The sequence below is a fragment of the Malaclemys terrapin genome, chromosome 13 (assembly GCF_027887155.1).
Source record: "Malaclemys terrapin pileata isolate rMalTer1 chromosome 13, rMalTer1.hap1, whole genome shotgun sequence".
NCBI classification, from domain to species: domain Eukaryota; kingdom Metazoa; phylum Chordata; order Testudines; family Emydidae; genus Malaclemys; species Malaclemys terrapin.
The window spans coordinates 19,195,614-19,259,574 of record NC_071517.1 but is presented as its reverse complement, the minus strand read 5'-3'; the positions used below and the strand labels follow the sequence as shown (position 1 = coordinate 19,259,574).

General features: G+C 41.1%; 3 protein-coding genes across 3 annotated transcripts in view; 2 read left to right on the top strand and 1 right to left on the bottom strand.

The window, feature by feature from the left end:
• The first annotated feature begins 3,643 nt into the window (after nucleotides 1-3,643).
• On the top strand, nucleotides 3,644-35,810 carry WDR45B (WD repeat domain 45B). The gene is made up of 11 exons (XM_054047611.1): nucleotides 3,644-3,652; nucleotides 4,471-4,870; nucleotides 14,774-14,848; nucleotides 18,176-18,277; nucleotides 23,455-23,542; nucleotides 24,071-24,165; nucleotides 27,185-27,375; nucleotides 32,374-32,459; nucleotides 32,771-32,872; nucleotides 33,368-33,489; nucleotides 34,589-35,810. The coding sequence occupies exons 1-11, from the start codon at nucleotides 3,644-3,646 to the stop codon at nucleotides 34,693-34,695; spliced, it is 1,377 nt and encodes a 458-aa protein (XP_053903586.1). The 3' UTR covers nucleotides 34,696-35,810.
• Nucleotides 35,811-37,845: 2,035 nt separating this feature from the next.
• Nucleotides 37,846-39,957, top strand: LOC128848068 (uncharacterized). The gene is made up of 2 exons (XM_054047825.1): nucleotides 37,846-38,700; nucleotides 39,332-39,957. The coding sequence occupies exons 1-2, from the start codon at nucleotides 38,364-38,366 to the stop codon at nucleotides 39,850-39,852; spliced, it is 858 nt and encodes a 285-aa protein (XP_053903800.1). The 5' UTR covers nucleotides 37,846-38,363; the 3' UTR covers nucleotides 39,853-39,957.
• A 4,733-nt stretch (nucleotides 39,958-44,690) lies between these two features.
• Nucleotides 44,691-63,961, bottom strand: part of FOXK2 (forkhead box K2) — a 64,849-nt gene continuing 45,578 nt past the window's right edge. Inside the window, exons 3-9 of the mRNA XM_054046556.1 lie at nucleotides 61,231-61,378; nucleotides 60,567-60,713; nucleotides 57,132-57,325; nucleotides 56,081-56,256; nucleotides 54,812-55,108; nucleotides 52,744-52,953; nucleotides 44,691-47,460 (exon numbers count right to left, since the gene is read on the bottom strand). Of these exons, the coding sequence (XP_053902531.1) occupies nucleotides 47,264-47,460; nucleotides 52,744-52,953; nucleotides 54,812-55,108; nucleotides 56,081-56,256; nucleotides 57,132-57,325; nucleotides 60,567-60,713; nucleotides 61,231-61,378 (1,369 nt within the window). The 3' untranslated portion in view covers nucleotides 44,691-47,263. The remainder of the gene's footprint in view (nucleotides 47,461-52,743; nucleotides 52,954-54,811; nucleotides 55,109-56,080; nucleotides 56,257-57,131; nucleotides 57,326-60,566; nucleotides 60,714-61,230; nucleotides 61,379-63,961) is intronic.

Genomic DNA, 63,961 nt, shown 5'->3' with positions numbered 1-63,961 from the left:
TGGAAGCCACAGGTGCTCAACACCTCTGAAAATCATGATCTAGGTAGCTCAGACTGAGCATTCAAATATAGTGGATACATTTAAAAAGAAAATCTCTGGCCAAATTGATATGACCAAAGTCACAAAGGGAATATGGCAGTGCTGGGCCTAGAACCAATTTTCTCAGCTTCCATACCTAATACAACAGGCTGTCTTGCCTCAAATCCGTAACAATCATCCACATTCTAGGACCTATTCCTGCTTCCAGTAGGTTCACTGCTAGCTAGATGTCCAAAACTATAATATTTGAGCACAGTGTTATGGAAAAGTCCTACATAATTTTATTAGTTCCATCCTTCTTAGTACTGTAGAAATTATTCCATCTACACAATTTAATAGAAAACAACTTTTTCCTGAGGTGGATTTTTTTTTTTTTTTTTTTTTTTTGGAACCCTCCAATAAAACTCTATAGCAGAGATACAATTTTTCAATTAAATGCTATAGGCTGGCAAAAAATAAAACTATAGAGAAATTCTCTTTTTTTTATTACATTAGATGGGAAAAAGCTAAGTACTAGTGATGGCAGAATCCTTCCTCCACAAACCATCAAAGATAATTATTCTTTTATGTAGTGGCATTTTTATTATGTAATATGCATGTCACTTTATAGACAACCTTTAAAAAAGTTCCTAGTCCCCAGAAGCTTACAGTGTGAATTTGTTGGCGAACATAATGAGAAATGATAACACACCACAGAGGCAGGGGGGTGAACAGAGTTGCGGTGGGGGTGGTGATATTATCATCTCCATCTTACAAACTGTGGAAATGAGTCACAAAGAGGTTAAGTAACATGCCTGCTCCAAATGGCACCAAGTCTGGGACAGAGGAACTCAGATCTCACAAAATTCCGTGCTTTTGTCCTATACAAATTCTTTCCCTTCCACTATAAATAAATTGTTTCCCAAAACATAGGTGACTAGAACTCTTTCGCTTGCTCTTTATTTAATTAAAAAAAACAAAAAAAAAAGGAAAGTTATGATCCTGTTTGGCGAGAGGCAAAACATTGACTTGCTCAAGGGTGTGTCTGCAGTTGGATGCCAAAGAGAAAATTAGCCACAAAAGAGCAAAGTTCAGTTTTTGTTCTCCTGCAAACTTTATACTGGTCTTAATTATTCCAAAGGAAGGGTGTTTCCAGGACATTCAATATCCTTATCTGTATGAGATGTGTCTCATTGTGTGTCTCTCTCTTCCCCCTGCAAAGCTAGAGCACTTAGGAGAGGCTTTGGCTGTTGTTCCACCTCCCAACTGTAATTTCAAGAAGACAGGGTGTGCTGGCTAGTAGGCAGAGAGAGGTAATTTGCTTCATAGTGCATGCTTTCAAAAATGTGTAAAATGCAACCAATGCAACTTTGCTGGGTGCCTGTATGATATTTAACATAGATAACTCTTAAAAACAAAAGACTTTTACCTAACCCCTCAAATTACATTACACACCAACTTATCCAACTTCATCCTACCCCATAGACCAGTGGTCTCCAAACTTTTTTGATTGCGCACCCCATCAGTAAAAAAAAATTGAGCATGCACCCCCTGCCGCTGGCTCTACCATTTTTACCGAAGTGCAAAAAAAAAAAAAGCAAAACCGCTCAGACTCCCGCCCGAACTGACGAAGCAAAATAAAAGCGCTCCTCCTCCTGCCGTGCACCCCCAAGGATCCTCTTGCGCACCCCACTTTGGAGACCATTGCCATGGACAAACATCAGAGAAAAGAGGCTGATAAACTTTCCACCAAGCCATAACACTAACAGACAGTTTGAGTAGTTGGAGGGTGGAGGTAAGAGGATACAGTGGTTGGGGGCCATCTATGGAGAACATCTTTTCCCTAGGAGATCTCAACAATGGCAATACCATGGGGGAGTGAGTCTCCCAAAGAGACAGGGCTCAAACCACAGAGGATGTTGAAGATCAAAGCAGGCATCCTGAATTGCACTTGGAAATTAACAGGTAGTCAGTGCAGTTTTTGGAGAAATGGTGTAATAGATTTTTCAGTATCTACCACCACCAAACCTGTAAGCAGTCAGATTCTGCATTAGTAGCTCTAGAATGGTCTCTAAGGAGAGGCCTACAATAGAGCACATTGTAAAGGAAGGGTCACAGATGATAAAAAGCTCTTTCTGGGATATCCTGGGAAGCTGGGCACTCTCTAAATGTGGATCTCTTGGGCAAATGGTAGCCAAAGCCTCTCGATAAGAGGGATAAAAATTCACCTCACTTCTCATGCTCTTGGTCAAGGCTGCCCTAGTACTGCATACTGCAGAGTCCATACATTACACGGCAAGGGGGCTGATATGGCATAGCAAGAGAAGATACAAATAGAGTATAACATTAAATATGGGTCCCTCTTCTGCATTCTCAGAGTCAGATTTCTACTCTGCCTCTCTGTCAGTACAAAGGAACCATAAAGCCAGTGGATTTGGCTGCTAAGAACTCCTGTGTATGGGACATTGTTGAGGAAAAGAGTCAGAATGTCCCTGTGCTCAGGTGATCCCCAACTGGTATAATGGTCCTTTGTGGCTGCAGCCAAGTGGCACAATTTAGAGTGTAATCAATAAGGCCTGTGCCATAACAGTGCATGACAAAGATAAAAAGAAATCTTGAGTGGCCACCTCATTCAGTAAGTACTGTTCATCCTGACTGCTGAATGAGGCTGGGTCTCTGTGGAAAAATTAGTACATGAACATGTAAGTATAAGACTACACAAGGAGACCACATGCCCATGCCACTTTGATTCTGGCATTGTCTAACTTTTGAGAGATTGACTTTAGTCTCAGGCCTTGATTCTTCAAAGACTCAGGTACATGCTTAATGTTATGGACTGTGAGCAGTACCATTGAGCTCACGGTGGCTTTGTTTTGGGAATATTCACAGTGTATAACATTAAGCATGTGCAAAAGTCATTGAAGGATCAGGGCCTTACTTAGTAACATTATTTTCACTTATTGTGTGTGTGTGTAATAATAAATATACTGAGATCAGTCAAGCAAAATAATGTTTTCCCTTTTCCCTATTTTTAAATGTATTGCTCTCAATATCCTCAGCTGTAGCTATTTTGGGAGTGGTCATGTAGCTTGCATCCTCTGTAGTACACACACACAAACCCAATAGTAATAGCTAGTAACAATAAAAAATAAAAATAAAAAAAAAAACAGGCAGTGGTTACAAAAGAATAACAATAAAATAGAAATAGGCAGTGATTGGCTGAAAAATGGTTAGAACAGTGTTACATGGTTAATATTTCATGTTTTTGTTTTCCCATCCTCATCCTCTTTCCCTCCTGTTGTTTGTTATACTTACTTGTTGCACCTTCTCTTAAACTAGACTACAAACTCTTTGAGGCAATAATTGTGTCTTTTTATGTTTGTACATTGCCTAGGACAGTTGGATACCTATCCTGAATGGGGTCTATAGGCTGTACCTAAATAGAAACATCAGTAGTAGCGAGGTCCTGAATGCGACACTCTTTCTTGAGCGAAGGGAGGCAGTGTCACAACCTGGAGCCTCTGTGGGCTGCATCTCTTTATTAAAGATGAGTTTAGGTGCAACAATCTGCTCCATTTTATATAAATTAAGGGTAACCCTTGAGGCTCCCATCCAAACTGCTAACATGGCTCTCGTATGAAAAGTTTTGGTGCCCCTGTGGCTATGAAGGGCGTGATTTATTTGGCAGAAAGTTCACTGTGCATTCAGTTATGACCAGCCAGGCGGTAGCATTCAGATCGCAATGGGGTATTGCCCACACAAACCCGTTTTGAGATACAGCCATTGTTCAGATCAAGATGGGTGATGACACATCAGTACCAAGGGCAGAATTTGGATTGAGATGGGGCACAGCATGTTGGAGAGCTGTAGCAATGCCCAGGGAGAGCAGGGGATGTTCCATACCTGCCACCATTTGAATGGTGTAATCAGGGACATGGGGGGGGGAGGGGGGAGAAAGGCAGTGCACCCCTTTGTACACTACTCCACTGAAATGTGTTGAGCTGGAGAGCACTGAGAATAACATAATAGAAACAGAAAATTCCTGCCTTAGCACAGTTTGCATGGGTGCTACACAGAAGATTTCTAGGTTCTCAATGCATACCCAGATCCAGGCTCCACCTTTGCCAACCCCATATGTGGGCCTCCCTCAAAGCAGCCCCAGAGGGAATCATAGAAGATTAAGGTTGGAAGAGGCCTCAGGAGGTCATCTAGTCCACCCCCCTGCTCAAAGCAGGGCCAACCCCAACTACATCAGAGCTTCCCTCTGGGGTGGTGGGAAGTGAGGGGAGATTCCTCAGGGGCTAGAAGACTCCCCAGGCAGTCCTGGAGGGAAGGGGAGTAGATCCCCCATGACAGCCCCGGAGGGGAACAGTGGATCCCCGTTCCAGCCGGGGGTGGGGCAGTGGATCCCCCATTGCAGCCCCGGAGTGGGCACTGGATCCCTCATGCCAGCCCCGGGTCACCCTGCCCCAGGAGGGGGGCAGTGGATCCCACATGCCCGTCCGGGCTGGGTCTCCGGAGGAGGTGGGGGAGGGGTTGCCTTGCCCGTGCGGGGAAAGGGGGCGGCCTCCGCGGGCGGCGGTTCGATTGCTCGGCGCTCCCCGGGCCCGGCCTGGCGGGTGGATGGTATCTGGCTCGGCGCGCGGCCTGGCGGGGTCGGAAGCAGCCGCTGGCCTGTCCCTGTGCCCGCGGGGAGTGTCGGCGTCTGGGCTGCGGCGGGGCTCAGTCCGTCCGGGGCCGCGATGGTTTAAAGGCCCCGGGCCAGCCACGCATCCGGCAGCAGCCATGAACCTGCTGCCGGCCAACCCGCACGGCAACGGGCTGCTGTACGCCGGCTTCAACCAGGACCACGGTGAGGGGCCGAGGGAGCGGGGAGCTGCGGCCGAGCCAGGGGAATCGGGTGTGGGGGCATCTTAGGAGTAGGTTGGGTTCCTGTGGGGTTTGTCGGGGAGCGGCGGGGGAGGGAGGGGAGGTGTCTGGGAGCGGCGGGTGCGGCGAGGGGTGTGTGTGACGGGGCTGTGGGTGCGGGGAACGCGGGGTGTCTGGGAGCGGCGGGTGCGGCGAGGGGGGGTGGCGGGGCTGCGGGTGCGGGGAACGCGGGGTGTCTGGGAGCGGCGGGTGCAGCGAGGGGGGGTGGCGGGGCTGCGGGTGCGGGGAACGGGGGGTGTCTGGGAGTGAGGGGGTGGCGGGGCCCCGGGTGCGGGTGTGTGTGTGTGTGTGTGGGGCGGGGGGGGCGGGGCCGCGGGTGCCTGGGGCTAGAAGTGGAGGGGTTGTGTGGGGTCGGGGGAGGAGTCGGCTGGGAGGGCAGTGGGGGAGAGTGTTGCAATGGAGAAATATTTCTTCCTTTTGTCCTCAATCCTTCCCTTTATTCTCCCTTCTTCCCCTCTTCTCTCCCCCCTAGGGTGACCAGACAGCAAATGTGAAAAATCAGGACGGGGATGGGGGTAATAGGAGCCTATATAAGAAAAATACCCAAAAATTGGGACTGTCCCTATAAAATCGGGACATCTGGTCACCCTACTCCTCCCCCCCCAAAAAACCCAAAAGTTTTGGGACAACACAAACTAGCCCTCCCCGGCTGCGGAGGGAGTGGGGTTCACCATGAAGCAAAGGGGAGTATGACCTGTTGTTGTTTGGAGTGGGGCTGAAATGCCACTCCAGGGCAGCTTGTGTGTGGAAGCATGTCCTCCTCGCCTTCCTGGTGACACCACACTGTGCTGTTTACCTGCAGCCCTAGGCACTGTCTTGACCTCTCACTTCAAAAGTGTTTTTTTTTTTTTTTTCTCCTGCTGATGATAGCTCATCTCAATTGATTGGCCTCTTACAGTTGGTATGGCTACTTCCACCTTTTCATGCTCTCTGTATGTGTATATACATCTCCTCAATATATGTTCCATTCTATGTATCCGAAGAAGTGGGCTGTAGCCCACGAAAGTTTATGCTCAAATAAATGTTAGTCTCTAAGGTGCCACAAATACTCCTGTTCTTTTGACTAAATTCAGGGGCTGTGTGGCTTTACTCTAGGGCACCACAACTGTAAATCTTAAAATCCTAAAGCAGGTTTGGGAAGTGGTTTGTGTTTTGGAGTGTGACAGTGGTTAACCGTTTTAGCTTAAGTGCTGTTGGGAAAATTAAATGTTAGAATTAGGACCACTTCATAGTGCCCTTGAATAATTGCTTCTGCAATAATCCTATTTAGAGATGCTTTCTGGCTTTTTGTATACTAGGAAAAATCTGGCATGTAATTCTATACATACTAAGAACAGTGAAAGCTATCACATCGACAAAGTGCCAGTGTTTTTGCTACCATCTTGTGTACACTACCTTTTCCACTGGTGGTGGGGCATTATTTATCTGGATTTTACCAGTGTAGATGCAGCTATTGTGTCCCTTAAAGTAGAGGGATATTTCTATATGGTATTTGCAGTGCCATGCCCTCATTTGTTTGTGTTTCTCTCAGCCACCAAGTCTGAGAAGAATACTTTGGAGCCAAAGTCTGTGACCAGAATTTTCAAAAGTGGTTAGTGATTGGTGTGTGTGTGTTTTTTTTTTTTTTTTTTTTGGGGGGGGGGTATCCCTGCTTTTCAGTTGGCAGGTCCTTTGGCACTTTCTGAAAATCAGGTTCCCTTTTAAATTTAGGCACCTAAAATCACTAGTCACTGCAGTGAAAGATATTTAAGTTGTAACACAACTTCTTATGTGTCATTAGAAAAGAAATAATCGCCTAGTAGTTTTATTCTTAATGATGCCAATTGGGACAGAGAATGTTGTATATGCTGATGCAACTTTGCCCCCACCCCTTGAATTTGTCTGAAATGACATCCCTGGTGCTGAGCATTATTTAATTATGGTAGCACCCCAAAATGTATGAAGGAGTTGTACAGACTCTTAGGAAGATAGTCTCTGAGCTGAGGAGCTTCCCTTAACTGCATTGTTAGGCACCTATTCTAAATAAACTGGTAAGTTAAACAGTCGCCTAGTTATATAGGCAAAGAAAGTGAGGGAAGTTCTGTTTGCAAGCTATTGTAACTCTTTCCAGTTATAAGTGGTATATTTGTACATTTAAAAAATAGCTTAACCATTATGATACCTGATAGCATTTAGGATGCAGAAGTGCTTATCTGAGGGCTTCTCTACACTGGCAATTTACAATGCTGCAACTTTCTCGCTCCGGTGTGGAAAAACACCTGCCTGAGCTCAGCAAGTTTCAGCGCCCCTCCTGGCGGTGTGTTTTTAAAACAAACAGACAAAACAACAACAAAAAGAGTGCTGGAAAAAAACTCTCCGAGCACTCTGTCACAACCACACAAGCCATGTTAAAGCACTGCCGCGTAGACTAGCATTGCGAATGTAGACTAGCCCTTCTTAGTGGTTGGTTTTTTGTTGTTGTTTTTTTTTCCTGGTCATTTTGAATGTAATTCTAAAAACAGTAGCTAGGAAGAAAACCTCACTACTTCTTCCGTTTTCCTACTAACCAAAAATAGAAATCTGAGTCACTGGAGTGCTGAAACTTAGTGTGGGTGCCTGCATATAATTTTTCAATAACCTAATTTCTCATAACTCAATAGTCAATCCTGTACTCACAGGAATGATCTAATAGGGCTGGAAAAGACTTTATTCTGTGACTAGCATGTTTCATCTGCAGTATCAGAAATCCATATTTTCCTCTTATTCTTTGAGCAATATTACTACTATTTTTGTTAGGTATATCTCCATATATATTTATATATCTCCTAGAACTGGAAGGAACCCCCAAAGGTCATCAAGTCCAGCCCCGTGCCTTCACTAGCAGGACCAAGTACTGATTTTTCCCCAAGATCTTTAAGTGGCCCCCTCAAGGATTGAACTCACAACCCTGGGTTTAGCAGGCCAATGCTCAAACCACTGAGCTATCCCTTTGCATTGAAGTTTAATAGTCTTTTCTGTAAGACAAAGTGCTGTCAAGTACTTAAAAACTTTGACAAAAAATGTTGTGATTAATTTAAAGTTTGATATAATCTTAATTCTAGTCACTTCTATAGTGTTTTCTGTCCAAGGATCTCAAAGCACTTCACAAATTAATGAACAAATAAAAGAAACCTTATAATCTTGTCTCCTAAGGAAGGAGTGGTTTCACATACTGAGGGATTCCTCTCCTTTCATACCCCCTTGGTGTCATACTGCATATGACAGAGTTGATAATAGAATCTAAAAATTGTCTGTCGGTCCTGTGTTCAAGCTATTAGGCTGTTCTCCCTTTCTCGAGCCTGCCTAACAGAGCAAAACAAAATGGTTAGACCTCATGATGCAGAATTGACTTTGCAGCTGACAGGTTTTAGACAAAGCGTGCAGTCTTAAGTAATGTGCATAGATCAGAGGATGCTGTTGGACATCAATATAACAACACATCTATGTGTCCTCCATCCTAAAGTAAAAGATTTCCTCTATGCAAAATGGCGCTTCCTAAGGCAAGCATTTCAGCCCCTTCCAAGCCCTCCCTTTTTACTTTGGCACCACTGAGTCAATATGGGCAGACTGTACTCATTCCACCAGTAATAGTCAAATTCAAGTTATAGTTGCAGATTAAACAATGTACTACTTTTTTCTTTAAATAAGAAAAAGGATAAAAGTAAAGAAAACAATACTTATGCTTCTAGGTGCCTTTGAAAATTTTATACAGCATTTAAGTCCGTTTGATTTTCTTCAATGAAACTTAGGCTTCCGTATGCCTAAGCCACTGTTGAAAATGGGATTTGGGCTCCTAAGTCACTTGGCATTGTCACAGGCATAAGAGCTACTGTAGGTTATGGAAACACAAGTTACAGAGTTGAAAGTGTAGTAATGATACCTCCTGTCCGAGTCAACATCTGCATCTTTTGCTTGGTCCATTCTTTCACCTGAAAGGTTCAGAGCAGCTTGTCATGTGAAGCAGAGATTGTCACCATGCTTCCGTGGGTCACAAATGAGAATACCAAATTCAGGACAAGCTGCTGGGAAAAAGGGCGGACACACACCAAAACCGGTGTTGTTTCTCCATGCGATATACCAATCCAGCAACAAAAGTAAACTTCTGTCTCACCACACCGGCTAACAAGAAGTCAGAAATGCAGCCTCCTTGGGTATTACTGTCCTGGATTCAACACCCAGACACTAGACTTAATGATGAGTGGTTATTTAAAACCAATTTCATCAAACAAAAGGGTTCTTTTGATCCCAAAGCACCAGACACATACCCCAGTCAGTATATAACTCAGATCTTACCCAATAATCACGCTGTTGCCAATCCTTTAGTATCTAATATCTAAAGGTTTATTTATAAAAAGAAAGAAAGGTGAGGGTTAAAAGAATCAAATAAATACAATAATTGCAAAGTTCTTGGATCAGGCTTGTAGCAGTGATGAATAAACTGCTGGCTTGTTAAACTTCTCTCCTCCTCAAACCTCTGGACTATGAACTTAGAATCCTCTTGTCTTGCATAGTTTTCACTGTCAAGAAAAAAACAAAACCCTTAAATATGGAAGCTCATTCTTGTTTCCTTCCCTCTCCCACTCCAGCAACTGCTGTGGTGGTCTCTGAAAATATTCCTACACTGCAGCTTGGAGCATGCCTCCTAGCCCAGGTAGGCAGACTTACACTAGCTTTGCTTGAGCTAGTGCACTGTAAATAGCAGTGTGGACATTGTGATATGGGCATAGGCTTGGCCTTGGGTGGCTAGTCTGAGCCAATCTGACCTTTTGGGTCTAAGCTCAGGTGGCTAGCTTGACCTGCTGCCCATGCTGTAATGTCCACACTGCTATTTTTAGTGAGCTAGCTAGTGGGAGTCTGTCTACCTGGGCCGGGAAGCACACTCCCAGCTGCAGTGTAGACATACCCTAAATATATTGTGTTCAGTTAAGTTTCCTGGGAATGTCTGAGCTTTCCTTCTAGTTCCCTTACCCTGGGGAGTCTGCCTTTGTAGAAAACATGCAGTGGCATTATAGCAAATTTTAATGTCTGCTAACATAGTCTATTCGGGTTTGTCATACAATGCTGGTACTTCAACTTCACTAATATAAAGCAACATTTAAAAGCCTTTTTTAGTATCTAACAATTTTTTTTAAAAGCATTACTTTACGACCACAGTACACTGGAAATATATCCATCATTCTACAGTGAGCCTCTCATAAAAAGGAAATTTAATTTGCAAAAATAGTCTCCAAGAAATATCAGCTCTCATCCAGAACTATAGCATCACCATTCCATGCTTGCCATTACCTTGGAAAGAGAATTTCTCCCTTGTGGGGGAAAAAGCTACAGAGCCTTAGAGCCAGTTGTAAGGTTTGTCAGATAACTTATCAATGTATTAACTCCATAGTTGCAGCTCATGGAACTAGCCCTTTGCTTTGTCAGCTTGATGTATGTTGCAAATCAATGACACCTGGCAAAATGAAGCTGTGGATCTAGCTTGACTAGAAGCCTCTCAGTTCAACACATTAAAGCTTCTTTAATATTATAGTTAGTAAAAAGACTTTTTTGATTGGTAAATATTAGCCATTTGCCCTTTTCCATGTGTATACACTCTCACACATATGGAACTTTTTTAGAAACTGAGCGAAGCAGAAATATCAAAGCTTAGCTTGAAGTTGTGCTCTACAAACTAGTACATCAGTGCCTGTGAAGAAAATCATTGGCCTTTCTCGTCTCGTCTGACGATTTTTGTAGTACTGAAAGCAGATGCAGAGGTAGCTGCTTATGTTGCCCTGGGTGTCTGCTGGCAATGAGAGCTTGCGAAATAAAAGCCTGATACTACACCTATTGAAAATCTGTGGCACCTGCTGACATCAATGTGAGGAGTAGTGCACCTGTTGTAATTGTTGCTTTCCATGAGCTCAGTCAGCAGGAATCCTAAGGACACTCCCAAACTTGCATCCTGTGCATGGTATAATGGCTCCCCTCCAACTAATCAAGCTGGTGGATGATCATATTTGAAAAGAAACTGTCTCTTAAAGTAAGATGGCAATAAAACTGAGGAAAAGAGAATGAATACCCTAAAAAATCCAGTGATTTAACAATTCAAAGTTCTCAGCACAAACTTCTAATGTCATTTTCGTCCATCTCCTTTCCCTCACGCTTTCTTGTTGGCCTAGACCAGGGTTCGGCAACCTTTCAGAAGTGGGGTGCCAAGTCTTCATTTATTCACTCTAATGTAAGGATTCACGTGCCAGTTTTTAGAAGGTCTTTCTATAAATCTATAATATATAACTAAACTATTGTTGTATGTAAAGTAAATAAGGCTTTTAAAATGTTTAAGAAGCTTAATTTAAAATTAAATTAAAATGCAGAGCCCCCTGGATCAGTGGACAGGACCCAGGCAGTGAGTGCCACTGAAAATCAGCTCGCGTGCCATAGGTTGCCTACCGCTGGCCTAGACTGAAACAGCTTAATAGGCTATTGGGTTAATTTAAAATTCTGGCAGTATTTCAGCCCTCTGAGAGAGGGATAGGGATTTCTCCATATACCCAAGTACTATCTTGACTGCTGACCTGGAAGGTCCATGCATACAAATACAGGATGCTGTCAGTCCTCAACAAATTATTTTTCCTGAAATTTATAACTTGCTGATGCAAGCTAGTTAAAATGCCATATCAGCCATACCTATCTTAAAATTATCTGTAAAAATAATTCTAGTGTATAGTTGATGATCCATCGTCAAAAGATTCTGAATATCCTTGGTGGCATGCAGATGCTTCACCGCATATATTTATGCGGCATAATGATCCCAGGGACTGGCTTGCTGCCTTCCTAAACTGTGTCAGGGAGATCTCAGGGTCTAGTGACAGTCCATGGGGCAGTCATTAATGAACACTGATCTAGAGTACCAGATATAATCATTTTGGGAATATGTTGCTTCATTAATTGTAGGTATCCATAATAAACATTATAGACAAAGTACAGATACCATAAGATGTCTGCTTGGTATAAAGGGTTTACAAAAGTGAGAAAAATATGCAGTCTGAACCTTCTTTCCAAGCTCTCTCTGCCAGAACAACTAAGCTATTTTGACATACAGGAACAATTGGACATAGGGATCTGAGCAAATAATTTGGCAAGATGAAGGAAAGTGTGAAGTAAGGTTTTCATTAATAATTTTGTGGATATTAATTTGTGGTTTATAACTCAGAGCCTGACAAGACCCTTGTTTGTATTATTTTGGAGTAGGTGTTTGTGACATTACGTGGGGTTCAATCTGTTGAACAGCAGTTTCCCCTCAATTCTCCAACCTGGCATGCCTTTTACATTGCTACCTGGTCTGCTCACACACAGACTCCAGCATGTAAATTACTCCCAGCTATACTGTGTGAGTGCTATGGCCAGATACTCTTGAATTATGCTGCAGAGCAACATCAGCAAATTCCCAGTCCCAGACTTTCCCTCAGAAATGCACATCTTGTAGTGTCCAGCCCTGTCCTGGGCAGCACAAGCTCATATAAATCTGTCATTTTATTAATAGAAATTACAGGATTCGTGTATATCATTCAAATGGAGTTTCCCAAACACTTCAATCCAAGCACACTGGTTTAGATAAAATCTCTGTAGTTAATAAATTTGTTTTAAGTGATTAAAATAACAAGGTATAAAAGTCATCATTGGTTACAAGGAAATAAAAGATAAAATGCATGCAACAAGCTTAGTGAATCCAAAACAAAAGTCTCTCACCACATAATTCAGCAGTTTTACCGTCTGAATTCCTTTCAGACAGGATTCTTCCTCAGTCCTAGGCTTTTTCTTTGTTCCTCAGGTGTTGTGGCTGCTGTGGGTAGAGAGAGAGGGAGGAATATTTTGGGGCATCTATTCCCCTTCTTGTGCCTTTTCCTCTTCTTTGAGAATTTTCTCCTGCTGGGTTTCAGGAGACATAGTCTGTGGGGATGGGAACCTCCAACTGTTCCTTTGCCAAGAGGTAAATTTCTCACTCATACCCTTTATTCTTGCCAAAGAATGGCCACTTAACCAGGTGATGGTCCATTTGATTTCATTGACACCAGTTTGCCTTTTGTCTCTGAGGAACTGGTTTGTGGCTCCTTCCCCAGATTTGGAATATATCTTAACCTGTAGCGTAGACAAGCCCTATCTCCGCACAATTTATGTTGTTCCGGGGTGTGAATAAGCCACCCCCTGAGTGACATAAGTTACTGACCTAAGTGCTGGTGTGGACAGTGCTTGTCAGTGGGAGAGCTTCTGCCAATGTAGCTACCACCTGTCGCGGAGGTGGTTTTATTATGCCAACAGGAGAGAGCTCTCATTTTGGCATAGAGTGTCATCACCAGACGCATTACAGTAGCAGAGCTGAACTGTAGCACTTCTAGTGTAGACTAGCCCTTACTAACATCATACAGTAGAATCTTATAACTTTACATACAATGTTGCCACATACATTACCAGGGCAATAAACATCAGCAAATCATGTTCCTTATGGATAGACACTTAATACACAAGTTTTCAACTTTTGTATAAAAGGTTGTTTAAAAAAATTTCAGAAGAATAAAATCAAACTTGTTCCAATTACTTTGTGACCTTGTATCTCAAAGTTCTCTATGAATTTTGGTATGCCACTTGTAAATTATTGTTTGCTGTGTTGTAGTTGGATTGAGCCCAGGATACAAGAGACCAGGTGGATGAAGTAATATCTTTTATTGAACCAGCTTCTCTTGGTGAAAGACCAGCTTTTGTGCTACCCAGAGCTCTTCTCACCCACCTTATCTCACTTTTAAATTGTGTATTTGTTTTATCAAGTTAATTTTTTTCTGTAACAATCTCTGCATGCACAATAATTACCACTTCTGAATGCTTGTTAATGGCTTCTATGTGTTCTGCCTTAGTCCAATACTGGCAGGTAGTATGACTCACTACTTACTTGTGATAAGTGGAACCATTAGTATTTACTAACTTAAATCGAATAAAACAGCAGAAGAACTCACTGGGAGTATGAAGGAATTAATTAAAAAGGCATTTTTCTCCCCCACCCCCCAATCTGCATAACTCAATTCTGGACTTGAGCTTAAAAAAAAGTCAGATCTGTAAAATCTCTGTATATTATAAATTCTTTAGTTTATAAGGTCAGTTGCTTGAGTTCCTCTAGTTCCCCAATACGTCTGTTAGTCTATAAGATGCCACAAGACTCTTTGTCGCTTTTTACAGATCCAGACTACCACGGACCCCTCTGATACTAGTTCCCCACAGTTAATTGGAACTGATGGACTTCCAACTTTCACTATACTGAAAAGGACTTCAGAGCGTGGTAGCTAAAGAACTATTCTCACCTATTTCAGGAACGAACATGTTAGACAATGTAGTAAAGTTTTAATTAGGAATCTGGATATTTGAAATAGGACTCCTTTTTAGTACATGAAGTGAATATAGGGGTTTTCTGTGCTAGCTATTACTGGGGAGAGTAAGTTTCAGTAAGAATACACCAAAACTGTGATTTCCTTCTCCCACATTGACTCATGATCAAACTGCCTCCTATGTGATATAATATCTCCTTTCCTTCCATTGTTTCTTCACCACCTGTTTAAACAGAACACCAGGGACTTCAAACCTTGAAACAAAGTGAGGAAAAACCAACTTTGCACAGTTTCCACTTACGTTTTCTATTTTGAACTACTAAAGATATGCAACAGTCTTCTTGAAATAAATTTCATTTACGTGAAAGCTCTTGAATAGTGACCCCCAGCCCTCTGACTTACTCTGTTTTGCCTGTATTTCATAATTAATGCATATTTTTCATTTTATGTTTTAGGATGCTTTGCATGTGGAATGGAAAATGGATTCAGAGTTTATAATGCAGATCCTCTCAAAGAAAAAGAGAAACAAGGTGTGGGATGCTTTCTCATTTTTCTATGTTAGCTCTGTTTTGAAAGTCCAGCCTACTTGTCTTCTCCACAGGGCTCTTGCCTGGGTAACTTTTTTCCTGCATTGAGCCCTTGTCCAATGACTTTCCTTCCAGTCAAGAAGGGTTCCACTGGCTTCACAAGGAGTCTCATTCATGCCACTTCTAGATTGGCAGTTTAACTTCTGGTAATCCTCTATTGCATGAGCTAATAGACTCAGGTGTGTGATCTTGAAGTTAGCATCGGACTGAAACCTCTGTAGACTGGTCACTAGAGGGGAGTCAAGTATCAGGGTGTAGCCGTGTTAGTCTGTATCTACAAAAACAACAAGGAGTCTGGTGGCACCTTAAAGACTAACAGATTTATTTGGGCATAAGCTTTCGTGGGTGAAATCTGTTAGTCTTTAAGGTGCCACCAGACTCCTTGTTTTTGTAGAAGGGGGGGGTCAGCAACACATTGGAAGTATGAAAAAACTCAGGTAGCTCTCTAAGGTCACAGCCTAAACAACAGGTTGGGGTGTGTTTTATAAGGGAGAACTCCACATCAAGTGGCTAGAGGACTAGGTTGTAATCTGTATTGGGCTTTTTCAGCCGATCCTGTCATGTAAAAACTGCTTCGGTGGTTCTGTTAAAGCCTATATACAGTTTTTGCTCAAGAATAAAACTCGACAAACTTAGCGAAAACCATTCTTCTAACCAGTGGAGGGAGCCAGACTGCATCTGTTCTGAAAGAAATGGCAGTGTTTTCTGTACCTCAAATATAACCCCTTCTCTTCTCATACCCTCCTGTTTGACCACCAGTGAGGCCTCCAGGGTTTCCTAACAGCCTCACTGCTTTTCCAGTCATCTTTCTTAAGCATTCTCTTGTAACTTAAAGTAGCGTGGAGGTCTCTGGTTCCAGTCCACACATCCTTTAGTTGTCCTGAGAGGGATGTATCTCCTCCTAACTGCTAGTGACATCTATCTTAATCTCATCTGTGCTGAGTATACTCCTACCATTCCTATTTTGCTTCCCATCCCTCAGGCTCTATGTTCTTTAATCTGTCCCGTCCCTAGCCTTTCTGATCCCACTCCTCTTTCTATTCCTTCTGGAATTCCAAGTCTGCCTTCAGAAAGCTCACTGTCATTCATGACTTTCTATCTTCTTAAACTCCATTTCCTCTCTTTCTCTGAAACCTGGGTGTCTGCTTCTCATTCGTCTTTTGTCTGAGACTTCCAAAGGAGAGGTCTCTCTTCTAAACCTCCTGTCATGAAGGCCTTGTTGGTGGTGCATGCTCCTCCATATCTGTCTGTAAACTTGAATTGTATATAATCCAACACTGTTTTCACACTGCCCTCAAGCATAATGGCTGTCATTCCTTTACATTAAACACAGACAGCACCATCACTCTGGTTTCCTGGTATCTGAGTCAGAGAGACACTTGGTTAAAAAGCAGCTAGTTGAAGCTTAATCTGTGCAAGACAGAAGTGATGCTGGTAACAGGGCCAGCTCCAGGCATCAGCGGAGGAAGCACGTGCCAAGGGGCGGCATTCCGTCCATTCTTGGGGTGGCAGCTGGTAATTCCTCCCCAGTACAGATTGTCTAACAGTCTAAAACCGTAATGTTAGGGCACTTGTCCACTGATCATCAGTGTGATGCTGGACTAAAGTGTCCTTCTGGACTCCTACTCTTGGATACCCAAATGGCGCTTTTAGCTTAAAGTTCCTTCCCATTGGACCAAAGCATTCATTATTTCCTAGTCCAGATGGTTCACTGCTACTTGGGGATGGAAGTGAATGCCATGAAGAAGCTCCAGATGGATGTGCATGTGTTGGTTCATCTTCAGAGCAAAATAGATTGAGCACATTCCCCCTCAACCCCATTGTTCTGCATGCTGTACTGGCTACCTGTCCAATACCAGGTCAACATGCTGATCTACTGTGCCCTGTCCAAGAGAACTTTCCTACGTATGCCAAGTAACGTTTTGCAGCTCACTAGAATTGAGGCGCTTATAGCACTGTTAAGTACAAAGCCCTGGTTAGTATTAACTGCAGAGACTGGAGCCAATAAAACTAATAGTTTTGAAAATGAGACTCGTGGGGGGACGGGATTGAATTTGAGTGGCTGCCCTACAGCTATGGAACTTTCTTCCACCAGATATTGGTGACCATATAGCTCACTGTGCAGAGTGAGATTTAAGAACCGCTCAATTTTGCCCCTGAAGACTGTATGGAAGGATGATAGAATTTTGAGAACCAAAAAGTGAAACTGGCTAGAATAAAGTTTTACTTTTGTTTAGTTTAATTGCATAAACTGAGAAGAAATCAAAAAAGTAAATGGCATAAAATAGTAACAAGTGCCTCTGCCCTTTTCTCTTACATCTCTCCCATCACATCTGATGTTAGCTTTGATGCCTCCTCATCTCCTCTGCTTTTTTCAATACTGCCCATAAACATGGCATGCCTACCTAATCTATATTTACTAAGCCACTTTTTCTCACTCAAAATCCTTCCTAAAAAGCCTCTTCTTTCTTCTTGTCTGCAAGAAGTGTTAACATACCGTAAAAGAGAAATTAATTTTAATGGGATCATCGATATATACGTACCATAAATGAGTAACTTCTTGTTTTCCATTTTAAAAAGTATACTTCAGTATTTGGTTGGGGGAGGGACATCATACTTTTTTTTGCAATCATAAACAATTTTGAATATCTAAGTGTCCTGTGTGGTGGTCTCTGCTGAAAAAGCTGTTAATTGTAGCTAAGAATAATCACTCTTCTTTTGATTCTCTTAGTATCCACATGGCAGGGGCGGCTCCAGGCACCAGCACACCAAGTGCATGCCTGGGGCAGCAAGCCGTGGGGGAGGCCTGCTGGTCGCTGTGAGGGTGGCAGTCAGGCTGCCTTCGGCGGCATTCCTGCAGGAGGTCCGCTGGTCCTGCAGCAATTCGGTGGCGGGTATGCCGAAGTGCGGGACCGGTGGACCTCCCGCAGGCATGCTGCCAAAGGCAGCCCGACTGCCGTGCTTGGGGCAGCAAAATACATAGAGCTGCCCCTGCAGATGGGGACAGGAGGAGATCTCCACAGAGTATCTTTCTCAGTTATCTACCTTATGGAGTAGCCTTAGTCATATAATGAAGCATTTTCTTGTGGCAATGCAGTAAAAGGCCTGTTAACATGGGCTTGACCTCAACGGTATTTTGCACTTTTATAGTAAATTCTAAAATGTCACACTTTCTGTAAAGAAGAAAATGTTCCAATGCTATCTTAGACCAATTCTGCTGTGAAATTAAGTGCTGAGTATATTTACAAATTTCATTTTTTTGTTTTACAGAATTTCTAGAAGGAGGCGTTGGCCATGTTGAAATGTTGTTTCGGTGCAACTATTTAGCATTAGTTGGTGGAGGGAAAAAGCCAAAATATCCACCTAACAAAGGTACAGTGTTGAGCACTAAGGAACATATTTCATAAATGTTTCTGGCATCTTTGTGTCCAACAAGAAACCTCAAACTAAATTTTTTTTTATAGAATCCAGAAAGTCTGTGTGTAGCCTTTGAGTTACAACCTGCCTAAAATTGTTTTAGTATTTTAAGTTCAATGAATGATGTGTATCTTCCTCTTAAGCCAATGGGAATTGTGCCTGCTCGTGAATTTGACCCCAGACTCTACTTCTGTCATGCTTACTTTGGAACATCTGTGGCTCTCTCTAAATCATTTTACTTGGTGAATGGCTTGCTCACCATTTTCTAAGATGTTGAAAATAAACACTAAAGAAACCTACTCTGGAATGCTTGCATTTGTGATGGTGAAATTTCACCATCACTCAGACCTGCATGCCAATAAAAATCAATCATGCAAAAATAGAAAGGAACCCTGACAGAGCTGCAAGCCTGGCCAATGATTTTGTATATTGGCTAAAACTTTCTAATATGTTTTAACAATTTAAAAACCTCTGTCTGAGAGGGCTGGGCTGGGGGAAATCTTCACAGATTTCTTGCAGTAATGGTATTACAATTCATTTTCAATCTTGACAATATTGGAAACTTTCCCGGAAGCCATAGTTATATTCATTATTGTGCCTGCCATGTTTAGAGAACTTGACGAAAACTAACAAAATATTAATTAAGCTCCTCCTCTGTGACCAAGTCTTTCTGAACTGGAGGACTTGGTGGTCTGAGATGCACAAAGACTGAAAAATTGGCACTTAGTTTTGGAGGTTTTTCAATTGTTTGCTAAGCCCTTGTTATCAAGTCAGTAAAGCTGGCCTGCTCTCAGTGCTAAATTATAAGGTGCTGGCCATTTTAGTGTGTGTGTGTGTGTGTTGTGTTTTTTTGTTTTGTTTTTATTTTTATTTTTGACACTGTCAGGTTACAATGAATGCTCATAATGTGGTAGCAGTGAAGTGGCCTGTATTTCATCATAATTGCTGCAACTTCAGCTATTTGCATTCATATGTCTTTAAATCTGATAAAAACCATCAACACTGATGTACCTACTCAAACCAGTTGACTTGAAAGTGAAAGACTCTCTTCAATTAAGGCATCCAGTCCCCACATCTTAGTGTGAAAGAAAAATGTAGAATCAAATGAAATAAAAATCTTAAATGAATCCACATGTTCCATACTATCCATAGAGATTCTAATTCCATGCTCTAATAAGAATATACCAGTAGGGATCTATTATCGACCACCTGACCAGGACAGTGATAGTGACTATGAAATGCTAAGGGAGATTAGAGAGGCTATCAAAATAAAGAACTCAATAATAGTCAGGTATTTCAATTATTCCCATATTGAATGGGTACATGTCACCTCGGGATGAAATGCAGAGACAAAATTTCTTGATACTTTAAATGACTGCTTCTTGGAGCAGCTGGTACAGGAACCCACAAGGGGAGAGGCAATTCTCGATTTAGTCCTGAGTGGAGCGCAGGATCTGGTCCAAGAGGTAACTATAACAGGACCACTTGGAAATAGTGACCATAATATAATATTTAACATTCCTGTGGTGGGAAGAACACCTCAGCAGCCGAACACTGTGGCATTTAATTTCAGAAAGGGGAACTATGCAAAAATGAGGGGGTTAGTTAAACAGAAATTAAAAGGTATAGTGACTAGAGTGAAATCTCTGCAAGCTGCATGGACACTTTTCAAAGACACCATAATAGAGGTCCAACTTAAATGTATACTCCAAATTAAAAAACACAGTAAAAGAACTAAAAAGAGCTACCAGGGCTTAACAACCATGTAAAAGAAGCAGTGAGAGATAAAAAGGCATCTTTTTAAAAAGTGGAAGTCAAATCCTAGTGAGGTAAATATAAAGGCGCATAAACACTGCCAAATTAAGTGTAAAAATGTAATAAGAAAAGCCAAAAAGGAGTTTGAATAACCGCTAGCCAAAAACTCAAAAGGTAATACCAAAATGTTTAAGTACATCAGAAGCAGGAAGCCTGCTAAACAACCAGTGGGGCCCCTGGATGATCGAGATAAAAAAAGGAGCACTTAAAGACGATAAAGTCATTGAGGAGAAACTAAATGAATTCTTTGCTTCAGTCTTCATGGCTGAGGATGTTAGGAAGATTCCCAAATATGAGCTGTCCTAGTAGGTGACAAATCTGAGGACTTGTCACAGACTGAAGTGTCATTAGAGGGGGTTTTGGAATTAATTGATAAACTTAACAGTAACAAGTCACCGGGACCAGATGGCATTCACCCCAAGAGTTCTGAAAGAACTCAAATGTGAAATTGCAGAACTATTAACTGTGGTTTGTAACCTGTCCTTTAAATCAGCTTCTGTACCCAATGACTGGAAGATAGCCAATGTAACCCCAATATTTAAAAAGGGCATTAGAGACAATCCCGGCAATTACAGACTGGTAAGTCTAATGTCAGTATCGGGCAAATTAGTTGAAACAATAGTAAAGAATAAAATTGTAAGACACATAGAAGAACATAAATTGTTGGGCAAAAGTCAACATGGTTTCTGTAAAGGGAAATCATGTCTTACTAATCTATTAGAGTTCTTTGAAAGGGGTCAACAAACGTGGACAAGAGGGATCCAGTGGACATAGTGTACTTAGATTTTCATAAAGCCTTTGACAAGGTCCCTCGCCAAAGGTTCTTATGTAAATTAAGTTGTCATGGGATAAAAGGGAAGATCCTTTCATGGATTGAGAACTGGTTAAAAGACAGGGAACAAAGGGTAGGAATAAATGGTAAATTTTCAGAATGGAGAGGGGTAACTAGTGGTGTTCCCCAAGGATCAGTCCTAGGACCAATCCAATTCAACTTATTCATAAATGATCTGGAGAAAGGGGTAAACAGTGAGGTGGCAAAGTTTGCAGATGATATTAAACTGCTCAAGATAGTTAAGACCAAAGCAGACTGTGAAGAACTTCAAAAAGATTTCACAAAACTAAGTGATTGGGCAACAAAATGGCACATGAAATTTAATGTGGATAAATATAAAGTAATGCACATGGGGGGGGGGGGGACCCCCCAACTATACATACAATATAATGGGGGGCTAATTTAGTTACAACTAATCAGGAAAGAGATCTTGGAGTCATCGTGGATAGTTCTCTGAAGACGTCCATGCAGCGTGCAGTGGCAGTCAGAAAAGCAAACAGAATGTTAGGAATCATTAAAGGTTCAGAGAATAAGACTGAAAAATCTTATTGCCCTTATATAAATCCATGGTAAGCCCACATCTTGAATACTGCATACAGATGTGGTCTCCTCATCTCAAAAAAGATATACTGGCATTAGAAAAGGTTCAGAGAAGGGCAACTAAAATGATTAGAGGTTTGGAATGGGTCGCATATGAGGAGAGATTAAAGAGGCTAGGACTTTTCAGCTTGGAAAAGAGGAGACTAAGGGGGGATATGATAGAGGTATATAAAATCATGGGTGGTGTGGAGAAAGTGAATAAGGAAAAGTTATTTACTTGTTCCCATAATATAAGAACTAGGGGCCACCAAATGAAATTAATGGGCAGCAGGTTTAAAACAAATAAAAGGAAGTTCTTCACACAGTGCACAGTCAACCTGTGGAACTTCTTGCCTGAGGAAGGTGTGAAGGCTAGGACTATAATAGGGTTTAAAAGAGAACTAGATAACCTCCATGAATTTAGGTCCATTAATGGCTATTAGCCAGGATGGGTAAGGAATGGTGTCCCTAGCCTCTGTTTGTCAGAGGCTGGCGATGGATGGCAGGAGAGAGATCACTTGATCATTACCTGGTAGGTTCACTCTCTCTGGGGCACCTGGCATTGGCCACTGTCGGCAGACAGGATACTGGGCTGGATGGACCTTTGGTCTGACCCAGTATGGCCGTTCTTATGTTCTTAGTTTTTTCTTTTAAAGTGTCAGCCTTTGTATTATATTCAGCAACTATACCACCTAAGACTTAACTATAAAGCTCAATTTGATGAGAGATGACAAAAGAAAACACATGGTAATGCAGTAAGTGGTTTGAAGTGCATGGAGTTCTTTCAGTTCATGTTGAACCAATCCACTGGTGTTAGCATCTCCAGTACAACAGTAAATTCTGTCTTTTTAGATAGCATTTACAATGGGGTTCTTGACCACTTGTCATTTTTCCCCTAGTGTCTTGCTTGTGTTTCATTTCCATAATTAATCTAACTACCTAAATCCTCTCTGTGGTTTCAATTGATTGTATTCATTTCCTATCCTAAAGTATTTTATGCTGGTGTATACTCTTAAACAGATGCAATGTTCCTCTACAGCAGAGGTGGGCAAACTACGGCCCGCGGGCCATATGCAATGCTCTGGCCGGCAGATCTGCGAGCTCCTGGGTCAGCACAGATGCAGAGCCAGGTCTGACCTGGTGCTCTGTGCTGTGCAGTGCGTGGCTGGCTCCCACTGGGTTGCACGGCTGCCTGTCCTGGTGCAGCTGCACCACCAGCCACCAGCGCTCCAGGCAGCGCGGTAAGGGAGCAGGGGAGGGGGGGTGGGGGTGTGGATAGGGGTCAGGGTGATCAGAGGGTGGGGAACAGGGGGGTTGAATGGGAGCAGGGGTTCCGGGTGCAGTCGGAGAGAAGGGGTGGTTGGATGGGGCAAGGGTCCTGGGGGGGCTGTCTGGGGGCAAGACATGGGGGAGGGGGGTTTGGATGGAGGTGGGGGCCAGGCCACGCCTGCCTGTTTCGGGAGGCACAGCCTCCCCTAACTGGCCCTCCATACAATTTCTGAAATCCGATGCCACCCTCAGGCCAAAAAGCTTGCCCGCCCCTGCTCTACAGAGTTGGTTGCATTTCAGAGATCAGTAAGGTGAGGGTTTTTTGTTGGTTGGTTTGTACATAGTTTGTAAATCACTCTGGAAACACTTGAGATATTAATGTTCTAGTAATACCTCGACAATTGTGCTTCCGTCTTAATTCTTTACTACTTAATTTAGGGGGGGAAAAGCAACCATCCACTGCAGTAAGCCCAGGCTGAATACAAAACTAGGACCAATGTCCAACAAATAGCTCTTCTTGTCACTTTATCAAACTGATACAAGTGCTTTCCAGTTAGGAAGAGATTGTGTCAAACTTTTTAGAAATCTGAAATGAGATATTACTGCTGTTCTTATCGGATCTTTTCCACCATTTTAGTGATGATCTGGGATGATCTGAAAAAGAAGACAGTTATTGAAATAGAATTTTCAACAGAAGTCAAAGCAGTTAAATTGCGAAGAGATAGGTAGGTATAAGTAAAAATTTATCATGTGCAAGGCGTTATTTGTCATGTGTAAAGGTGTTTTTGAGATATTCTCAGTTTATGAAAGGAAATTCTTTAAAGCATATGTCTGCAACTAGAAATCTATTTAAAATGGGGCTTTTGGACAAGCTTTTAAAAGGGTGAGTGGATCAGAGTTCAAGTAGATTGGTGTATAGCTTACCACTGAAACTTTCTGCTTTGCCATGTACAGAAGAGTGTTACAGGGGTTCCTGTTGGTCTGTAGCAGGAACCCCTGCTTGAATTTGTGAACAGCTGGCACCTATCTGCTTTCTGTCTTGTTAATTAACCTTCAGCCATGACAAAGTGGTTTTGCAGGAACTGCAGTTCCTGTTGGTTGGGAGGGTAAAAGTGTAAGAATCAAATTAAAGTATGTTGAAGGCATTGTACATTTGAAATAATTATGCATTAGTAGTTCTGTGTGATCTCTCTGTCACCTTTCCCTGCTCTTGATTGAAAAGACATAAGTGCTTCCCTTTTTATCTGTTTCAGAATTGTGGTAGTTTTGGACTCGATGATTAAAGTTTTCACATTCACACACAATCCCCACCAGTTGCATGTCTTTGAAACCTGCTACAACCCTAAAGGTTAGTAGTGTACTTAAAGTGGGGGAAGGTAGGTGTTCTTTTTTTTGCACATAACTATTTACTAATGATCAAGGATCGTTCCTACTAAAGCTCACATCATGGAACAGGCCACCCAAATACCAAGAGAACCTGTTCCGATATGGAAATAATCCCCTCCCGACTGCACAGTCCCAGTTGTCACCTACCACCCCACAGTGGAACCCATATGGGTATCATTAAGCACTTACAAACCATACTTGATGGGGACCACATTCTGAAATAAATACCCCTCCCTCTTCTGGCCTTCAAACAGCCCCCCAACTTCTCCAAGCTCCTCAACAGCAAGCTCCTCACAGACCAGGACACGCCAACTCAAAGCAGGACCAGACCCTGCCAGAACAACAGGCACACAACCTGCAGACAAATCTCCTCCACTGTTACGATAATCAATGCCCCCCTCCCCCCTCCCCCAAAAAAACACCTTTCAAGATCCATGGGTCCTACACACTCCTATCCCAACAAGTGGTGTACCTCATCCAGTGCTCTAAATGCCCCAAGAACAACTATGTGGATGAAACGAGACAATCACTGTGCTCAAATGAACTTGCACAGAAAAATAAGACACCCTATCACTTGGGTTTTTTTTTTTTTCTCCTCCACAAAGTGATTCCTCTATCTGACCTCTCAATCTTCATCCTCAAAGAAAATCTGCACAACACCTTCAAAAGATGACCCTGGGTGCTTAAATTCATATGCTAGACATTTAAAAATCCTGGATTGCCTAGAGCTACTGAATTTATGGCTTATTACAACAATCTATAACCCACTACAACCCTCCAGCCTTCCCCCCCCATCCTTTCCGCCCTATGGCTGGGAAGGTGTTAATGGGCCACTTAACACACATTAATCTAAGAGACCATTCAAGGTGAACTAATTACACTAAACCAGGGGTTCTCAGGACAAATTATTTGGTGGCCTCAGAGTGCAGCCACCAACTCTTGCTAGTGGCCGCTTTAACACTTTTTTCCTACAATACTTAACTAGCTTTAGGAAAAACAAATATGCACACATACACGTCCTAATCATTGTAATTTATTTATTGCTAGCTTGTAAGTCTTTTGTGAAAAGTGATATTAACAAACATACACGTATCACTTTTCACAGCAGATTTACTCAGCCCTGGCAAGTTTGAGGACAAATTAAGCCCTGGATGGGGGGGGTTGGAGGAGGCAGTGTGGGCCAGGGAGGCAGCGGTGAGCCAGAGCCTGAAGCTCCGTGGCCAGAGGACAGAGCCCGAAGCCTGGGGCCTCCCACCATGCAGCCAGAGCCCAGGGCTGGAGCCTGAAGCCCCGCAGCTACTGCCTGCTACCCCACCACCCCAGGACTGAAGCCCAAAGCCTGAGTCCCACTGCCCCTCGGAAGGTAGGGAACTCACTAGCTGCTCCTCCAGTGTTGTGCCCCACCTGTCTTCGGAGGGGGGCAGGGCCCAACCCCTGTTGGTGGCCCCAGCAATCAAGACCAAGGCAGTGTATCCAGGTGCACCAGGGAGGGGGAGGGGCCAGTCATCCCGTGGGGGCCCCCACCGCCCCATAACAGTTGAGGAGGCCATGGCCACAAGAAAAGCCCCTGGTGGTCACATATGGCCAATGGCCGCATTTGAGAAATGCTGCACTAAACAATCTCTTCCACCTTGGATTTAGCTGTGATACTCTGAGTACATTTCCCAGACCTGAAGAAGAGCTCTAAAACAGTTATCTCTCACCAAGAGAAGTTGGTTCAATAAAATATATTACCTCACCCTCCTTGTCTCTACTAAGAAGACTGCACTTAATTATCAGTCCTTTCAGTCTTTATAACACTGGTATTGTCTGTAATACAGTCTCTCTCCACATACTCCTCACTGTCTTGGAGAACTAAGTGCTCTTAAATCACTGCTGAGCTTTTCAGATTAAGTATCCAAGTGTGGTGCATGCTATAGAAATTCTACTTGGATCAGGGTCTCATTGAACTAGGCAGTGTGTGTGTGTACACATGTGCGTGTGTACGGAGGCATAGCCCTGTCCAAAAGTACTTAAAATCTATGCTACCATTAATAAGCTCAGATAGGGATTTTCAAAAGGCTGCCATGGCTGCTAATAATGTCACTGGCATTTCTGGGTCAGACTTGGAGGTGATGTGTGCATGGTGGTGTAATTTGCACATAAATTAAATTTGTGCAAAGGCCAAGGAGCCAGAAGGTCTAATTTAGAGGATCTCCTATTTTAACTTGATCCTTGTTACACCTTCCTTCTCTCCCCCCCCCCCCCCCCCCCACTGGTGTGACTTGCACCAACTTACCACTTAGACTTAACGGGCCAAATTCAGAAGAGACATGTAAACACCATTTCAGTAAATAGGTACTAGCTTGAAGTCTGAGGGGGCCAGAAGAAGATGGGGCATCTTAGTCTGGCTTCGGATTTTTTATTTATTGGCTTTCTGAGTTAATACGTAGTTTAAACTAATTTTGCCCCTCCAACTTCAATTTTATTCTAAAAATATATATTTTTTTGTTTTGTTTTGTTTTGTGGTGTTTTTTAAATTTTGGCAAGGTGATATTTTCTTCAGACTTCTATAGGCTTTGGTCCACCTTACGGTAGCTAGTACATCAAACCTGTAAAGCTACTTGCTGAAAATGTCCAGATTCTTAGACCTAGCATGGGCTGTCCTGGTTGTACTGTAGGATGAACTGCAGTCCCAGAGATCACTCTGTTAATTTGCAATGCTCCTTTTCTAACCCTCTGCCCCCCGCCCATTCGTTTGTACATGCACTGCACTTACTGCTGGATTATATTTGGAGATACTAGAAGCTTGTTTAACCTTATGTCTTCACTTTTTGTAGTAAACTTCAAAACTGTATTTCTAAATTTAAGATGTGACATTAGGATTTCCTTTTGTTAAAATTATTGTAGTGTATTGTAAGAACTAGAGTGTGGGGTGTGGTTTATTTTCAAAGCCTTTAAAAAAAAAAATTGCTCCTTTTTTTTGTCTATTTTGTTTTTAGGTCTCTGTGTCCTTTGTCCAAATAGTAATAATTCCCTTCTTGCATTCCCTGGAACACATACTGGGCATGTGCAGATAGTGGATCTGGCTAATACAGAAAAGCCTCCTGTAGACATACCAGCTCATGAAGGAGTCTTGAGCTGTATAGCTTTAAACCTGCAGGGAACAAGAATTGCAACAGCATCAGAGAAAGTAAGCAAATAATCAAATGTTCTGTTATCAGTGGCTATATTTATGAATACACTATATGGTCCTAATATTAATGGCACAAATGCTTTGTTACACTGCAGCTACTGGAAAACTAAGTCTTAAGGAACCTAGTGCGCACAGAATTTTTCCCATTGATCTTTACTGCTCCCTCAGCAAAACTGGATACTTCCCTAGAGATCTGGCATGACTCTCTAGCAGCTCTCAGCTGAGACATTACTCCATTCAGTAACCCAATGGACTTATTCAAATTGAGTCCAGGTATCTTGAGCCAAGAACAGGCTTTGTTTACTAGACTGGACTCATGGGCGGCAGGTGAACCACAGGCGTGGGGAGGCTATCCCACCGCCCGACCCCTTCCCCCACTGGAGCCCAGAGGACTCAACCCTCCAGAGCGCCCGGCGGGCAGACAGCGCAGAGTCCCTGGCTGCAGGCCAGCCCCCAGTACCTCCAGCCCTCCCAAAAGTGGGAGAGGCTGGGGCCCCCTACCTGAGGTGGAGTCAAAAGCAGCCCCCTGCCCATGTCCTAGGCCCCCCCGCCCAGGGCAGCTGGAGGGACCCAGGCTCCCCCCCAGCTGCCCACGCAGCTCTTCCCAACCTGGCTCGGCCCAGGGTGGGCCGCAGAGCTGCAGCCCGGCCCTGATAAGAGCTGGGCAGCTGTGGGAGCCACGGTGGACCCGCCACTTGCCCACAGTGCGGGGGGCCCAAGCAGCCCCGGACCCATGTCCCTGCTTCCTGGGTCCCCCATCCAGGGCAGGTGGAGGGTCTGCAGCTCCTCACAGCTGCCGGCAAGGCTCTTACCATGGCCGGGCTGCGGCTCTGAGGCCCCCGGATCTCCCCCATCCAGAGTTGAGTCAGAGAGCCGCGTGGGCAGCTGTGGGGAGCCAGCATGGAGTCAGACCTTCCTCCTGCCCTGGGTGGCTGGGGAGCCCTGGTGGCGGGGACACGGGCTAGGGGCTGCTCTCAGTCCCCCTGCACTCTGGACAGATGGAGGGCTGCTGCGGTTCCCCACAGCTGCCTGGGCTTCCTGGCTGGGCTCCACCATGAGAAGGAAGAGCTGCAGCAGAGCACAGTGGGAAGCAGGAGGTGGTCTGGGGGTGGAGTGTGGGCAGGGCCATGAAGGCAGTTTGGGTAGGCTTAGCCTTCCCCTGCGTTTGATACCTGCCACCCATGACTGGAGTCTTAATTTGCTTCTAAGGAATCCATGGATTTACTGAAAGACAACATCCTTGAGCCTAAATTTTCAGAAAATTGTCATCTTCCACTATCCCTGACTGTTTTGTACATGGACATACAAACGTGTAACTGGTCAAACTATTAACTAAAAAGCTCACTTCTGGAAGGGAGGGCATTCTACAAGTCTGTCAGGTGCTGTACTAGCTAGTCTACTATCTAGGCTTCAGTTCAGCTTGAACTTGATTTTTAGCTTCAGATCCAGGAACATATTTGATCACTATGTTGGAGAATGTTTTCCAAGCTTTATATATTCCTAGAAAATATTTTGTTGCTCTACCAGACCCTTTTGAACTGCATAATTTAGAAGTTACTACTATATGGATACCAATGGATTTTCATTTTTGGCATGATGCCAGGATCTCTGCTCTTGAGGACCGTCATTTCATTGTAAAACCTTTTTAACTTCTAGGACTGGAGGACTGTAAACCTGTTTGGCCATCCTGTTTTAATATAAGTATCACAATCAGAATAACTTTACTAGATAACAACTAATCACTTCTTTTACATAATTTTTGGATGCAGGCTTCCAAAACCACCCAAGTGACTCAGAACCGTTGTCACTGAAAGTAGGATTTGTACTCCTAAATCAGTTTGTTTCAAAAGCTCTCTAAAGTCAGCCAGTACATGAGGAGCATGGAAGCAGATTTCCACTGGACACTTTTCATGCTGCTATGTCAAGGGATGTCTCTTTCAGAAGATGGTCGTGTATCGCTCTAACTTTGCAGGGACAACACTTTTTCAAAAACAGGAGCCTAGAGCCACAGTGAGGCATCTCAGGGATGAGATTTAAAAAAAAAAAAAAAGTTGAATTCACTGTTCCAGATTCACTTAAACACTCAAATCTCACCTGTGAGCTCCTAAATACAGACCTAGAATCCTAACCTTAAGCTTCTTCTGTTTTTGAATACTTTGGCTGCACATTTCCTGTCATATCTCTGCCTTTGATCCCATTTGTGGATTGTGCTGCTGTTTACCTATATCTCCTCTACCGTTTTGAAGAGCAGAGTGGAAAGAATGCAAGGCAGAGTGCTTCACAAGAGGCCCCATGTATATGGAGACACCAGGAAGACTAAATACAGTCTGAACTCCACTTTAGAGAAACTGGAGGAATGAAAAGCCAAATCCTAGCTATACTCTTTGCTACCTTTCCTCCTATCCTTCAACTGAAATAAGCTCTCAAGCCACTGTCTTTTTAGAATCTTGGCTGTATTAATATACATTCCAGTAGCGCCAAATGCTAAAAAAAACTGACAGTCTTTCCTAAATTAAGATTAAACTTTTAAAAATTATTAAAAATCCAATCCTGTCCCTAAAGGGAAGGAGAATGACAGAGATGAAAAGCCAGAAGGACAAAGAGTGAGATGAAAGTTAGTGATTGAATGTAGACCGGGGAGACTACTGTTCTCCTCCAGGCTGACAGCATAGCTCCTGATAACTTTAAGTGGCTAATCCATATGTGTAAACTGAGGTAAGAGCATGCGTAAGGGACCATCAATAATGATCGATGAGGTAGGCAACCATTTCAAACTACACTGCTTATTGAATGTTCTATAAGCATTGTCTAATAGTTGGTATTACTTACAAAGTTAAATTAACTTGATAAAAGGAGGCTACCCTTTACTGATGTGGGCTATGAGAAATAAATGCATGCAGTAATTTTGGCTGTAACTCCCATTTTCAAGGGACCGTATTTTGTACTAGACTTCCCTCAGATTAAAGTGGTACAGTACTTCAAAACAAAGTAACTAGCACTATTTATTCTCTTTTAAAAGCAGTCTTATTGTACATGTTTGAATTGGTCTTCTATTTAAGACTAAATACATGTTTACATAGAATCATAGGACTGGAAGGGATCTCGAGAGGTCATCTAGTCCAGTCCCCTGCACTCTTGACAGGACTGAATATTATCTAGACCATCCCTGACAGGTGTTTGTCTTACCTGCTCTTAAAAATCTCCAATGATGGAGATTTCACCAGCTCCCTTGGCAATTTAGTTCAGTGCTTAATCACCCTGACAGTAAGATTTTCCTTATGTCCATCCTAAATCACCCTTGCTGCAATTTAAACCCATTGCTTCTTGTCCTATCCTCAGTGGATAAAGAGAACAATTTTTCTCCCTCTTACTTGTAACAACCTTTTATGTACTTGAAAACTGTTATCATGTCCCCCCTGTCTTCTCTTCCTCAGACTAGACAAACCCAATATTTTCAATCTTCCCTCATAGGTCATGTTTTCTAGACCTTTAATCATTTTTGTTGCTCTTCTCTGGACTTTCTCCAATTTGAGCACATCTTTCCTGAAACGTGGTGCCTAGAACTGGACATGTACTCCAGTTGAGGCCTAATCAGCACAGAGTAGAGTGGAAGAATTTTTTTTCTCATGTCTTGTTTACAACATTCCTGCTAATACAGGATGATGGTGGTGTGTTTTGTGGTTTTTGTTTTTTGTTTTTTTTTGTATAACAGTGTTACACTGACTCATATTTAGCTTGTGATCCACATGACCCCCACATCCCTTTCTGTAGTTCTCCTTCCTAGGCAGTCATTTCCCATTTTGTATGTGTGCAACTGATTGTTCCTTCCTAAGTGGAGTACTTTGCGCTTGTCCTCAATGAATTTCATTCTATTTCCTTCAGACCATTTCTCCAGTTTGTCCAGATCATTTTGAATTTTAATCCTATCCTCCAAAGCACTTGCAACCCCTTCCAGCTTGGTATTATCCACAAAACTTTAAGTGTACTCTCTATGCCATTATCTAAATCACTGATGATGATATTGAAAAGCACCAGATCCACAACTGATCCCTGTAGGACCCCACTTGATATGCCCTTCCAGCTTGACTGTGAACCATTGGTAACTACTCTCTGGGAACAGTTTTCCAACTAGATATGCACCCACCTTATAGTAGCTCCATCTAGGTTGTATTTTCCTAGTTTATAAGGTCATGTGAGACAGTATCAAAAGCTTTACTAAATTCAAAATATAGCACATCTACTGCTTTTCCCACCCATCCATAAGGCTTGTTACACTGTCAAAGAAAGCTATGAGGTTGGTTTGACATGAATGTGGTATTCTGAGGGAGTGCAGTTTGACTTTCTTATTGGGTCTCTTGAATGGCTTGGTTTACTGAAATGGGACAATGCTTTGTAATGGGGATTGCCTGATGCCAGGTGGTGAGAGAAATATTAGCTTGGAGAAGAGTATTTAGGGAATCCGTCCAGAAGATTCCAACACAATAAACTAAACTTGTGGATTTTCCTGCTTTATGCTGTCTGGTCTTGGTTTAATTGAGAAATATGCAGAGTAGTGACTGAGGAGGATGATTTCTAAATGTGAGAAATGGATGATTGGAATGTTTGCCCAGTTTATTGGAAATCTGTTTTTCCAATAAACCAATATCAAGACTCCAGTAACATTTCAGAATGTTACAACTGGTCATCTGTACATTACTAAATAGTTTTGCTGACATTGGTTAAACAAGGCACCATGCCATAAAATAGACCCGTGGTGTGAACAAAAGACTCCAGTACTTTCAAATCTTAAGCATAACCTTTAATGAGGGATCCTCCTGGTTCATAATGGGATAAAAGTAATCCACACACAAGTCAATTAGGATTTGATATTCTTAGCAAGATACTAGTGTTTCAGGATGTTGGATTGCATGGGATGCGCTTGCAATACTTTATTAATACAGGATAGTTAAAAACTTCTTCCTCCTTTACTAATAAAGTGTTTCATTATTTTTCCAGGGGACTCTCATAAGAATATTTGATACTTCATCAGGGCATTTAATCCAGGAGTTACGAAGAGGTTCCCAAGCAGCTAATATCTACTGGTAAGCTTAAATTTTTTTTCTCCCTTCTGAATGTACTTTCTCCATCTTTTGATGTGTCTGGTATCTTTTTGTGCTGAGATTACACAAAGCACCACAGGGAAGATTTTTCAAAGGCACAAGGTGCCTAGCCTAACTACATTTTGTTCCTTTTTAAATTCAGGTTGTGTGCAGGCCTAATTAGTGTTTGTGAAGTGTTAAGTGTTTCCTTTTTCTAACTCTAGGTTAAATGCAATACATACACACCTTACAAATCAAGCTACTATGGTATATGAAGGCTAATAAAAATCTGTTGCAATTATTTGTGTCTACAGCATTAACTTCAATCAGGATGCTTCCCTAATTTGTGTATCAAGTGACCATGGCACAGTGCATATTTTTGCTGCAGAAGACCCCAAAAGGAACAAGCAGTCTAGGTAGGCTTTCATCCATTCTCTAGCCTATTGGTTTGAGATCGTTTGGGGTTTTAATGGTCAGTATTAAACACATGCTAGCAAGACTGTTTCTCCCTCTCTCCCTCCCCCAAGTTGTTTCAGAATGAAGCTTTTTTTTCCCCCATAGAAGCATTTAATGAGGAAAAAACTCAATTCACTGACATTGAAGAGTAATCATTGCTATGTTGCATGAATAAAAGAGGAAGATAAGAAACCCAAGATATCTATGTATTGTATGCTTTTATACTGCCACCTAACAAACACAAATATGTGAGTGCCTCCCAAAGCATCTATATAGCACTAGTGGAGTCCCTAGTGGACCTCATGGTGTTTCTGATATTCCTTTTTATGGGACACAGACTCCGCTGGGGGTATAGGTCTTTATTTGGATCTGTACCATAACAATCAACGAAGTGGCAGCAGAATAATTGTGGTGGATCTTTTATGTACATTTTTTTTTTTTTTTTCTTTTTCCAGTTTGGCCTCAGCCAGCTTCCTCCCCAAATACTTCAGTTCCAAATGGAGCTTTTCCAAATTCCAGGTTCCCTCAGGCTCTCCATGCATTTGTGCCTTTGGAACAGAGCCAAATGCTGTCATAGGTAAGTTATCTGAACTTCCCCCAAGGGTTCTGTTTGAAACGCAAGCCCTGGCAAGCTCTTCCACAAGTGACTAGTTTTTTAATCTATCTAATACTGTAAAGGATGACTGGCTAAGACACTGGAGCCTGTCAGTCTGAGGGAGGGATCACAGTAACAACTTTGACAGTGCTGTCTGGAAAAGTGAGCAAGCAAACCTTTATCGTGGGCCAGGCCCTCAGACTCGCATAGGATCTGTGCCAATGAGAACTAGGACAGGGGTGGACAAACTTTTTGGCCTGAGGGTCACATCTGGGTATAGAAATTGTATAGCAGGCCATGAATGCTCACAAAATTGGGGTTGGGGAGCAGGCTCTGGGGTTGGGCCAGAAATGAGGAGTTCAGGAGGGGGCTCTAGGCTGGGACAACAGCGTTGGAGGGTAGAAGGGGGATCAGGGCTGGGGCTTGGGGCACGGAGGGGTAGCTAAGTGGTGCCCAAAGCCTGCACCCCTGACCTCAAGCAGCTCTTGGAAGCAGCAACATGTCCACCCTCTGGCTCCTGTGTGGAGGCATGGCCAGGGGCCTCTGCTGTACATGCCCTGTCTGCAAGTGCTGCCCCTGCAGCTCCCGTTGGCCATGGTTCCTGGCCAATGGGAGCTGTGGGGGCAGTGTGTGGAAGCCCCCTGGCTGCCCCTACATGTAGGAGACTGGGGGGACATGCTGCTGCTTCTGGGAGTCACACGGAGTAGCCCTTTGCCCTGCTCCCCAGCTGAAGCACCAGAGTGGGGCAAGCCCCAGACCCTGGTGCCTATAGGGAGCTTGAGGGCTGGATTAAAATAGCTGGTGGGCTGTAGTTTGCCCACCCCTGAAGTAGGGTGTGTGACCAATAAGGTGGGCTTTGAGCAAACAGCAAAAGATTCCTTGCACTGATTGCTGTTTAGGACAAACATCTTATCTTATAGACAGTAACTTTCTCCAGGCTGCCAGCCAAACTAATGCTGAACAAGGTGTGTCTTATTGGGTTGAGAACAGCGAGTTTCCAAAAAGGTGCACTCGGAAGTAATGTGCTAGAGCTACTAGTGCTTTATAGGCTGTAAAACAAGTCTTTTTTGTTTTGTTTCAGCAATATGTGCAGATGGTAGCTACTACAAATTCTTATTCAACCAAAAAGGGGAATGCTCAAGGGATGTCTATGCTCAGTTTCTAGAAATGACTGATGACAAGCTTTGACTAAATTGAGGAAGAAAGTGTTTTGGTCAAAGTACTGCCTTGGTTATTCTGCTTCTTTAGAAGGACTGGGTACGTATGTCCAATACTGATCAAGATGTGTAACAGACCTCATTGAGAAGCTTGGCCCATCGTGAGCAGAACAAGCGCTGATGTAGAGGACTTCCGCCTATGTTAAACTCGTATGCTGTTTTTTTCAGTATCAGAAAAAAATTGGGTTTCTGTCAAATCTTCAAGAAGTGGCTTTCAACAGCTTGTGCCTACAGGGTCTCTCTTTTTAGTTAAACTGTGAAATTAGAGTGCAGATGAGTGCCTGCCACATGTCTGAGGTGTTTTGTACAAACTTCAGGCAAGGATGTGAACATTTTATTTCAGGCATCATATTACATCACTTACACTGAACCTCGCTGTGGGGGCAGGAAATAACTGTAAATACTAGGTAACTAGAATAGTTATACCAGCAGCTTGCCTTAGAACAGGAGGGATTTATTTCCCCTTTCACACACCTTAACATGCAGAAGGAAAGAGAGGACACAGGTAGCTATAATAAACCCAGTCTGAACTGCACTTGCCCTCTGGCCTGGAGTGTGGTGCAGTTGTCTTGTGGCCATAGATTGTCAGTCCTGTACACACTGACACTCTTGGTTAAGTTGAATTAACTATCAGCACTAATGTAATTTTCAGTGGTGCCAAACTGTATATATTAGAGACACAGGCACATTTAGGTACTGCTGATGTGGTTAACCACTACTCAGCACATGAAGTAAATCGCATAGGATACTGTGGCAAACGAAGTTCATGTTTGAAGGGGAGGCTGCTGCTTCTATAATGAAACACATCCATTCCAACTAAAAATTTTAAGTTGGTATTTTAGAAGCAATCCAATGCATCTGTTAAACCAACTCTCTGGGCTTCAACCAGAAGACTTTACAGGCCACTTAACACATAGTTTAAAGTAGGTGATGTGAAGTACACCTTGTGATGACTCTAAATCTGCAAAGCATTTTTGAAGTGTTTGCATACTGAATGGTATTTGCCTAGGTGCAGTTAAGTCAAATCAAACAGCTATCACCTGACTTGCATCCATTCCCCGCCCCCCCCCCATTGATTTTTTTTTTTTTTTTGGAAATAAGGCATATGCCATTTTCTTGAAAAACATGAAATAGAACACACGTTCTCAATTCCTAGCACTAATTAGCTGAGGCATATTCATACAGTGCCTCAGCTTTAACTTCACAAATGCTTCAAAGTTGAAGTCCTAGTTCACTCTTAAGATTATTTAGCTGAAAATTATCTAAATTTGGCAAGTTTTTTTAGTATCTGGTAATAAAATGGACCAAGGACTAGCTTTTATGCAGATTGTGTGGTCAAGTTTTGCATGTTGCTTTTACATGTATTTAATCATTTGGGTTGCACACTTATTTGTAATGTTTCTTTTAAATAAATGACTAATTTTGCTGTATTCATTTAAGGTAAGCACTGGATTAACTTTTTTTTTTAACACACACACATGCTGTTTGAGTTCAGAAAAACTTATGCAGATTAATAGCATGTTAGGCAGCAGTTTTATACTATCCATCCTAAAGTCAAGAATGGCTAAGGTCCCTTTTAATAAAAGGTCTAGGGCTAAAAAATGGTTAACTTTTTGGCTAAGTTTCAGATCTTACACAAACTCAAGTACTTCATATTAAAACAAAACTGAGGAACAGGCTCTAATGTTCTCTCCCCATAGGATTGTTGAGGCTTATCTGGCCCTCTGAGTGCAATATATTAGTGCCCCCATGGATGAGTAAAGTATGACCCTGAGCAGGACTCTGGGAGTAAGGGTGAAGGAGCTAGGGATACAGGTGGTGGTCTCTTCAGTCCTTCTGGGCAAAGGTAGGAGCCCATGCAGAAACAGATGCATCACGGAAGTGAATGTCTAGGTGGGAGGGTGGCTTTGGCTTCCTTGACCAAGGGATGCTGTTCCAGAAAGGAGGACTGCTAAGCAGAGATGGGGTCCACCTTTCAAAGAGGGGGAAGAGCATATTTGGATACAGACTGGCTAACCAAGCGAGGGGGGCTTTAAGTTAGGGATGAGGGCAGGAGATAACTGTGGTCTTAAGTTAAAAATATGCAGACCTGGAAGAAGGGTCAGAATCATAGCAGGGATAAGAGAGACTGTAGGGTAGAATGGGGAGGGGGGAATCAAATCAGTATCTTACCCAAGAAGTATGGGGAAGAAGCAAGAACTTGAAATGCTAGTTAATAAACATAACTATTTACAGTTGGCATCAGACTTGGTGTGATAATATACATGATTGGCATATTGGTAGAAAAGGGTACAGCTTGCTCAGGAAGGCTAGGCAGGGAAAAAAGGTGTTGCTTTATAGATCAAAAGATGTATACACTTGAACTTGCAGAAAGTCTCTGGATAAGGTAAAAAGGATAAAAAAACAAGGGTGATGTCATGGTAGGGGTCTACTACAGACCATCTAACCAAGAAGAGGTGGATGAGGCTTTTTTAAAATAACTAATAATCATCCAAAGCACAGGACTTGGTCATGATGGGAGATTTCAACTACCTGGACATCTGTTGGGAAAACAACACAGTAGGGCACAGATTATCCAACAAGTTCTTGAAATGTAGTGGGGAGAAAGCTACTAGAGGAGAGGCTGTTCTAGATTTGATTTGGACAAATAGGGAGGAACTGGTTGAGAATTTGAAAGTGATCATGAAATGACAGAATTCATGATTCCAAGGAATGATAAGAGGGAAAACTGCACACAATGAATTTCAAAAAGGCTTAGCAAATGCAGGGAGTTGATAGGTAAGATCCCATTGGAAATAAGTCTAAGGGGAAAAACTTTCAAGAGCGTTGACAGTTTTCAGAGAGACATAAGGGCATGCTATCACACTGCATAGGAAAGATAGGAAGTAGGGCAGACCACCTTGGCTTAGCTAGGAGATTTTCAATGATCTGAAACTCAAAGCCCTATAAAAAGTGGGAACTAGATCAAATTACAAAGGATGACTATAAACTATATATATATATATATATATATATATATATATATATATATAGGGATAAAATTAGGATGGCAAAGGCACGAAATGAGATTAAACTAGCTAGAGAGAAAAAAGTGCTTTTTGTTTCAGTTCTCACCAAAAAGTTTAGTAGCAATTGGACATCTAACTTAGGCCTTGGCTACACTTGTGAGTTACAAGCACTGTAACTCACTCCCTGTCCACACTGGCAAGGCATTTGCAGCGCTGCATGTACTCCACCTCCCCGAGAGGAATAATGAGTATTGCGCTGCCGCGCCAGTGTGGCCACCCAATGCGCTGTGAATGGCCTCCAGAATTTTTCGGCAGTATCCCACAATGCCTGTTCTAGCCACTGGTCATCAGTTCAAACTCTACTGCCCTGGCCTCAGGTAACCAACCATGTGACCCACCCTTTACATTCCCCAGGAATTTTAAAAATCCCCTTCCTGTTTGCTCAGCCCGGCATGGCATGCTATCAGTGAATCTTTCCGGGTGACCATGCCGCCACGCACCAAGCAAGCCCCAGCATGGAGCAAAGGCGAGTTGCTGGACCTCATCAGTGTTTGGGGGAGAAGGAAGCTGTACAGCCATAGAAGTTACAATACCTTCAGGAAGATATCAAAGGACATGATGGAAAGGGGCCATGACCGGGACTCCCTGCAGTGCAGGAGCTGCGGAGTGCCTACAGCAAAGTTCCCCCCACAACGCAAACGGCTGCTCGGATGCTCCCCCCACAACTTGCCGATTCTACAAAGAGCTGGATGCGATACTTGGGGTTAACCCCACCTCCACTCCAAGCACCACCATGGACACTTCAGAGCCCCTGGGGAGGAAAACAGGAGTAATGGTGGTGGACTGGATAGGAGACACCCCAGAATCCCTGGAGCCATGCAGCCAGGAGCTCTTCTTGAGCCAGGAGGAAGGTAGCCAGTTGCAGTGGCCTGTACTTAGTGGAGAACAAACAGAAGAGCAGGTTCCTGGTAAGTGGGTTTTTTTTTTGGGGGGGGGGGGGGGATTTTTTCAGTGCAGGCTCTTTGGGAGAGGAGGGTTAGGCATGCATACCTAGATGCAGAATAGGGCATTGATGTGGTTTATCACATCGCAGTAATCTCCTCGAATGTCTCATCCAGAATGTGTGCAATGTGCTTGCACAGGTTTATCGGGAGAGCCACCATGGTCCTCGTCCCAGCTAGGCTAATGTGTCCACGCCGCTGTGCTGCGAGGGGTGGGAGGACCATTGCTGTACATGGGCCAGGGTGGAAGCCACATTGCAGTAGAAGACCCTCTCTTGCTTCCCAGGTCACCCTCAGCAGCGAGATACTGTCCAAGATGAACTCCTGTGGAAAATGTTGGGACACTGTTCAGTGTAGGTAGCCCCTGAAGCTGTTGGCTCTCCCCAAGGCACAGAAACCCAGAGGACAATGCAGCCCTGAAACAATCAGTCCCCCTTATCATTTTGAGGCTCCCGTGGGATGTATGTGGTCTGTTTCGGACAGGAAAATTATGCTGTTGTGTAGACCCTGTGTGTTTTCTACTCAAGTGCAGGGGGAATTATTACTCTGTCTGGTATAAACAATGCTGCCTGTTAAATGTTGCATTGTGTCTATACAGCTGCATCAACTTTGAGACTGCAGCTGTCCCTCTTATCGGCTGCTCAGAGACTGCAAAGACTCAGGAAGAGACCACGAAAAAGCAAAGACGACATGCTGCAAGAAGTGATACGGCAATCTATTAAAGAGAATGAGAAAGCACAGAACTGGAGGGAGGGAGAAAGCAAGCAGGATTCACCGGGAAAATGCAGCGCACCGGCAGCAAAGCACCGATCGGCCCATAAGCATCCTGAGCGCCAAGTAGATGCAATCCAGGAGCTCGTAGCCATGCAGAAAGAGGAGCAGTACCCCAAACACCACCCTCCCTTACAGCCCTTGTCCCAAAACTCTTTCCGTTGTGCCCCACTGTCATCTCCAACCCACTTTCCCCAACTTCCGTGTTCTTCACGCCACCCGCTGCCTCCAACACCAGTATCTTCACCACCCAGCCCTGAAAACCATGACCCTTACCCTCTGCACTCAATCCCTGTCACCATGCAAAATAGCTATCCTGAAGTGCAGCACTCATACGCAAATCTGTGATTGTACCATTCCCCACTCCACCCCCTTGTTTCTTTTCAATAAATGGATTTTTTGGCTTTGAAAACATTCTTTATTATTGCATAAAGTAAAAGACTCCTTAGCCCAGGAAATAAACAGATACTGCAAGTCTGCTTCGCAAACACTGATTCCTAAAGATTGGAACTACTGCACTTCACTCCCGTGCAGGGCACCAGATATCACTGCTGGTTTTCAGCCTCAAATTGCTCCTTCAAGGCATCCCTAATCCTTGCAGCCCCACGCTGGGCCCCTGTAATAGCCCTGCTCTCTGGCTATGCAAATTCAGCCTTCAGGTGTTGAACCTCAGAGGTCCATGTCTGAGTGAAGCTTTCACCCTTCCCTATGGAGGGCACAGCACGTGGATATAACCGCGGGGATGCTGTTTTCGGCCAAGTCCAGCTTCCCCTACAGAGATTGCCAGCGGGCCTTTAAACAGTCAAAGGCACACTCCACAGTCATTTGGCACTGGCTCAGCCTGTAGTTGAACCGTTCCTTGCTGCTGTCAAGGCTCCCTGTGTAGGATTTCATGAGCCACAGCATTAACGGGTAAGCAGGATCTCCAAAGATCACAATGGGCATTTCAACTTCCCCTATCATGATCTTCCGCTTTGGGAAAAAAGTCCCAGCCTGCATCTTCCTGAACAGCCAAGTGTTCCGAAAGATGCGTGCGTCATGCACCTTTTCGGGCCAGCCTGTGTTAACGTCAATGAAATGCCCACGGTGATCCACAAGCGCCTGGAGAACCATAGAGAAATACCCCTTCCGATTAATGTACTCGGATCCTAGATGGGGTTTCGCCAGGACAGAAATGTGTGTCCCATCTATTGCCCCTCCACAGTTAGGGAACCCCATTTGTGCAAAGCCATCCACTATTTCCTGCATGTTACCCAGAGTCACGGTTCTTCTGAGTAGGATGCGATTAATGGCCTTGCAAACTTGCATCAACACGATTCCAACGGTCGACTTTCCCACTCCGAACTGGTTTGCGACCGACCAGTAGCTGTCTGGAGTTGCCAGCTTCCAGATTGCAATAGCCACCTGCTTCTCCACTGGCAGGGCAGCTCTCAATCCCGTGTCCTTGCGCCGCAGGGTGGGGGCAAGCTCCTCACAGTCCCATGAAAGTGGCTTTTCTCATCCAAAAGTTCTGCAGCCACTGCTCGTCATCCCAGACTTCCATGACGATGTGATCCCACCACTTACTGCTTGTTTCCCGAGCGCAAAAGCGGCGTTCCACGGTGCTGAGCATGTCCGTGAATGCCACAAGCAATTTCGTGTTGTACGCGTTACGCGGCTCAATAGCATCGGCGGACTCCTCACTCTCACTGTCACTTTGGATCTTAAGGAATAGTTCAATAGCCAAACGTGATGTGCTGGCGAGATAAGTCAGCATACGCCTCAGCAGTTCAGGTCCATTTCCCGCAGACAGATCGCGCTGCACAGAAACCGTTGAAAGATGGCGCCAAAGGTGGACGGAAACAAAGGGATTTCTTGGATGCGAAGTGATGCATCACGGGGCGTTGGGACAGGACCCAGAATGCCCCGCACCTACGCCCCCTTCCCACAACCCACGGCGCCAGAATGGGAAGAGGTGCTCTGTGGGATAGCTGCCCATAATGCACCTCTCCCAATAGTGCTGCAATTGCTGCAAACGTGGCCACGACAGTGCGCTGGGCAGCTGTCAGTGTGGACAGACTGCAGCGCTTGTCCCCCTCCACACACAGACACCCCATCCCCATATCTCTGTGCCTCCACCCAGGCACTCTCCCGTGCCTGTGTCCCTGTACTCCCTCCCCATCCCCATGTGTCTGTGCCCCCACCCAGCCACTACCCTGTCCGTGTCATCTGTGCTCCTACCCGGCCACTCCCTGTCCCTCTGTAACTCTGCACCTCCCTCCCCCACTCTGGCCCTGTACCTCCACTCCCATTCAGCCCCTGCCCAACTCTGTCCTTCCCCACTAGCCCATATGAGCCCCTGTCTCCTGACCTGGCCTAACAGGCACTGTGAAGAAGTCAGGCTCTCTCTTCCTGCACTACTGGCCAGGAGCTGCAGCTTTGTTCTGTCCCCACAGCACCCTCTAGTGGGCAAATGGTGGAACCGCAGCAGTTCTGGGAGCTGCTGCTGTTCTTGCACCACAGCGCCCTCTGGTGGGGAAAAAGGCAGAATTACAGCAACATTTCAGCAGAAGTTTTTTTCTGTGCAAAAAAATAAATCTATGGGCTCACTAATTATGCACACACACAGTAGCACAGAATTATCCCAGGGGTATAGCTAGCTCATGAAGCCGATATTAATAGATTGTAGATAAAGAGGGCCTTCTTGACTTAATGAGGAGCTTATGTATTGGTTGTCATGGTGTTGGCAAGACCTACAGCTGTTAATCTATTGCTGATCAAAAGCACATGTATACTCTTAATCCAGAAGACATGGCATACCCATTACAATTTCAGAGAACAGGAAATGCTCTGATACCATCTTGACTTTGGACATAGCGATTACCAGCACCTCTTCCTTTTGTGTGCAATCCTAACATCTACAAGACAGTCCAAAATCCTGAAAAGAAAAATTATGTTAGCCAGTACAATAAATGCAATAACAGGGCATTCCTAATTCAATTTCTTCCGTGAAATTTCTACACATTTGCTATCAGCAAAAATTACACCATAAAAGGATCATTAAGAATTAAATTTTCTTCAGAGTGGGGTACTCATTTCCAATAGGTCTCCTTTCAAAATGAGAAGGTAACAAGGTTTCCCACACTCTTCAACTATGATGCTAGGAATACTGTTTTTTATACAGTTTCAGCACAAGAATGAAAGGAAATAAATATTGTCCTTGCACTTCCTATCAACAGACAAACCAGGGGAGATCATACTAATCTGATTTACATTTTAGAAATAAATTTTAAATTATAGCAACTTATATTAAGGCCTAGACTTACTGTAATCTATTGAAATCTAAATTAAAGAAAGCCAAACTGCTGGATGACACTGGCGAACACCTGGAATCAGGTTGCTGAAGCACTAATCTGGTTTTTGATAGCAGTATCATCTTCTGCAGGTTGAGAGAGAATGTTTTCATTTCAGTTCAATGACTAGTTCATTCAAAACTAAGAAAGCAGCATAAGTTAAAGCAGCAGGAAAGCTTTTTTTTCTTCCAATCTATGAATAAAAATGAGATATGAGGATAAAAACTACTAGTCCTATAGTATTAAAAGGACATGACGACCAGAAACAAATCAGTTCAACTCACTCACTACACATAAATTCAAAAGATGTTTTGATAACCCCGTTTCCCCTTTTATGTCCAGCACATTTAGGTAGGTTTATTTAACTAATAAAAAACAATTTGAAGTTGCTGTTTATGTGCATTTTTGATTGAATTCCAACTTCCATCCACTTGCAGACTGACACAAATTACAAGTAAAAAATTAATCCAGTAAATAAATGCATCATTCACCATTTTGAAACAATAAAAAAGCTGAATAAATGTATGTTAAGCTATAACACGGCTTACATAAATTTGTATAAATATGCTTTACCTTCTTGGTGACCAAATTAGTACCAAATTTAGTGTGAAGGCTCGGTTTAGTTGCAAATCCACGTTTAATGGTTAACATCCAATGAGAATCAACATTTCTTTAGAAAAATAACTAAAGTACAAAACTGATATTTAAATCAAGATTTCCAACTTTCTGATTTTAATCAGGATTAAAATTGGTGATTTAAATCACTTCACTCTGGAACAAACAAAAACAAGGAAAATTGAAAAAACTCCCATTCCTGTTCTCTCTTCTGTCTAGTTATCTAAACTGGAAAGTGGATTTACTCACCCAAGCACTTTCACAGATATCCTTGTGGTTAGCATAGGCTGCTGTAGCTAAATCAGTAAAATCAAGAATAGTGTAATATAATAGTAAACTGTTGTGCATTTATGCAAAGTGGCAAACAGACAAAAATCTGTGTGAAGGCTCAACGTTCAGATAACTTCACTTACTAGAAAAAATGAGTGTTTTGTCCCACTGTACCAACAGTCCTTTCTGGTTGTAGTGGGCTCTGAATATGGCTTTGCAGCACCATACAATAGATGAGAGCTGGCATCATATGGCCAGCATGAGGAGAGGCCTGAGAATATTCTTGTTCAAGGACTAAAAGAGGATCCTATCTCCCGGGGGCTTGGGTTAAAGTCTTGCTGTCTGGAGTGAGTGCCAGTGGAGTGGTGGGGTTTTAGAGACATTGCCATGAAGAGTCACATCACACAGGGAAGTCAGGGTAAGAGCAAGACACACACTAGCACTGGGTGCTAGTGAACACTTTAATCTTCCAGCAAAGTTATAGCCAATTGTAAACAAGCTCTAAGTAAGGCAGAAGTTATAAAATGCTTTGGTCAAATCCCATTTAGAGTACTACAAGCTGGGTCGCTTATATTAGACTCTTTCACAGCCTTTTTCATAAAAGCAGGGTTAAAAAGGAGAGATGGACTCTGGAAGGAATCCAAGGGAAGGTAGGTAGTGTAATACAGTACATCACAGTCATAGAGGCAATTGGATCAGAGACCAATCAATATTAGAGGGAGGCCAAACCCCCACATTTATGGCACATTTGGGGAAGTTTTTGGTCAGTCAAAGCAAAAGCAAGGTGGCTGTAAGATTCTATTCTGATTCAGTAAGGTCATCAGTACCATATCAAGAGAAGCACTGTTGTAAATACAGAATCTCACCAAACCTGTCTTACCACGTGCATCATTGTATCATCTAGGTGCTTTCTACCACCAAATGCGTTTGACATTAAGGCGAGTATAATAGATTATTTTTAAACTGAACTGTTCCTTTGGTAGTTTAATATGACATTGTCAATTCATTTAGGTTTGAATTTTACATAGTTAAATACTGTACTTCATCTGTGGAAGAGGTTATGCATTTTTTACCTGAGTATTTTTAAAGATTGCTTGGAATCCCATACATTAAAAGAAAAATATATCCCACAGAGTTCATGCACAGGATTTATCTCCTTTAATGAAGGCAACTTCCTGTGACAAACTCCATGTGGCTCAAAATGGTTTCAATCGAGATCTGTTACAAATTTCCATTTGCAGAACCTTCAGGGTATAAAAGAGATAGGGACAAATCTGTTCCATACTAGTAGGATCAGGAACAGTTTGCCAGCACAGCCTTTTTCTGCTTAAACATTCAGGACCAAGTCACCACTTGCTCTGCTATTAGCAGCTATATTGGCATTGCCAGTATAAACTGTCAAGCAGCAGACCTAAGTGAACACTTCATAAACACACTTGGGAGTAACTGTTAGACTAACTTAGTGACATTTTTTGAATAATTTAACAATTTATTAAAAAGATTTCACTCATTCACTCATTTCTAGTTGTGAACAGACTCACTTCTGAATATAAACCAAGTTCTAATCAGTAGGTTTATATCCACCTACTGCCTTGATTTTAAATTAAATCTACATGGCTGTGTATGAAGTGTCCAATAACAAAAAACAGATTACTATCAAGGGATGCTTATTGTTCTCAATTTTTTTAAAATTCCCATTAACACTCTGAATATCATTCTGGAGTTTTACATCATAGATTTTTTAAAAATGCCTCTTATAAACTCAGCTAGTGTACAGTATTTTTCATAATTTTTAATATGTATTATCTGCATTAACATTGTAACAGCTCCATTTTGTGGATTAACATGATACTCAGTACAGATTTCTCAATTTGGTCTTCAGGTAAATAGAGTTTCCTAAAGCTGCCTAAATATAAGCCGTTTCAGTCCATCATGAAAATACAGATTTTTCTTTTTTGAAATGGAAAACAAATACTTATATAAATAATTGCATGATAACAACAGAGAGTAACAAACTGGAATTCAAAGTTTAAGCCCACTCTCCAGCCTTCACTCACCTCACCGTATGAAGGAACAAGACATTATGTGAATTAAAGACTGAACAGCAGCCTAAACTTTTAGTTTAATTTGGAAATGTAAGGTGGAATCTATTACCACAATTAAAGTGAATAATTACCAATACATTTTAAACTGTTCAACTGCAGAACACACACTTTAAAAAAAAAAAAAACTTTTATTATAATAATATGGTAGCCACTGTTAGAAAACCACAACAGCTACTCTTAATGGAGACCCCAGAGGGTCAGTGTATGACATCAAAAGTTTTATGGATAAACTGGTCAGATTAATTTCTACAGATGGGTGTTTAAGCTTAAAAATACTGAATATACCTCTGACAAGATAATTTTTACTCTCTTTTTAAAAGGACTTGTGATAAAGAATTTTATCTTTTCTAAATGAAGAACAGTCTGTTATCTTAAACATACACAATATTAAGCGAGACTCTTGTTTTACTTTAGACTGGAAAAATATGCCAGGGACAGTCAAAGTCAACACAAAGTAACAAACAGCAAAAGGTAGCAAGAAAGAGAAACAGGTAAGTGCAGCTCTGGTCAAATTCATAGCAGTTCTTTACGTCAGTTAACGGCTCATTTACACTGTAATTTCTAATCAGTTACATGCAAGCCCGAAGAAGCATTTGATCACTACACATGGTAATAAAATTTGATTAAATTTATCAGGCAACTGCTAAAATATGAAAATTTGCAGATGTAATAAAGTAGCTTTATCTGAACTTTAACAGGACAGACAAAAGTAAATCATTCCATTGGTTAAAAAAAACCCTACATTCAGTTTTTTACGAAACAAAATTTCACATGAAAAGTATTGTGTGATTCCAAAGTTTCCGGAGTAGAAATGGAGTGATTTGAAATGTCAAAGACCCCATTATTTTGCAAAGAAATGAAAATACACCTCAAAAATTTCTAATTCCACATGTGAACAACAAAATACTGCATATCTACCAACAACTGCATTGGGTAGGTCATTATGAAAGGCTAGCTGCCAAGATGTAGGAAATGGCTCCTTGCCTCTGTTCCCTTTAAGGAATATACAATCGTTTGAAACCAGTTCACACTAAGCGCTTATCATGCTGCCGTTACACTGAGATACTCAGTCTTTAAAATAATCCAATAAAGATTTTATAAAGCTGCAGACCTCCCCAACACTGGATTTCTCCTCAGTGTACACAGAGTTAGTTTCAGTAGGGGGTGGGGAGGAGCAGGGTCACAGCCTCTGGAACAAGATGTTTTGCAGTTTGATTTTTTTTTAAATTACTGAGTTTTAAGGCCACCTGTGTTGTTTTTTCAGTGCTGAAAGTTGAAGTCTGATCACAGGGCCCCTTTCCCCACTGCGTGAGAACATGTTCCAATGTTTTAGGTGTTATATTTAAGTGTCTCCTTTTGGCACCATGGAGTTGATTTTTTTTTTTTTTTCAAAAAAAAGAAAAAAAAAAAAAAGAAAAAGAAAACTCCACTAAGTTTCTAGTTCTGGCTGCCTTGATCGCTCACTGCAACAGATGGGGTGTCCACATTAACAGCTAACACTATGCTTTCTCCATCCTCTGTTTTGATACGTTTAAGTTCTTGTTGTTCTGACTGGTCTCCATTCTGACGTTTTGTTGGAAGAGATGCTGATGCGGATGCATGGGTTGCTAACATATGCAAAGGACTTGCAGCAGCTGTAAGAAAGATAATGAAAAACTTCAGATTCCAAATTAATTTTGAAATAGATAATACAAGAGTCAAACTAGCATTGTTGTTAAACATTATGAACATTATTAATTCCTTTATTATTTGTTTGACAGCAGCGCATTAGAGGCCTCAATCTGGATTCAGGGCACATTCTTCTAGTCACTGTACAAACATTAGAATCCCTGCCCTTGAAGCATTTACCATTTAAATAGTCAAGAAAAAGGGTGGGAGAAAGGAAATATCTTCATTCTGTGGCCAGGAAACTAAGGCATAGAGAGATTAAGTGACTTAACCCAGCATCACACATGGAGTCTCTGGCACAGCTGGGAAGTGCTCTCAGATCTAGTTACTTTCTTTGGCAACAAGGGACTAGCATACTATGCTGAAGTTATATTTTAAACCTTCACTCTGCACTCCATTTGCAGATTTCCCCAATATACTGATGTAAGCCAGATGAACAGAATCTGGAATTTCCAGAAAAATATTTACAAAACCAAAACCAAACCACAAAACTCACTGTTCTGAGATCAGGGTTTGAATGGTGTACAAATAATGCAATGCTGACCACACACTGAACAAGAAGGATAAAACCAACTATTGAGTGGCTGTTCATTCAGTGAACACTGAATGAGGCAGGGGTCCTGTAGAAAAAGTAGTATGTGATCATGTAATTAAAGACCGTATCATAATGCATATGGGGGCTAAATTAAGGTTGCATGGGGGCAGTTTCTGTATGCAATAGTGTAATGTATACAGCAAATAAAACACTGATGCACTGTAGAACAAAACCTTTCATCATATTGCTTAATTCCTTTTTGAAAGCAGGCTCTTATACATAGCAAAGTTCCACAGTCCTGTATAGCTAAATTAGGGGGTAGCTGATTAAGTGCATTGCTACAGTTTAGCAGACTGAACAGTTAATGCTACGTAAAAGAAATGTAGCAAAGTATTCTGCACCATACTGAATAAGTGAAATGTCTATCTGGTGCTTTTTTTTTTTTTTTTTTTTTTTTTTTAACGTTTTTCCTCTCAAAGTATTTTAGTTCAATTTTTAGATTTAAAGGACCAGATTTGTTGACCTGCCTGAGCTGTGCTCAGCGAAGTATCATGGGAAGATGGGGAAGACAGCTTTAAGTCACCTTTACTTCTCCCAAATCCTGAGGCCACCTTTGGTTCACAGCATAAGTTACTGTGGTCTGAAAGCTGCGTAGCTGATATCTGACTGTTCGTGCCCCAAAGTTATTTTGGTGGAGATTTTGCTCTGTTGCATGATGTATGTGTCCTGAGTAGGGCCTGCTGAAGACTGGGGATTCTATAAGTGGCTGAACTGTTGCTGTGCAGAGTGTTTGACTAATCCAGCGTTTCCCAATTTTTAATGTTTAGGTTGGTGGTGGGTGTACTTGAGAAACCCCTAATTGTTACACATTATATTGTATTTCCTGTTGGAATATATGAATAAAAGGGATAGAAGAGAGACCCAGCTGTCCTAAGAGCAGTATATAAACCTCATCTGAAATCATGTGGCCAGAGAGGATCCAAGGTCCTAAGAAGCTCTCTCCCAAAGCAGTTGTCCTCTACTTGTCAGCATTTAGGAAAAAATCACAGGTCCTAGTAGTACTGTATAACATCCACTGCAAATACTACTAAAATACTATTATGTTAGACAATGAAATATCCGAGGACTTGGAAATGATAGGTGAGAACTTTGAATTTAGCAAGGACACCATCAGGCTACATACAGGAGCTTCCTTTCTGCACTCTCACAGCTCTAGTGAAAATATAATTTCAGTTAGGGGAGAATAAATGTGACTGAAAAGTGCACAAACCACTCTAATTTTATAGACACAATACACCTCTGACCTTTGTAAATATGTCTTGCAGAAAAAGGATGACATTATAAAGATGACAAAATGTAGATTTTTAGAAAACAGTTCATATTCTTCTTTGGTGTTTACACTACAACAATCAATGAACCCAATGGCCAGGAATGGGGGCAATGTACAACAAAAAAAATTTCTTAGATTCTTAATCCTATTTTTGGCCAAAGGGCAATGTTTTCTGCAGCAGAAAAATCCAGCTCCCAACCAGAATAAATTAATGGGCAAAGGAAATAAATTTCAGCATCACCTTGAAAAGGAAGCTAGACAATATATGCAGCACCATGTTTTGTAAAATCAATTCCTGTATATAGCAACTGAATCACCAGCATCTGGAATATCAGCATCAGTATTTTAGTCAAGATCAATTTAACATCCTGCAACACTGTAATTTAAACTAACAAAAGACTGTTCAAAGACTGATTTTGCTTTTACCCATTCAGAAAAGACATTAATGGTTGTAATGGAAAATGAAAATTAAACAGGGATGAGTGCCTATCGGAAATTTAGTTTGGAGACTAGACAAGGTTTCATTAACACTTTATTAAAAAGAATTAAAAGCTACTTGTTCATTCCAACAATAGAAACATGCATTTCTGATAGATACTCCGATTTTAAACTTGATTAACTCCTAATCTGACCTCTGAATAGCTAGCAAGGAAGATAGATACTTCAGATGGAAAAAAAGAAAAAGAAAAAAAGAGACCACTGTCATTACATAAAAAGCGGTTTTAAAACCCAGATGTTTAAAAAGTCTGAGCCTTACTTTAAAGATTCTACAGTTTCTACATGAAAAAGCTCCTAGGGAGAAAGTAATGTATTCTAAACACAAGCAACAGTAGGCAACTTCAGTCACCTGCATATAAGCCTGTTTAGAGAAGTAATCCCTTGATTCCATAAATACTTGCTTCTTGGAACAACTAGCTTTAGCACACACAAGAGGAAAGGTGACTTTGGATTTGGGGTAAAATTTTCAAAAACTCCTAGGATTTAAGAACTTAATTTCAAAAACATTTTCAAAAGCAAAAATGAAGGGAAAACTGAAGTGTCACAATGACAAAATTTAGGACACTCAAAAAAACAGACTAAACTTCAGATGGACCTATCAAAGCCAGGCAAATAGACACCATGATTGTAGTTCAATTGCAATTTGGAAATATGTAGTACACACTGGACAGAATAATTTAAACTAATAAACATTACAGCATTCTATTTTAACTGAAACCACTCATAAAAAGGACCTAGCTTTCAATAAAATACCTGCTCATATCGAGAATACTATCATGCCATTATATAAAATGATGTTACAGTCTCATCTTGAATACTGCTTTTAGTTCTGGTCATCCCATCTCAGAAAAATTTAGCAGATACAGAAGGGACACAAAGATGATCTGCTACGACAGAGAAATGGAAAGGTTCCTATACAAGACACTGAAAAGATTAGGACTGCTTAACTGAGGAGACAAATAAGAGGGGGCATATAGTAAATTGTTCAGAAAAAATAAAGAAGATGGTCCAAATTATTACCATAATTCAAAAGGATACATCCAATTAAACTAAATGTCAAACAAAAATTTAAACTGATAACAGGAAATGTTTTGTTTTGTTTAGAAAATAAAGGTATTAACTTGTGCAAACTATTAGCCACAAGACAAGGCAGCATTCAAAAAATGACAGTCATATGGATATGACCATCGAGTTACAGTTAATAAGAGAAAATCTATGAGATATAAGCCCCCATGCTTCTGGGCATAAGCAAATACTTGGGTTAAGAACACAACTTCCCTTTTGAGTAGTTACTCCAGAACTGTCCATTAAAGGGGATTATTGCAGCTTTATCTGAAGCACCTGGTACAGGCCACTGTCAAAAATAAAGATGCTGACAATAAATGGATCACCCGTCTGTTCCAGAATGGCAAATTCAGGGTGGAGTGATTAAAGTTAAGGCAATTTTAAATTATTTAAATCAAAGATTAAATCAGGCTGAAGCTTTGTAAAACTAATTGAAAATGTGTGCTATGGCAATTTTAGATTTAGATTTATAATGAATTATAAATGAAGTGGTTTTTGTTTTTAAATGCCTTAACTGAAAGGGGTCTATTTGAATTTTATAAAACTGCTGTGGGCAAAAAAAAAAAAAAAAGAAATATTGAAAATTAAGGTTCTGATTCTGCAAATACTGTACATACACATCTAATTTTACTCACATGAACTGTCCCACTGATTTCAAAGGAACTACTCATGTACTTACCTTTAAGCATGCATCTAAATGGTTATAGCATCAGGGACTAAAATTGTATTTTTATTGAAAACTTCTCCTAGTGACATAAAATCTTTGTCATTTCAAAACAAAATGGTTTCAGTGATAACAATGAAAAGTTACTCAGATTTTCAATAATAATAATCTTTGCATTTTATGTTTGCGTTTGTGTTCTTCTCATAGTAAGGATGTTCACAAAAGCCTGGACTTGACTTTTCCAAGCATACAGAACAAGTTAAGTAGGAAAATTTCTTAGAAAGAAGTTCCTATGTAAAATCTGAAATTCCAGGAACAATTAGGAAACTTAATTAAAGAAACAAGTACGTATAAACTGAGAAGAAAGCAAAGAATTGGCAACCATGTAGATTAATCTTCTTTAAATAATCAACTGTAGATTTTTTTTAAATCATAATTTTTTAGTTCACCTTGGGCATATTTATTTCAAAGGGAAATTGTCAAAACAAATAGGCATGAAATTAGATTTATCAGCAAACCAAACCAAAAGCTGTATTTGATATGAATGTACGTTTGTCCTGCCATCCAATCAGACTGCCTACTCAAAAATTGAGACGTCAGAGAGTATTAAGACAGGCAAGAAGCTTTAAAAGAATCCTTCAGAATTCTTGTAAATTTTAATATTTTTTATTCTTCACAAGCTTTGGGGAAAAGTGGAGCAGAAGAATGACCTAAAAAGCTGACCCACAAAGAAGCCTTGCACCCAGTTTGTTCTTGACCACCCAGAGGACTGGCTGTCCATTTCAGTCCTATTGCAGCCCTTGCTTTTCAAGAACTAAAAAAAAAAAAAAAAATTAAGTCATTTTTAGGTTGGGTTTAATTTGGGAGTTGTAATCCCTGACAGTGCCCCTTTAAGAATTCCAGAGATTAACTTCCCATTCTGGTAACAACCAGTGAAAGGAAACACCAAATGTCTGTCTGTCTCACACACACACACACACACACACACTGCAGCTTGCAAACTGAAACTGTATGTGCAACTCTAGTTGCTTTCAGTGTGAGTACAAATGAGATTTTACAATGGACATTCTGAGAAATTGAGCAAATTTGCTCATTCTGAAGGCAGTTCCTACACTGGAAATGTTTGTGGCTATAGGCAATATTGATCAAAAGCTTACCAGTGTTGCCCTGTCCTTGTATCGCTGTGGTGATAGGTACTATGTGCGTTCCATTCTGCGTTACAGTTTTTATTGGTAGCTGGTGTTGACCTAGAGGTGCCTGTTGCACTATAGTAACTGTCTGTAAGGGCGTGGTCTGAGATGTCTGAATGATACGACTAGCAGCTCCTATTGTAGCATGGCTAATAGCAGGTATAGGTTCCACTTTAACTGGAAAACAACAAAAGTTATTTAATATGTTATGTTAAGACAAGACGGCTTAAAACAGAACATGACAAAAAGTGATTTAGTTGCTTTATCCCTCCAATGAACATAATTAATCTGACTAATAACCTCAAAGCATCTGAAAAAGCATGGAATAAAAATTCTATTTTAACTAGGGCTGTCGATTAATCGCAGTTAACTCCCATGATTAACTCGAAAAGCTTAATTGTAATTTTAAAAAATTGCAGTTAATTGCAGTTTTAACTGCACTGTTAAACAATAGAATACTAATCAAAATTTATTAAATACAAAAAGTGTACACTGCTCACTTTCTATTATTTTTGATCACAAATATTTGCACTGTAAAAATGATAAACAAAAGAAATAGTATTTTTCAATTCACCTTATACAAGTACTGTAGTGCAATCTCTTTATCATGAAAATGCAACTTACAAATGTAGATTTGTTGTTTGTTACATGACTGCATTCAAAACAAAACCATGTAAAACTTTAGAGCCTGCAAGTCCACTCAGTCCTACTTCTTATTCAGCCAATAGCTCAGACAAACAAGTTTGTTTACATTTATGGGAGATAATGCGGCCTGCTTATTATTTACAATGTCACCTGAAAGTGAGAACTGGCGTTCACATGGCACTTTTGTAGCCAGCATTGCATGGTATTCATGTGTCAGATATGCTAAACATCTGTATGTCCCTTCATGCTTCGGCCACCATTCCAAAGGACATGCTTCCATGCTGATGATGCTGAACTCCTTGGGGGAGAATTGCATGTCTCCTGCTCTTTTATACCCACATTCTGCCATATATTTCATGTTATAGCAGTCTCAATTGATTACCCAGCACATGTTGTTCATTTTAAAACACTTTCACTACAGATTTGACAAAACCCAAAGAAGGTATCAATGTGAGATTTTTAAAGATAGCTATAGCACTCGACCCAAGATTTAAGAATCTGACGTGCCTTCCAAAATCTGAGAGTGATGAGGTGTGGAACATGCTTTCAGAAGAGTTAAAAGAGCAACACTCTGATGCAGAAACTACAGAACCCGAACCACCAAAAGAAAAAATCAACCTTCTGCTAGTGGCATCTGAGTTGGATAATGAAAATGAACATGCATCGGTCTGCACCGTTTTGGGTCGTTATTGAGCAGAACCCATCATCAGCATGGATGCATGTCCTCTGCAATGGTGGTTGAAGCATGAAGGGGACATATGAATCTTCAGTGCGTCTGGCACATAAATATTTTGCAACACTGACTACAACAGTGCCATTTCTTACTTTCAGGTGACATTGTAAACAAGAAGCAGGCAACATTATCTCCTGAAAATATAAACAAACTTGTTTGAGCAATTGGCTGAACAAGAAGTAGGACTGAGTGGACTTGTAGGCTCTAAAGTTTTACATTGCTTTATTTTTGAGTGCAGTTATTTATTTGCACATAATTCTACATTAGTAAGTTCAACTTTCATGTTATAGAAACTGCACTACAGTACTTGTATTAGGTGAATTGAAAATTACTATGTCTTGTTTTTTTACACTGCAAATATTTGTAATAAAAATAATATAAAGTGAGCGCTGTACACTTTGTATTCTGTGTTATAACTGAAATCAATATATTTGAATATGTAGAAAATATCCAAAACTATTTAAATAAATGGCATTCTATTATTGTTTACAATTGCGATTAATCGTGCAATTAATTTTTTTAATCGCTTAACAGCCCTAAGTTTAAAAAAAAAATTTCACTTGCACCTATGAAGTGATTTTTTAAAGGCAAATAAGGCATTAAAGGTAAATAAGACACATATTTATATAAGACTTACTGAACTAAGCCAATTCTCACCTTTTACTTCCTTGTGATCTCCATTCTCTTGAGGTTCTACCTTGGGCTGGGTTACCATTGCAGCTTGTGTAACCACTGCCTGTCCAGCTACCGTGTAAGTGTTTGCTGGTGCTAATCCAGTCACATTTGTGACTGACACAGCTGGTATCTGATGAACAACATGAACTGTCTGAACTACAGGCTGCTGGGATGTTGATGTTGTCACAGGAGTTGCAACAGTGTAGGTGACGGGTTTAATAGTTTGTGGTAGCTGCCGTTGTACAGTAATTAAAACAGGTTGGCTAGATAGAGGTGATCCTATCAAAAAAGGCAAAGATAAATTACACTGGAAGTTTGAATCATGTATATGTTTTTTGTTAATCATCCTCTTAAACACAATGAACACTGAAGCCTTGTAAAAGCAACAACCCTCACTACTCCCTTTCCCTGGTTGCTACAAGAGCTAAAACATGGAAAATAAAGACTCTTATTGCACCTTACAATTACACCTTACAATTTTAGCATGTAGAGTTGGAATGATCGGACTGCTGTTGCTGACTCCATGCATCTTGCCACAAGACCTACACAGGCCTTCACTGTATCATAAGGGATATCATTAGGAAACTTGATAGCTAGAATACAAATAAAACTACCAATACAACACAGGTAAATATGGGGGAGTAGGGAGGATAAATCAATACAAAAGAAACATCCCACCATTCAACTCCTTAGCCCTTCCCAATTCTGGTTCTCTTGCCTTCTGCTTTGGGGGTAAGGGCAAAATGGCTACAAATGTGTACTGTAAATAAGTAAGACATTTATTTATTTAGTATAGCAACCCTTGATCCAGGAAATCACTTTGGTTTTCACCAACCATTCTTAATGGAGCTTTTTATCCAAATTCATGTTCAGCACATGAAGAATCTGTGCTGCACAAAAAGATATAATAGTTTTCCAGAAGAGATGTCACTGATATGCCACTGTTTTCCTAACTGAGATAGAAGTACAGTCTCTGCTTACCAGCAAAGCAAGCATCTATCTGTGCTGGAATGAACTTACATAAATACCAGGAAGGAAATGTATCGACCGTATTAGCCATTTTCAGGAAATATTTCACACACCGAGTTTATGCACTTCTCCATGCTTTGCCTTAAAAGTTAATTATCTATCTGAAAACATTCACTGATTTCTTAATTTAGGTGTGAATTCCACCAAGACTGTTTCAGGCAACATATTTTACAAATTTTCCCTCATCACCCCACACCAAAAAAATATTTTAAAAATTCTCACCTGGGGCACTCTGTGCAAATCGTGCTTCTTGTATTACTGCTAATTTTGGCTGGATAGCACTAGGCTCAGGTTCCATTGGGACTGGAGATCCTTCCCTTGACAAACTCTCTGGGGTCTGTACGCCACTGGAGTGGGCAGATAACACTCCAGAATGATTAGGAGAAGCTGGGGCACTTCTGTATTTTAAGAAAATGAAAGCGGCAGCTGGTATGTTTTAAGTAATTGTGAAAGATGAGTGACCTTGCTTCTAAAAAAAATTGTAATACATCTACTTTCCACAAGGGGGAACCCTTTGCCTTCTACCAAACAAGTACCCATCAAATCCATGATTTTGATTCTGCATAAAGCCTCTGTTATAACCAAGGGGAGAATTCAAAGGCAGGCTTTGGCTAAGGTTAAGGTAATAGAAACATTTGGACATTTTCTGATGGAATGTTTTCAAGCAATCCATGCAACAGTACAAATGTTTTTTCTAGGGGGGCAGAATAATGAGCGGCTCTATCTAAGGGTAAGTCAAAGGAAGCCAGCAGCAGCAGAAAGGGGACACAATCATTACATAGCTAGTAATTAAGTCTGTATATTTCACCATTAAGAATACTAGTAAAACATTATCAAACGAAACACAATTTTTAAAGGCATGGGAGGGATAAAGTTAGCAATTAAAATTGTAATTGTGTAACACTAAAGTACAGAAAGCCCTTCATATGTTAACAAGCTAACAATTACTTAAGTAAACTGAGCCAGTACATTAGCACTAAAAAAAGCAATAGAAAACAAACCTCGTGCATGAGGACAATCTTTTACCGGTGTTTTAAATTAAATAACTAAACTTGTGATTTTAGTACTGTATACAAAACTATCTAGTTTGTACGAGCCTGAAGGTTAAAAACAGCCATTGTTTTTGGTTCTGTTATAGAATTATAATTCAGTCTTACCGTACCAACATATTACTATTTAAAGTACTGTTCTCTCTTACTTCCAGCAGGAAATTTAACATTTAAGGTAAACTTCTGAAAATTAAATGTCTTTTTGTTCATCTGTTTTTCCTTACCTAGAAGAGAGTGGTCCCAGAGGGGTTCTAAAGCAAGGTACTCCCCTAGGCCGCCTTTTCCTAAAAGCCTGCTCTATTAATTTGCTTTCAGAGGCAGGGTCTATCCTCCAGAATGAGCCTTTGCCTGGTTCTTCCTGGGAACGTGGTACTTTGATGAAATAACGATTCAGAGAGAGATTGTGGCGTATTGAATTCTATGGAACATAAAAAAATATGTAGAATTCATATATATTTTTACTAAAAAGTCAGAATGTGGCCTAGTGCAGTGGTCTGTAGTACGGGAGACTCAGGGTTCAGGTCTCCAGTTCCTTAGGGTAGCAGGTCCCTGGTAGCGCTATAAAGGCAGCATACTAAGCCTGGGGAAGGGAGCCTTGGCATTGCTCAAACCTCTCCCAGCAATTAAAGAACAATGCTAACAAGCTCCTAAGGGAATCTCATTTCAATCCTCTCGCAAGAAGGACAGTAGTCACAACGCATGGTTTCCAAAGTTGTGTGGACATAAAGCAGTGGATAAAAAGAAGAATTAGTAGTACCTGAAATACCATACCTTCCTCCACTGCTCAACTGAAAGTCAAAACTGTTCCCACTGGGCTGCTAAAACATGCTATATTCACTGATTCTGGTGCTGAATTTGTACAATAATACTCTATCATTATTTCATAGTAAGGAAAGGAAAGGTTTTATTAGAGAAATTTCAGATACAGCTAGATACTTGGGAGTTCACCTTTCCTTACCAGAAGCCACACAAAAGGAGGAGGATTCTCTTGGCAACTTCAGTTCCCAGTTATTCTTCCCCAAAACAGGGAAAGATACCAATCACCTGACAGTCTCAACAGAGGCCAAGGATTCAGTGGGCCTAGGAAAACTCTGAATGGCAGTAGGTCCAAATGCAGTTCTCTAGGGTGATCATCATACCATGCTGTGGTCTGCATATTACCATATGCCCAATATGCAGTGGCATGAAGACTAAAATCTGTTGCCACTTCATAGAGGACTTGGATGGACATGTATGAAGGTACTGGTGTTCTGATGAAAGGGGAAAAATCTATCGTTGACTTTATATGCATCATATACATACATACATACATACACACACACACCACACTGAGACCTTTCAGAATTTGGTAACTCAGGTGGAGGGAAACAAATACAACCATTCAAGTTTGTACTAACTTTAACTGTCCAGTTCTGATCCACTGAATGTTAGCACTGAAATATCTGGGGAAAATTTTCATAACATTCCAAATCAACACTCTTCAAAATCCTCAAAATTTAATCCAATCCTAGTCACAGGTCAGCCTCAGATGCGATTCATGACCTTGGCAGCAGGCTTAGAGAATTTAGGGCAATGTTACCCTTGTACAGTTTCTTCAATGCAATCTGATGCTAACAAAAGCTGTTTCCCCTGCCAGTGACAAACAGAACTAGCAGGTGGTGTGAAGAATATAAGTTTATCAGTTGTATTTGTGTCTCCATCTGCTAGAAGAGAAGATTAAATCCAACTTTTCTAGATTGGAGGAAAAATACACGACAGAATGAGTCCAACATGATGGATCTTCAAAAAAAGTTCTAAGATATACATGAATATATCTATAGCCTCATTAGGTATTGAAACAATTATCTAAAACATAGCCTGAAGCATATAGGTTAGTTACCAAAATTGTCATCTACTTCCTGAAGCCAGAGGCTAAGAGTATTGTTCACAAATGAGGTAAGTTACCTACCATTATGGCAATATTTTACATGACTACTGACCAAAACAGCCACTCCCCAAAACTGCCACTCTGTTTTATTATATTTTCCTATTGTTACGCATTAGTGTAACTCTTACTTAATTCTCTGAAACATAAGGGGTGTGCTGTGCCTGCCATTTTGTTTTTGCAAAGTATTATGCATCTAAACATTCAGTGATCTAACACCTAATTTTAAAACTAGAGGCCATAATGCACATCTGTATCAACCAACTAGAGTCTATGGAAAACAAGAGTACAATACACACAAATATAGATGTACTTTAGACAAAATCCTGAAATATATTTTATACAAGGCGTGCAAAAATATTTTAAACCCCAATTACTATTATTAGAACAGAACTGACCATATAAATACACACACACACACACACACAAAAATAATACTATATTATGTTTGTGAAAGAGGGGGAAAAAAACATACATAGCGTGAACAATTTACTAGACACCTTCTAGCCAGAGCAAGAGCTGAGAAGTGTGAGGCTCTCTGCCAGCCAAGTCCCTATTGAGAAACCCATAAACCTGGTATCCTCAAGCTCCTGGGATTGAAAAGGGTACTGGGATTCCTACCAGGGTGATCCATCTTTTATATAACCCTCTTGCTAGTAGGTGATCAAATCTGAAACCCCTGTCCGCCCTACTGCTGGGAAGGTGGAAGCATTCTACTTGTTGTGAATGTGAAAAGTAACTCTTTGCCACTACCCCTCCTCAGCTTGCAGATGTACCTTCCCTGAAAATAACTCTGGTATCTGCCTCTGTTACAGATGACAACTTTTCTAAGCAACAGAAGCAGTGAAATTGACATTACATAACTGACATGGTGATTTCAAAGGCATGCACTGGGTTCTGAAGAGCAGCAGAGAAACTGATCAGTCCTGCTAATTGCTCTCTGCTGTCCCTTGGTAAAACTAAAAGCAGCAGCAGAGGCACTGTAGTTGTATGTCTGTAGTACTGGGGAAAAAACAGTGCATTGGTTTATATTCAATTGGTTATCCTGGTAAATGTTCTGGTTAGAAATTTGTTTATTTAAAAGCTTAAAATTTTGCAGAAATAGATGGATTAGCCTTCCACACTCAGCAGTGATAGATTCCCATCAGCAGTTAAGTGGGCAAATGGAACTTTCTAGTCACCTGTGTGAGCACAATCAAAAATGAGGTAGTCAACAGTGCAAGATAAAGCAAGATATGTACACCTGTAGCTAAGGAGCTGTAAGGTCAAGACCATAGCTTTCAACAAGCTTGTATTCCGAGATTTTGGGATCTTATTTTGGCTTGTTGAGGTAACACAAGCATGTTAACACAAGCAGAAATTCTAATAAAATATTAATTCTTTTATGGCAAAAACACACACAAATCCATTTCTACCTATGTTTATATTTTTCTCCAATAGAAGTCCTGTAAATTCCCCTGTTAGAACTCTAGGGAATACTAAGGCTAGAGAATGATGCTGCCATAGTACACCTAAGCTCCTGCCAATCTAGAGATTTTAAGATTAGAAATCCATTACATATGAATTTATGACCCATTCAGTCCACCAAAAATCTACTGAAGGGCTGTCATGGTCACTTAATATAACCAGTATAAATAAAACAAGTTGACTTGGATTATTTACTATCATTCATTTATCATACTAATAGTCGTTTTTATTCATGACTTTTAAAAGAAATACTAGAAATGAAATTTACCTGCCAGCCCTTGTCTGCTGTTCTGTAGTATGGATAGTTTTTAGTTATGTGCGTATAAATTCCATTTAGTGTAAGCTGCTTATCAGGTGCCATTGTAATTGCTTGTACTATTAGTTGTGCATAGGAATAAGGTGGTTTTGAGTCATCCTATAAAAAAATAAAAGAACCCTTAAAATATTTGCCTCCATAAACTTTACAGTAGTATACCTCTTTTCTAAAATTACAAAATGCAATAATCAACTTCATTTTTTAACACTTCTGGATGACCTGAGGATTTAAAAAGGAAAAGCTAAAACCAAACTTACATCTTCCAGTGAGGAGGATTTAAGATGACAGTAAAAATCAAAAGAAACTAATACAACATTTAACCAAGGACCATGAATCTAAATGTCTAAAAAACGATGAGCATGCAAGTACTAAAAGCCAGTACAGACATGAAACTCTTCAATGGAGATCTATATTTAAAAAAAAAAAAAAAAAAAAAAAAAAAAATCAAGATACAAGGCACACTGAACCACAAAGATCTCGGACTTCAATCTGTTTTCAATTTCTAAATGCCAAATCATGTCTAAGTTCATTTACTTTGGATAACAAATTTGCAACATTGGTACATTGGGCTCAAGGCTTTATTTTTATTTATGGTTTTATTCTGTGCAACGTTTACCTTTGGGCTATCACCACCCGATGCTTCCTTGTCATTTTCTGACTGTGAATTGTCAGCCATTAAATGTAGGTCAGATGGTATTACACGACTCATTTTGTACCCTGAAGAGCCTGCACCACGCGGGCTAGATGGGCAGGAATTTGCAGCACTGTAGAATATAAAAAGAGGATCCTACTATTTTGTTATACAGTATATCACCACGTTATGTCTAATCAAATAGCTCTAGCTGTAGGAAAACTCACTAGTGTTCCCAGACTGTCATTAAGGGTCTGTCAGTATTTCCATTATAAATGCTTGGAAAATGGGATTTATAACTTGCTGTAAGAATCAAAATCACTCCAGGAAGAAACCTGTCAAATGAGGTTTCAGCCTCTCTCTTCAAAGAAAGAAGATTAACTGTTTTGTAAGCTATATTGTATTTATGTTAGCTTTGCTGACAATATGTACATTTTAGTTGGAGGTTCAATTTACTTATACAACCAAAAATTCTGGATACTCGTCTGAACCTCTGATCTGAAAGTTTTCAGAAAATAGGTCTACATGAGATTTCCACCACGTGCTTGTTCTTAGCTTAGTCAGAAACACTGATAATGTGTCTGGACAAAACAGCATGTTTGTGAAAATATAATAAAGTTACAAACTACAAGAAAGAGTTCTGTGTGATTCTCATTTAATCAAATATATACTTCAGGTAAATTGACTTAGAATTATATACAGACACTGAGCTGTATGAACACTATAAATCCTCATGTAACGTAATAATCGAATAGGCCAAAGACTGGGGAGATGACGACATAAGTGGAAAAGACACCAACAGAACAGTAGCCAAAGGTAAAATTTGATAATTGGCAGTTTGCTAAGGCTCATTAGTGTTGGGAAGGTACAAAATATTAAACTCTAAACTCTAAATGAATTTCTACCATAACTTTTGAAAGTTTATGTTTTTTTCCACCTTTTATAGTGCACCCGGAATCATAGCTGTATAAACAGCTATTCTTCCAGAATTCCCTTTTGTCCCTTTACAGTTGAGAAACAGTCAGTGAGCAATCATTTCTCTGCTTACATATTTTCATGTAAACCAATAAGCCCCAAAAATGTTTACATAATGACAGGATTCAATTATGCCCTCAGCAACATAAAAAAAAAAAAAAAAAAAAACACAACACACATATATGAAAATAAAAGCAGGAATCTAAGAAGTCTGCCAGGTCCCCATCCACTAGCTTTGTTACAAATCAAAGATACTATTTTAGATTAATCAAAATACATAAAATTTAAAACTTTAAGGAAAACTAGAGTTAAGGGATACCATCTGGACTGACGGGACAAAGAGTTGTATCTGCCAAAATTTGCTTTGCAAGCAGACAGGAACATCTTGCTGTCTCTCTCTGCAGTGCCTGCCATGTTCTTGCATGTAGACAGAGTAACATACAAAAACACTGTTCTTGAAGAGAAACTTCTTATCTCCACAATTCCAACATTTGAAGTTAACTGTTAGTGGACTGTCCAACAGGGAAGATGGAATGTTGTTAATGTTGTGTGGAACAGGCCTTGTTTTGAGGGTTAAGAGTCAGAGGATCAGCACTTTTTAAAAAGTGTTCGTCACTGCTGTGCTATGTAAGTTTTGCGCATATCAACTGACAGTATCCCTTTACTTAGCTCACTGTACCATGTATTTACACAGCAACACATATGGTATAATCAAAGCAAGTTTACAAATCCTTCACACAACTTGGTGAATTAAGAAGAAAATGTCAAGCTAGTCAAATAGACTCAGAACTGCTGTGATTTTTAATGGTATAGTTTAATAGTTGTTTAGTAGCCTTGGGAGATAACTGCAACAGCTGAGATAATGCAAAAAGCAATGGTGAAATACTTCTTGAAATATTTATGAATGCAGTCATTTCTTGGGGAAGATAAATTTTTCCTGGTTTAAATAAAAAATCCAAGACTGCTATACTATCAAATAACTTTTTCCAAATGCACAATTTGCAAACACCATCACAAAACTGGAATCAAGATCTCTGCTCTTGTTGAGTATCAACAGATTTACCTCTGAATTTAAACTTCATAACAGGATCCAAATGTAAAGATCAACAGAATTAGACACACTAGTTTTATATTCCTTGAATCGAGCAGATCTGCTAGAATCTGCGAGGAAAAGGTGGAATTTTCAAAAATATTTAAGTGACTTTGGTGCTTCTGAAAATTCTATTCAAAATGCTTTTATAATAGTTTGCAAGAAGAGCAATTAAACCTTTCGTTTAGTTGAACTTCAACCCAACAAACAAGTCAAATGATGGCTGCGAGTCTCTAATCAACACAGCTAAACTGACAGACCCAAATTAACCGCACCTACCAAAACATTTTTCAACACTATACTTCTCCTGATGCTATATTGAAATACTATAAATAAGAAACTTAGTTTACTGACTGTAGTCACTAGTCAGTAAGAGACTTTTTTTAATCCTTAGCTTTTAAAGTAAGCATTGCCAAACTACTAAAACATATTTTTCTGCTGACAAACTTACTGAGGGTACTGGATTTTAGTCAGCGGCTTAAGAATAGCACTAACAACGGAAATAAAAATAGAAACTACATTAAAGTGTTGTCACAGGTATAATGAAGACCAAAGGCAAGAAAATTGTAAGTTAAGATTGATGCTTAACTCTTAAACTCACTCTAGTGTGTCCAAACATTTCAGCCACTGGGAAAAGTGGGCTCATTCACT

What these genes read in the sequence shown, in the direction of transcription:
- WDR45B (XM_054047611.1), top strand. An exon ending in CGGCTTCAACCAGGACCACG is followed by an intron (nt 4,871 to 14,773) that starts GTGAGGGGCCGA and finishes TTTATGTTTTAG; the next exon opens with GATGCTTTGCATGTGGAATG. An exon ending in CAAAGAAAAAGAGAAACAAG is followed by an intron (nt 14,849 to 18,175) that starts GTGTGGGATGCT and finishes TTTGTTTTACAG; the next exon opens with AATTTCTAGAAGGAGGCGTT.
- LOC128848068 (XM_054047825.1), top strand. Translation starts at nt 38,364, where the DNA reads ATGACCGGGACTCCCTGCAGTGCAGGAGCTGCGGAGTGCCTACAGCAA. An exon ending in AACAGAAGAGCAGGTTCCTG is followed by an intron (nt 38,701 to 39,331) that starts GTAAGTGGGTTT and finishes GTGTCTATACAG; the next exon opens with CTGCATCAACTTTGAGACTG.